The sequence below is a fragment of the Triticum aestivum genome, chromosome 5A (assembly GCF_018294505.1).
Source record: "Triticum aestivum cultivar Chinese Spring chromosome 5A, IWGSC CS RefSeq v2.1, whole genome shotgun sequence".
Lineage (NCBI taxonomy): Eukaryota > Viridiplantae > Streptophyta > Magnoliopsida > Poales > Poaceae > Triticum > Triticum aestivum.
This window is the reverse complement of record NC_057806.1, coordinates 332,909,954-332,982,042: the sequence shown is the minus strand read 5'-3', so window position 1 is coordinate 332,982,042 and position 72,089 is coordinate 332,909,954.

Sequence of the window (72,089 nt, the reverse complement as noted above, 5' to 3'; positions counted from 1 at the left end):
AGGCTCCACACCTTCCCTTTTTATGCAAATTTAATGATAATAAAACCTTAGCTTATTATGCTAATGGTATATATGATTACTATGATGTGGAACAAATAGAAGAATTTGTTGCTTTTATGGGTGCTTATGAAATTGAATCTATGTTTAAAGAGTTTGAAGATTTTGATGATGTTGTTTATAGACCTGAAAATTTAGCTATCCTGAAATATTGTTATGATAATTATGAATACAATTACGAAATTAATGCGCTTATTGAGAAAGTCTCCACTGTCCAAGAAGAGACTAATATTTTGCAGGAATGTATGTAAGAAGTTGATGAAACTGTGAGCTCATTGGATGAAAAAGATGAGGAAGTGAGCGAAGAACAAAAGGAGGAAGAGCGGATTAGCTACTCGTGCCCACCTTCTAATGAGAGTAACTCTTCAACTCATACATTGTTTAATTCCCCTTCGTGCTTACCAAAGGATGATTGCTATGATGATTGTTATGATCCCATTGATTCTTTTGAAATATCCCTTTTTGATGATGCTTGCTATGCTTGTGGCCAAGATGCCAATATGAATTATGCTTATGGAGATGAACTTGCTATAGTTCCTTATGTTAAACATGAAATTGTTGCTATTGCACCCACACACGATAGTCCTATTATCTTTTTGAATTCTCCCAACTACACTATATCGGAGAAGTTTGCACTTATTAAGGATTATATTGATGGGTTGCCTTTTACTTACACATGATGATTTTGATGAATATAATATGCATGTGCTTGCTGCTCCTACTTGCAATTATTATGAGAGAGGAACTATATCTCCACCTCTCTATGTTTCCAATATGATAAATTGCAAGAAACTGTTTATACTATGCATTGGCCTTTACTATGTGTGCATGAATTGTTCTTTTATGACATGCCGATGCATAGGAAGAGAGTTAGACTTCGTCATTACATGATATATGTTACCTTGTGCTCACGACTAAATTACAAATCATTGCTAATTAAAATTGGCTTTGATATACATTGGGATCCGGGTGGATCCATTACTTGAGCACTGTATGCCTAGCTTAATGGCTTTAAAGAAAGCGCTGCCAGGGAGACAACCCGAAAGTTTAGAGAGTTATTTATTTCTGTTGAGTGCTTTTATATAGTTTAAAAACAACAAAAATAAAGAGGGGAACCCAAAACTTTTTCAAAAAGGAAAGCGAAAGTGAGAAAGACAAGCATTGTAGAAGTGGGAGCTAGCCTTGAACTTTGTTCATGCTCACGGAAACTTTGTGAATCTTGATTACAAAAACTTCTCAATAAAAATAATTATCCCCTTGTACAATTCCATTGTATTATAAAAATAATGTGCCAAGGTTTGCCTTTAGGATGTTTACATTTGCTTGATGGTTTGTACGGTGCAGGACAGAAACTTTGGCTGTAGTGCGCGATTTTACATTTTTAGCTGGAACGTCAAATGGTTTTGATTCTTTTTGCACTGTCTTTATATACAAATTTTTTATTTTTCCTAAATTTTGTATAATGTTTCAAGTATCAGAAGTATGGTGAATGTTCAGATTATTACAGACTGTTCTGTTTTAGATAGATTCTGTTTTTGATGCATAGTTTGCTTGTTTTGATGAAACTATCGATTCATATCAGTGGATTAAGCCATGCAAAAGTTATATTACAGTAGACACAATGCAAAAACAAAATATAAATTGGTTTGCAACAGTACTTAGAGTAGTGATTTTCTTTATTATACTAACGGATCTTACTGAGTTTTTTGTTGAAGTTTTGTGTGGATGAAGTGTTCGATGATCGAGAAGGTCTCGATGTGAGAAGAAGGAAGAGAGGCAAGAGCTCAAGCTTGGGGATGCCCTAGGCACCCCAAGTAAATATTCAAGTAGACTCAAGCGTCTAAGCTTGGGGATGCCCCGGAAGGCATCCCCTCTTTCTTCAACAAGTATCGGTATGTTTTTGGATTCGTTTCGTTCATGCAATATGTGCAATCTTGGAGCGTCTTTTGCATTTAGTTTTCATTTTTCTTTTATGAACCATGCTGGTATGAGATAGTCCTTGGTTGATTTACAGAATGCTCTTTGCACTTCACTTATATCTTTTGAGTATGGCTTTATAGAATGCTTCATGTGCTTCACTTATATCATTTGAAGTTTGGATTGCCTGTTTCTCTTTACATAGACAACCACCATTTCTAGAATGCTCTTTTGCTTCGCTTATATTTGTTAGAGCACGGGCATATCTTTTGTAGAAAGAATTAAACTCTCTTGCTTCACTTATATCTATTTGGAGAGATGACAGGAATTGGTCATTCACATGGTTAGTCATAAAATCCTACATAAAACTTGTAGATTACTGAATATGATATGTTTGATTCCTTGCAATAGTTTTGCGATATAAAGATGGTGATATTAGAGTCATGCTAGTGGGTAGTTGTGGATTGTAGAAATACTTGTGTTGAGGTTTGTGATTCCCTTAGCATGCATGTATGGTGAACCGTTATGTAACGAAGTCGGAGCATGATTTATTTATTGATTGTCTTCCTTATGAGTGGCGGTCGGGGACGAGCGATGGTCTTTTCCTACCAATCTATCCCCCTAGGAGCATGCGCGTAGTACTTTGTTTCGATGACTAATAGATTTTTGCAATAAGTATGTGAGTTCTTTATGACTAATGTTGAGTCCATGGATTATACGCACTCTCACCCTTCCACCATTGCTAGCCTCTCTAGTACCGCGCAACTTTCGCCGGTACCATAAACCCACCATATACCTTCCTCAAAACAGCCACCATACCTACCTATCATGGCATTTCCATAGCCATTCCAAGATATATTGCCATGCAACTTCCATCATCATCATATACATGACTTGAGCATTCATTGTCATATTGCTTTGTGTGATCGTAAGATAGCTAGCATGATGTTTTCATGGCTTGTCCGTTTTTTGATGTCATTGCTACGCTAGATCATTGCACATCCCGGTACACCGCCGGAGGCATTCATATAGAGTCATATCTTTGTTCTAGTATCGAGTTGTAATACCGAGTTGTAAGTAAATAAAAGTGTGATGGTCATCATTATTAGAGCATTGCCCCAGTGAGGAAAGGATGATGGAGACTATGATTCCCCCACAAGTCGGGATGAGACTCCAGACTTTAAAAATAAATAAAAGAGGCCAAAGAAGCCCAAATAAAAAAAGAGGCCAAACAAGCCCACCAAAAAATAAAAAAATAAGAAAAAAACAAAAAACAAAAAATGAGACAAAAAGAGAGAAGGGGCAGTGCTACTATCCTTTTTCCACACTTGTGCTTCAAAGTAGCACCATGTTCTTCATATAGAGAGTCTCTTGAGTTATCACTTTCATATACTAGTGGGAATTTTCATTATAGAACTTGGCTTGTATATTCCGATGATGGGCTTCCTCAAATGCCCGAGGTCTTCATGAGCAAGCAAGTTGGATGCACACCCACTTACTTTTAGTTTGAGCGTTCATACACTTATAGCTCTAGTGCATCCGTTGCATGGCAATCCCTACTCACTCACATTGATATCTATTGATGGGCATCTCCATAGCCCGTTGATATGCCTAGTTGATGTGAGACTATCTTCTCCTTTTTGTCTTCTCCACCATCATATTCTATTCCACCTATAGTGCTATGTCCATGCTCACGCTCATGTATTGCGTGAAAGTTGAAAAGGTTGGAGAACATCAAAAGTATGAAACAATTGCTTGGCTTGTCATCGGGGTTGTGCATGATGTGAATATTTTGTGTGGTGAAGATGGAGCATAGCCAGACTATATGATTTTGTAGGGATAACTTTCTTTGGCCATGTTATTTTGAAAAGACATGATTGCTTTATTAGTAGGCTTGAAGTATTATTGTTTTTATGCAAAATGATAGACTATTTCTTTGAATCACTCGTATCTTAATATTCATGCCATGATTAGACATATGATCAAGATTATGCTAGGTAGCATTCCACATCAAAAATTATCTTTTTTATCATTTACCTACTCGAGGACGAGTAGGAATTAAGCTTGAGGATGCTGATACGTCTCCGTCGTATCTATAATTTTTGATTGTTCCATGCCAATATTCTACAACTTTCATATACTTTTGGCAACTTTTTATACTATTTTTGGGATTAACATATTGATCTAGTGCCCAGTGTCAGTTCATGTTTGTTGCATGCTTTTTGTTTCATAGAATATCCATATCAAACGGAGTCCAAACGGGATAAAAACTGACGGAGATTTTTTTTGGAATATATATGATTTTTGGGAAGAAAAATCCACGCGAGACGGTGCCCGAGGTGGCCACGAGGTAGGGGCACGCCTGCTCCCCTAGGCGCGCCCCTGACCCTCGTGGGCCACCCGTAAGGCGGTTGGTGCCCTTCTTTCTCCGCAAGAAAGCTAATTTCCAGATAGAGACCGTGTCAAAATTTCAGCCCAATCGGAGTTACGGATCTCCGGGAATATAAGAAACAGTGAAAGGGAAGAATCTGAGAAGGCAAAAACAGAGAGAGACAGAGAGACAGATCCAATCTCGGAGGGGCTCTCGCCCCTCCCATGCCATGGAGGCCAAGGACCAGAGGGGAAACCCTCTCCCATCTAGGGAGGAGGTCAAGGAATAAGAAGACGAAGGGCCCCCCTCTCCCCTTCTCTTCCGGTGGCGCCGGAACGCTGCCGTGGCCATCATCATCATCACTGCGATCTACACCAACACCTCCGCCATCTTCACCAACATCTCCATCACCTTCCCCCCTCTATCTACAGCGGTCCACTCTCCCGCAACCCGCTGTACCCTCTACTTAAACATGGTGCTTTATGCTTCATATTATTGTCCAATGATGTGTTGCCATCCTATGATATATGAGTAGATTTTCGTTGTCCTATTGGTGGTTGATGAATTGCTATGATTGATTTAATTTTCTTGTGGTTATGTTGCTGTCCTTTGGTGCCCATCATATGATTTCGCACGTGGATTACACCCTAGGGTTAGTTGTATGTTGATAGGACTATGTATTGGAGGGCAAGAGTGACAGAAGCTTCAACCTAGCATAGAAATTGATGCATACGGGATTGAAGGGGACCAATTTATCTTAATGCTAAGGTTGGGTTTTACCTTAATGAATGTTAGTAGTTGCGGATGCTTGCTAATAGTTCCAATCATAAGTGCATAGAATTCCAAGTCAGGGATGACATGCTAGCAGTGGCCTCTCCCACATAATACTTGTTATCGATCTAGTAAAGTAGTCAATTGCTTAGGGGCAATTTCGCAACTCCTACCACCACTTTTCCACACTCGCTATATTTACTTTATTGTTTCTTTATCTAAACAGCCCCTACTTTTTATTTACGTACTCTTTATTATCTTGCAAACCTATCCAACAACACCTACAAAGTACTTCTAGTTTCATACTTGTTCTAGGTAAAGCGAACGTCAAGCGTGCGTAGTGTTGTATCGGTGGTCGATAGAACTTGAGGGAATATTTGTTCTACCTTTAGCTCCTCGTTGGGTTCGACACTCTTACTTATCGAAAACTATTGCAATCCCCTATACTTGTGGGTTATCAGGGGCCTTGTTAAACACTGTCTGATCCGAAGTATCAGGTACATTATATATATGTGATCAGATCACATGTTGAAGTCCTATTTACGCGTGGGCCACACAAATCTATCTTCTTATAGGTGAACTGTTCAAAGAACAAGGCCAACCATACGAAAGTGAAATTCCAACAGACGACAGGATCTCATAGCTGTAGTGCACACTACGAGACTCTTGTAATTAGCTATTGTTTCACTCTTTTCGCTATACCATATTATCAGATCTATATTTACTTGTTCTAAATGCATAGGAAAGCCCGCAAGGACCAAAAAGTACCTGAACCAAATGTTGTGGAAATCTTCAAGGATTGTCACACCAGCAAGAAGAAGGGCATGACTACACCAGTCAAAGCCGTTGTTGTAAGTCCTTAATCCTCATGCCTTTTAACTACTACTTACTCTGACTTGTGCCTTGAACTGCATGGTTTGCAACCAATGTCTATTACTCTTTTCAATTTTATACACAATTGTCTTAGAGTATCATTGCACCTTACAAGGTTTAAAAGAGAGGAGTGATGTTCCTTTGATCTTGACCCGTAATCTAGTTCCGTGCTGGACTTGCCCACACAATGTTACAATTGCCTGTTTGTCTATTCTCAGTTGTTTTGTGATATGAATGATGTCATACTATGCTTACCGTATTATAAACTTTGTCTCTTTATCCTTAGCCCTCAATACAATGTGAAGAAATAGACAATACATTAGTGATGGTACATGGTCATATGTTTGGAACCTGGTTTTATTATGTACTTTGCAATAAAATACAACTAATATTTTACATGGGCTCACCAGAATAAGTTCTGTATATAGACCAAAGCTATTTTGTTTGGTTTTGCTTCCTCCTTAATATCATTTGTTCTGGTACTACTAGTGTAAAACCTCAACTTTTCAGTGAGCTATGGAAAAATGGTGGAACCGCCACCTTCTGAAGGTGGCGAGGCAACTATAACCGCAATGTCAGCTCTTGCTGCAGTGGGTCAGTACCTGTCCACTAACAGTGCCAAAAGCACGTTCTTGCGTAATACTGGGTTGGTTGTGAAGGCAATATCGTCCAAAGTGCCTCATGATCAAGATATGCAAGCTCAAAGCAATGTTGTATCTGAACACAAGTCCATTCCCTAACAGAGACCCTTTGTGAAACAAGGAGAAAAATTGCTCAATGTTGTCAAGATATGCATGGTTTTGAAACCAGACTATCAGACATTTGCTATGTTGTTCAGGAGCCTAGGGGAAATGAAGGCGAGGGTTATGGTGCTCCATCGGACAATACAACATGAAAATGTAATAGCCAGGTCAAATGAACTGAGCTTCTGAACTTCTGGTGGTGCATTTATCTGCTAGACTGTTAAGTTTTATGCCAACCTTCCTTTTGTTATATAGTTGTAATTTGTTTTGGTGCGATACAAAATTTATTCTTAACGTGCAGCCACCGGCTGAATAAAAAAACAAGCCATTTTTGTATAGTGTAGGGTGTTCCCTATATTTGCACTGGTGGCGATCTTTGATGTCGAGTGGATGTAATCTGTGCAATCGCCTCAATATCCTAGCGTTAGTTTCGGCCTTATTTATTTCCTAGTATTCTTTTTCCCTGGTTTGCTAGTGGCCGCAACTACCATGGGCCATATATGGGCCGTAGGATCCATGGGTCTCCTACAGGCCATCGATAAATGGGCCTGTAATCGGTGGGCCTTGGGCCGTCGGGTAAATGGGTCTACATGGGCCGTAATCGGGCATAATTGGTATCGGCCCAGCATGGGAACAGGCCGTTAACAGGCCGTAGGTCAGCAAAGGCTTAATTCTGTCACAGGCATAACGGGTCGTTAATGGGCCAGAATATAGGACGGGCTGGAAATGGCGCAACGGGTTAACAGGCCAGAAACGGGCCGACTCTTTCCATGGGCCGAATTTGGCCCATTAGGGTAACAGGCCAGTAACGGGCCGACTCTTGCCATGCGCCAAATTTAGCCCATTAGGGGAACATGCCAGTAACGGGCCAACTCTTGCCATGGGCCGAATTTGGCCGATTAGGCGAACAGGCCAGTAACGGGCTGGAAGTAATCGAGGGCTGAAAAGGAGCCCAAGAACGTATGAGTCGTCAATAGGCCGAAAGCTAACACTACAAAAAAGACACATCCGTGACATTTTGGGCCGAACGAATTTTTTTTTCTGTCAAACATATGACACTTCTATGATGATAATTGTGACAAAACCCAGTGTCATCATAGATGTGGTGGGCTCCTACTTCTGTGACAAAAAATCATGACAAACAATGGGCTTTTCGTCCTGGGCGGGCCGGAGACGCAGCTGCATGACATTCTTTGGGCCATCCATGACGGAAAAAACCATGGTAGAAGTGAGGGCGAGGAAAATTTCAGGGAGTTCCCGGTTATGGTGGGAGATCGGGGCCGAGCGATGCGCGTTTCTCTCGTACACATATGCGCGTGTGTGCGAGGCATTGGCTCTAACCGAACCCAAGCGAGGCATTGGGCTCTAATTGAACCCGAGCGATTGCACTGGAGGCTACGCGTTACTGAATCCGAGCGATTGATCGATGGCTGTTAACTGAACCCGATCGAGCGATTCGTTCGCTACTGCTGCTAACTGAAGTCGATCGATGCTGCCTCTGGGATGAACAGTGAGTGTTGCAGGGGGGGTGTTGGATGAACAATGAGCGGTGGCGTTGCCTCTGGATGAACAGGACCCCGTGGTGTGGTGGAGGGCTGGATGAACAGTAGACGGTGGAGGGGTGCCCGTGGAGGGGTGGTTGAATAGGACCCTGTGGTGTGGAGGGCTGGATGAACAGTAGTCGGTGGAGGGGTGGTTGAATAGTAGCAGGTGGAGTAGTGCGCGGTGGAGGCTGGAGGAGGTCGACGGTAGCCCGTGGAGGCTGGAGGAGGTCGACGGTGGAGATGAACAGTATCCCGTGGAGTCCCGTTTTGCGGTATGCCACACCCCTCCCGATGAACAGGACCCCCGTTTCGACCGTAGAAGGTCCATTTCGTCCGCTTTGCGGTACGCCACACCCCTCCCGATCAACAAGACCCCCATTTCGACCTTAGGAGGTCCGTTTCGTCCATTTTGCGGTACACCACACCCCTCCTGATCAACAGGACCCCCGTTTCGACCGTAGGAGGTCCGTTTCGTCCGTTTTGCGGTACGCCAGACCCCTCCCGATGAAAAGGATCCCGTTTCAAACGTGGCCGGTCGAACACAAGGCCGTTTCCTCTGTTGTGCGGTACGCCAGGTCTCATTTCCATCGCCTATTCCATCCAAGCCCTCCCGATGAACATGACCACGCATTACGTTCTGACCCAGACGGTTGGCTCCCACACGTTCCGTTGCCTCCCGATGAACACGACGCATTTTGTTGCCTCCCCATGAACACGACGCATTCCGTTGCCTCCCCATGAACACGACGACGACATTGTTTCTCCGTTCCAACCCAGCCATGTACACGATCCCTCGCCGTACGTATGCGCGAGGAGGCGTTCGAGACCCCGCCCGTATGTACACATACGTAGTCGTATTTTCTTTCTTGCACCCTGGCCGCTGTACATATGTGTACATGCTACATGCGCGCCTCTATTACGACACGTGCGTGCCTCTACATCCACCAGTATATATGTACGTACACGTTCACGACCAGAATGACAACGCTACGTACGCTTCGACCAGGTGGGTCCCGACTATCAGGCACTTCCTTGCCTGCGAAGATGTAGCTGGTGGGTCCCAGCAGTCAGGGGGCGAATCATTTTTTTGCCCGGACGCACTTCCTTGCGTGCGAGATGTAGCTGGTGGGTCCCAGCAGTCAGGGGGGGAATGTTTTTTTCGCGAAATACGGTGGCCCGTCCGGTGGGTCCCCGCTGTCAGGTGGAGGAATAATTATTTTGCACGTAATAAGGAGGCACTTCCTTAGTGCGGCCGTGGACCCAGCTGTCAGCCTCTCCACGTATAGTCCACGTCCGATGGAAGCACTTCCTTGACCATGTTAACCACGCCGCGCCGAGAGCACCAGGGCGGTGGATGACGGTGAGGCCTAGGAAGGGGACGAGGCGGAGCCGGGGAAGACGCGGCAGTGGATGCCCATGCGTAGAGGAGTATGAGTGTTCACTGGTTCGTTGCGGTGTGAGGCTGTCGTCGCCGCAAAATAACAGGGGGTGTGGGTGAGTAGAGGGATGGCCTGGCCAGCGGTGGGAGTAGTAGTGGGCGGTGAGGCCTCCGCCGCATCGCAGCCGGCCACGGGAGGCAGGAGCATGAGGCATGACCGGCGCTGGTTTGGGCGGCTGGAGCAAGAAGACCAGAGGTTGAAGAAGCACTACGGCCGTTGGATGGACATCGTATGGTCACTGGAGCTAGAATCGTGCATATTGACTAAGTTAACAAAGCCCTCCGTCCCCGTCAACTTAGTAGGCCCACAAGTCATCCTGCCACTATACTGGGTCCCAGCTAACAGGGGGAGTATTCATTTTTTTGTGCGTAATAAGGAGGCACTTCATTGCATGCGAAGATATAACTTGTGGGTCCGAGCTGTCAGCGGCGATAACGTTTTTTCGCAAAATACAGAGGCCCTTTGGTGGGTCCCTGATGTCAAGTGGAGGAATCATTATTTTGCGCGTAATAAGGAGGCATTTCCTTGCATGCGGCCGTGGACCCAGCTGTCGGCCTCTCCACGTACAGTCCACTTCAAATGCATGTCGGTCGTTGACCACGTTGACCAGGCCACGCCGAGAGCACCAGGGCGGTGGACGACGGCAAGGCCTAGGAAGGGAACGACACGGAGGCAGGGAAGACTCGGTAGTTGTTTTCCACGCGGAGGGGAGTACGACTGTACGATGGTTTACTGGTTCGTCTGCCGTCGCCGGAGAATAATAGCAGGTGTGGGTAAGTAGAGGGATGGCTAGGCCAGCGATGGGAGTACGGTGGGGCGGTGAGGCCTGCGCGGCAACAGAGCCGACCATGGGGAGGAGGGAGCAGGCAGTCCCGCCGACGCTTGTTTGAGCGGCTGGAGCAGGAAGAGCAGAGATTAAAGAAGCACGACGGCCGTTGGATGGCCATCCAATAGTCACTGCTTGTGCGTCAACCTTTTTTTTAGGAAAGCCTCGAATCTGTGGAAAACAGCATACAACCCATCTGCCATTATTTCTAATAATTTACAGCCCATTTGCTAATTATAAAGGTTTTTTTGGAGCCCATATCCTTTTTGTTAGCATTACAGCCCATATTATGGCCATGGTTAAAAAATTATACGAAATTTTGCATATTTCGGTGTGGTCCGAACTGTTTTTAATACCGAAATTTCGACTCACATTCAAACTGATTTTAAATATAAATGTATATCAATATAAAATCCAACAAATCGTCCACGCATAAAAATTAATGTAATTTAAAATCTCGAAATGAAAAAAAGATATTTGAAACTAATTGCCAGTTTGATGTGTTTTAAAAATGTACAGCCCATTTCTCATTACTGATGGGCCATTTTCTCGGCCAGCCGAATGAAAGCTCTCCTTGTCTTGAAAGATTTGTAGCCCAACAGGCCTGACAAAGCGACTTACTTGGCAAATCACAAAAAACTGGGCTGTGGCCGTGGACCCAGCTGTCAGCCTTTCCACGTATAGTACTCTTCCGATGGAATGTCGTTGACCATGTTGACCACGTCGCGCCGAGAGCACCAAGGCAGTGGACGACGGCGAGGCCTAGGAAGGGGACGACGCGGAGCCGGGGAAGACGCGGCAGTGGATGCCCACGCGGAGAGGAGTACGAGGGTTCACTGGTTTGGCTACGGTGTGAGGCTGTCGTCGCCGCAGGGCCTGGCTAGCGCTGGGAGTAGTAGGGGGCGATGAGGCCTCAACGGCAGCACAGCCGGCCACTGGAGGCAGGAGCAGGCGGTCTCCCCGGCGCTGGTTTGGGCGGCTGGTGCAAGAAGAGCAGCGATTGAAGAAGAAGCAGGACCTTTCGATTCAAATCCAATGGTTACTGCTGCTAGAATTGTTTGTTGACTAAGTTGACAAGCCCTGCGTATGCGTCAACTTAGTAGGCCCACAGGTCAGCCTCCCAACCGGTGCGCCCTAGATGTCAGTCGGAGGAATCATTTTTTCGCGTAATAAGGAGGCAGTTGATTGCGTGCGGCCAGACCAGTAGAGGGAGTAGGGTGAGCCGGGGAAGCCTGCGCGGCATCACAGCGGGCCACAAGAGGAGGGAGCAGCGAGTCCCGCCGGCGCTAGTTTAGGCGGCTGGAGCAGGAAGATCAGAGATTGAAGAAGCACATCGGCCGTTGGATGGACATCCAACAGTCACTGCTGCTAGAATCGTGTGTTCACTGACAAAGCCTTGCGTAAACAAGTCAGCCTCGAAATCTGTGGCGTATACAACCCATTTGCTATTACTTTTATAATTTTTACTCATTTTCTAATTCATATGGAATTTATTGCAACCTGTTTTCCATTTTTAGAATTGCTGGCCATTTTCTGGTCAGTACCAGGGTTAAAAAAATTAACTAAATATGTGGGAAATTTTGAAAATTCGCAAATTTTTGCTGGGGAACGAAATATTCTTAATCCAAAAATTAATAGCCATAATAAAACAAATTTAAAAATAAATTAGTACTATGTCATGTTAAATCCAATGAAATACGTATAAGATATCAGTGAAGAACAAAAAAAAGAAACTCATATCCCATTTGCTATACATTTTTTGGAATTTTCAACCCCTTTTGATATTACTTTTAACAGACATTGACCATACTCTTAAGCCAGGCCGAAATGCATCCCTCCTCGTCTTGAAAGATTTGCAACCCGGTAATTCGGAGAAAACAAATAGGCCTAGCTTGGGTATTCTTCAAAAAGAAATACTTGGCTACCTATTTTCCCAAAGAACTGGTGCATGAGCATTTAGCTTCATTTATTTATTTATTTATTTACTTATTTATGTTTAGGGGGCCATGAGCATGTACCTGGGCCGGATTCATGTGAGAGCCTCTATTCCAGTTAATTATGGGCTACTCTATTGGGCCTTCATTAGTGGGTTGCATGTTATCAACAAGTGGAAAATGTGTTCCGTACAAAAAATAGTATGCGCTACATATGGTACGGGGCACTAAAGGATCGAACCGTGCAACGACTTCTAAAATATTGTGTTTGTCATTCTAACAACACATCTATTCAACCAATAGACGAAATATACTACTGATTGTACATTGAAAACAGCAGCAGCAACCAGGGATGGGGGTGCAACACAAGCAGTAAGCAGGCCAGAAGAGTGAAGACGCAACTCTCTCTTCCAAACCAAACATCAGCCATCATTACAAAAGGGCTACCAAAAAAGAACAAGTGTATGCATCAAACTAAATAAAGATCCTACTACACCAAGTGTACGCATCTAACTAACTGGCTCAGTTAGACGTTACTATTTATTAAGCTGTGGAGATTGGCTGACGGCTTGAACCAGATGGGTGCCTGACGGGGGAAACTCCAGCCAGCAGGTCGAAGTCTGATACTTGCAACCCTCTCTCCTACTTTGGGCTGCAGAGCGTGGTGGCACATATCAGGGTATGGTGCATACAGAGACGCATGGTACGCTATGTACACACAGTTTTGCCTAATGAACGAAACCGCGCTGCCATCATGATCCTTGCTGTCGGTTATCTCCTGGTTAATCGGATAATTCAGTCCGACAAACAGAGAGCGTGTACCAAGGCTACTTACCAGCCTCCGGTCAAAAATTCTGAAGGCCCAGAGAAGCTGGGATCCTGCTCAAAGACCTTGCAGTGACTGTGATTGTATTCCTCGAAACAACACATCCGGCACGTGCGAACGATCATCAATTTTTCGCCGTCGTCTGATCGAGCCAGGAACCACCTGCAGCTGCCATGCCGCTTTTCTTTGAAAGGTTCTGGGATTAGGAAGGGTAGGGACACCAGGCGGCCTACAACATCATATTAAGTTGGAGTCAAATAAAAAAGAGCTCTTGATTTAGTCAATCTTAAGAACAACATGTTATGAGCATGAATATTTTTTCAGCAAGCCATCATGATATCATAGGAAAGTAACATATTGTTGTAATAGCCGTTTGTAGCGATGACTGGAGTAGGCCAGCAATACGTCCAGCCATAGAAGGAGTCGACAGCATAAATGAAGCCCTTGTGTTCAATGGCATCAGAGAACCATGGAGGATGTATGATCCTGCGATGGACGTGCGGATTTATCCACTTACCGCAGTGACCTGTCAGATAGGCGAGACCGCGGTTGAAGAAAGCAATTAGCCTGAAGTCTTTATAATTCGCAGATCTTGTGGGCACTTGGAAGATTACAACCTTGAGCAAATCAAACTTGGTATCATGTTGGCTACTGTAAGATTCCGAGTATTCTGGGTCGCGGTGCCAAAGCAGTGCAGTGTTAATGGAAGGAAGGGGGATCAATCGCCGGGTGTAGACCTCCACGAGCATCCAGCTGCCGCGACCGTCGACAAGCACCATCCAAGATGTGTTCATGCTGACCCAGTACATACCGTTAATGTAGTTGAGGCTAATGGGGATCGGATAGCAGTCAAGGGGGTTGATGCTCGCCACCCTACGATCGTTATGCTGTGTGACATGCCGTTTCTGAAGATCAGGCGGCATCAACAAGCAAGGAGCTGGCTTAAAAAGCTCCGGCCTGAGGGCTTTGAGTAAACGGTACAGCCCCGACGAGCACGCGGCGAGCGGCATGGTACTGAGATTGTCCACACGCGAAACAATGAGCTTGATTACCTCTGTGGGGAGCGAATTCCAGCCACTCTTTCGGCGGACGCTGCTCGGTTCTGCCATTGTTAGTGCTTGGGTTTCGGACGAGGGGGGAGGCGCCTTAGCGGGGATGGAAGATTGGACAAGATTATGTGCGGAGAAAGATGGAGAGGCGAATATGTGCTGTGGGAAGTGGACAGGTGATGATGACTACATCACGCCGCTTGACTTACGAGACACATACCAGCAGCGTAGGGTCATGTCGATGCCAGACAACTTGCTTGAGTGATCACAGTACTGGTAGTCCCTACAGTGCTATGCCCTAACTTGCTTGAGTAGAGTAGTAGAGTAGGACTCTGCTCTACTACTAGCACCGGAGGAGTAGTATATTCTAATCTAAAATAGTTACAAACTTCAATGCCCGAGGGTGGAACGACTACGAACCGTGCTCAAAGATCGTGTCTATGTGGTGTTTGGACATGGGCGACAACCTCAACGCCAACGGCGCTGCTCCCGTTGCACCGTATGTGTTTTTGTCCTTCCTGTTCAAAATCGTGGTAGAATTCATGTTTCTACTTTGTATCCTACTACTATGCCAGTCCACATGATTAGTTTCATCTCTGTTATAGCCATCATGATTTATTTTGTGCTTATTCGGATTAAATCTCGTAGTAACTTGCTCATATATTCAATTGGCGCAACGTCCCCTATAGCCACTCCCATTTCATGGACGGCTTGGTCGATGCCTCCAAGGAGCCCTTCGTCCACTGCTATGAGTGCCCAATGCCATTTTGTGGCTCGCCGGCGGACATGGTGCATCACCTCACGGATGTGTGCAGCGGTCACTGCTGGCCCTTGGCGGAGAACATCAAGTACGAGACGTGCTACCCGTTCACCATGCCGGAGTCGCTGGAGGATCACCGTCGCCTGCTAGTCTCGGAGGAGGACAAGAGCGTCTTCCTCTTGATCGTGGGCACCGGCGAGGCCCGCGCAAGCCGCCGCCCCGTCTCTGTAATGTGCGTCAGGGGCGACGCCACTGACGCTGGCACTGACACGAGGTCGATGTACGGGTGTGTGGTCAGTGTTACTACCCCTCCGGGTCGCGTGGGCGGCGACACCGGCCTCATCGAACGGACTTGGACTCTGGGGAGCTGGGACTATCCCGCCAATGTGGACTTGGAAAACCCATGGCATCCTTTACCCGCCGACGCGGTGCACGGGGACTCCAAGGAGGTTCACCTGGACATACGCATTATCAAGTTAAATGTTGATCATTAGTCTTCGCTCAATGTAATCCGCTGTCTAAGCATGTGGAGACTTCCATGCAGGATCTTGCTCTATTGGAGTATCGCGCATGAATAAAAGTGTATCCGTTTATGGTTTAGTCTAGAATCTTCCATGTATGAATTTTTACTACAGTACTGGTGAAAGACTTACGATGAACCATTTCTTACATCTCCTCTGCCCGCTTGCAAGTCATCCTGATTTAATCCCTCCGTCTAGGTGTATAAGGGCATGGTTAATATTACTTAATAGTATAGCCAACTGTTGACTATAAGAAAGTGCCATGTCATCTGTAGCCAACATGTATAACAATCGATACTCAAAAACTAATTCTTAAAGATCATTTCTTGCAAAGCACAATAAGTGTTATTTCTTCACAAGTTTTGGATGCAGGTTGAACAGTTGAACGCTTTTGTTTGCAAAAGATACCTTTTTATCTATTTCACCCGGATGTTTGTGAGCTCTAGAGATGAAATAATATCCGAAGAAACCTATCGATACCCGTTACACATGAGATGACCCCCACATCCTTTGTCAAAATAAACAACTCCCCGATCAATGCATTTCACTCTTCGGTGCAACGCACGGGCACCTTACTACTATAGATTAGTACGACCAAAAATTGAACTAACATTATATATAGTACGATAAATGCTGATGCATGTCACCTAAAATTATATCATTCAAAACTATGTTCAAATACGAATCCAACGATATAGTTTTTGTTGACATGCACTAACATTTTGTCAGTTAAATCTTCAGTCAAATTCAATGGGGGACTAATAAACCACGACCGATGTAGTACAAGTGTAGAGGGCGGCGCTGCACGGGAGTCTCACCTCTCACCCCGCTCGTGGCGCGGCAGTAAAGCCGTCATATCACAAAACCCAACCACTCCCAGTAATAAGTGGCCTGGTAAAATAAACGGACAAGCAACCATCACATCCCTCCGTCTTTTTTGCATTTCATCTCTCTGCATTTACTTTCTCCGGTTCATCTCGCACACTCGATCCCTAGCTACTACTCCTAGGGCCAGTTCTTTTGGCGGCTTCCCCAGCTTTTCCCACAAGACTAGTCACAGTGGAGAGTAACAATAAGGCGCCTCACTCATTTATTTGGGCTTCTAAACTACTACTCCGTCCTGGTTTATTCCTCACCATTGTAATTTGTGCTAAATTTTGACCAAAGATTTAACTGTTATCCTCACCATTGTAATCCCTCCGTCTAGGTGTGTAAGTCATCTTACGAAAACCAAATAATCCCAAAACACTTAGGCGCGGTGCATTAACTTCTACCTCGTTTCTTGTTTCTTGACATATCAACCAATAAGAGATAAAGAGTGTGCATGCTTTTAATGACTTGAGATATCAAACACGACATGCAGTGGTTAGTTCATTGCATGCAATACTATTAATTAGCAAATAAACATTAACGTTTCTCGTTTTCTCCTCCTCCTTGGTCACGGTGCACAGCCTAAGATGACTTACTCACCTAGACGGATGGAGTAGTGCATGTGACATGCACTAACATTTCATTAGTTAAATTTATGATCAAAATTTGACACAGATTACAATGGGGACCAATAAACCAGGACGGAGGTAGTAGTTATGGGATTACTAATCTAGAAGCCTAAAAGAACTGGCCCCTGGTACTCCTACTAGTAGTAGTACTCAAGTTGGAATTCCAATTGCACGGCACAACTTGTTAGGCAAAAAATTCGATACAGGGTGTAGGAAGCGGTTTGGGAATTTGCATGCCTTTCCAACCAGTGAGATACTCCGTACAAAGTACGACAGAGAAATAACCACAGAGAAGGAAGCTAAAAGTAAACAATCAAACGAGCATTTTTGCATTTGTTTTGCATTGAATCGTTTCACAAGCTTGACTAGTGTTGTTTTTCTACTTTTACAAAAACCGCATCGTAATGTTAAAACGTGCATTTGCACGTACATAAGTAATAGTAGTACTCCCTCCGTCTAGGTGTATAAGTCTTCCCTCCTTCTTGGTCACGGTGCACAACCAAAGATGACTTATTGACCTGGACGGAGGGAGTAGCACAGTCTGCAAGCATATATCGAGAGAGACGTGTAGTGCGATAGTATATAGTAAAGTTTGTGCTATATGCACGTACTTGCAAAATGCGTACGAATACACAAGGTTTCCAAACTTTCCCTTTTACATACTTAATTAAGGACGCTAAAAATTCCTGAACGTTCGGGATTTATCATTTGCGTCCCAAAACTAATGAGATCGCCTTACGAAACAAAAATTATACTCCTCCTAAAAGCCACGGCGCTCGCAGGAGCGCTTGCGGCGCGCCACGAGTGCCCTGGTGCGCGGCCGTTTCCCAGCGCGCCGACACAACGCCTCTTCCTCAGCCTCGCAACTCGCGAGGTGCTGATTGGCGGCTTGCCGGCGGGCGAGCGCGATCTCACCGGTGTGGTGATCCGGCGCCAACAGGTACTCCTCCTCGCTGGAAGCGTGCACCCGGTCCACGTACCGCCAAGCGTAGATGAGGCGCTTGGGCCCGACTGCACTCAGGGCGTCGGCACGGGCGTCCTCCGCCACCCTCACGGCCCTCGCACGAGCCTTCTGCCAAAGAGCCAATTGCCTGACTCTCTCGGACGCGACATAGGCCTCCCAGGCAGCTTGTTCCGCGGTGCGCTTCTCTTCCTCGGCCTTCTTCTCCGCCTCTATTTTGGCGCGCTCTGCTGGAGGCAAAGCCTCCCACAAGGCGACATCCATTTCTTTCCAAAGCTCCTCAAGGCTGGGGGGCTCGGCGGGCGGCGCGGCGTTCTCCTCGTAGCGGGGAGCCGACGCGTCCTCCGGCGCGCGTGCTGGCGAGATTGGGAACGCCGACGCGTCCACCTCGACGCGTCGCGGCGAGGAGCGGAACGCCGACGCGTCCTCCTCGACTAGTGGCGGCGAGGAACGGAACGGCGACGCGTCGCGTCGCGGCGAGGAGCGGAACGCCGACGCGTCCTCCTCGACTAGTGGCGGCGAGGAACGGAACGGCGACGCGTCGCGTAGCGGCGAGGAGCGGAACACCGACGCGTCCTCCTCGACTAGTGGCGGCGAGGAACGGAACGGCGACGCGTGACCGTCCGCGCGGTGCAGCGAGGGGCTCCTAGGGCTTGGGAGGGGCGATGCCATGGTGGTCGACGTGAGAGGGAGGGGGAGGAGATAGCGATGAACGTGAACGTGAGGGGGAGGAGATAGCGATGTCGTGGGAGGCGCAGTATTTATAGCGAGCAATGGCACACCTACGTAAGATATGGACTGAGCTGCACTGACTTAACTGCAGGTCCAGTTGCGTCACTGACATGTGGGCCAGACCCCTGTTGGGCCCATATGTCAGTGACCCAATGCACCTGCAGTTAAGTAACAGCTACGTGGGCATATTTGTTGGAGTAAATTACGGGGGAGCGAAGGGGTGGAAATATTGCTGGTCACAACGGATTGGACGAGCGTGGGGGAGGAGAGTCATGCATGCAGATTTTTTCACACGGGGTGGAGTGGTGGGACCGCCGGAGGGAGAAGGAGAGTTTGGCAGGCATATTGTTTCCACACATGGAGAGGAAAAGATTTGGAGACGAACGGGCTTCCTGCAGGTATGGGGAACGGTGCATAATAAGTCATCTTGCATGCCGGGCTAGGTATAGTCTCAAGTCATTAAAAACATACACGCCCCACACATGTTCATATTTCAAGGTGCACTAAATTATTGCATGCGATGATTAAGGCTGGCCATAATGGTGGTATCTTAGCTGGTATCATGCACACGGGAATAGCAAACATGCTGATGTGGCAAAGAATTAAAGAAGAGAGGGGGGTTAGAGTAACTAGTGTTCATGCATGCATTGGTAAACACATTTTTTTGTGAAGAACGACAACACTAGTTGAGTACTTTTGCAGACTTCAAAAACTATTCCACCGCCTCTACTATCTTGCTAAGAGTAGGTGAAATTTTTGAATCGAGCCCTTTAAACTAGAAGGGAGGTAGTGGTACTCTAATAGCTAACCTTGTTGTGATGACAAGATAGGACATGGCACGCACCTGGACGGAGGAACTAGTCTGCATTGTGCATTTAAGTTTTGTCTGAAGTCAATGTACCTCTACTTTCACCAGACTTATAGAAAAATGTGTCAACATTCACAATGTCAAATCAATATTTTTACACTCATTATAAAACGTAGTTCTTATACTCATTATAATCAGTATTGTAGATATTGATATTTTTAGTATAAATTTGGTCGTGGGATTTCATTGATGCCTGTCAAAGCGTGGAGGAAGCGGAGCTTAGGGCTTGCATTGCCGGTCTCTACATAGGTATTTCTCTTCATAATCCTGTAATTTTAGAGACTGATTGCGCTTTTGTGGTAGCGTCTCTTGCATCGGGGGACTATGACAGGTCTGCTATGCGTGACCTGAAGATGAAAGCGTTGAGCATCTCGAAGTTGATCAACAATCTTCAATTGTCAAAGATTAGCCGTTCGGCCAATAAGGTGGCACACTTAATCGCTAAGTATAGCTTTGACAATAGATTAGATGGTATTCTTGTAAATAACGTACCGCCCTGTGTGGTGAATATTGTATCGAATGAGTGTACTGGTGTGGCTGGTTAATTAATATAAGGTGGTGTTAAAAAAGTATAAATTTTTGGTCAAACACTTTGCAAACGGTTGACGGGAGTAAAAAGGACCAGTGGGAGTATCATGCATGCGGAGTAGGCAAAAAATTGCTTGTCTAAAAAAGGCAAAAAATTGCTCATTTATAGCCGGTCGAAGTCTCAAAGGGCGCGACCGCGCGAGGGAGGCGAAGGTCGTGGGAGGCGCGACGTTTGACGGAATTAAGTGAAGTTACATCCACGCGCCGGCATGGCGTGCGAATAGGCAGAAGCTATACCGTCAGGCCTACGATATGGGTCTAGTAGACATGACATCTAGTGGGTCCCACATAGTTCTCGATAACTCTTTGGGGGCTTGCAACCGTTTATCCACCGGGCAAGCTAGCAACCCCACGCCGTTCGCACGCCCTACTCGTCCCCGTCTTCTACCTTACAACAGTTCGCTCCCAGTCGTCCCGTCCTTTCACATTAGTTCGCTCCCAGTTTTTTTGCGGGGTACAACAGTTCAACTTCTCCTAACCCTCCTCCAAAATCCATGGCCTCCCAAATCTCCATGGTCGCCGCTGAGTACCAGGTTAGAGCCATCACCGGCGATCAGTTCATCGTCATCTACACACGTGGATCCGAGACGGTGAAAGCATGGCTTGCTCGCTTCCTACGCATGTTCAACAGTTCAACGGATGAGTGGGTCGCTGGGCTAGATGTTGAGTACACCACAGTCCTGGGACGAGAGAAGGATCTAAAGGACGAAGAGAGGAAGAAGCCCGCCGTGATCCAGGTTTGCGTACATAACGTTTGCTTGGTCTACCACATATGCCATGCCGACGTTGAGTGCCAGGATTTTAAGAACTTCCTCAAGGACAAAAGAGTGAAATTCGTTACTGTAGGCTTTAAGAACGACAGGGATGTCCTGCGTCGGATAGGTCTCGTTGTAGGCCAGCCCTTCGATCTCCAGAAGGCAAGCCTGGTGTCCTCCTCTCAACCTTCAATGCTGACCCTGGCAGCAGCCATGATTGATCCTTCGTACGCTAAACTGAAGAAACCTCATCACGAGTTTCATCATGCATGGGAGTCGAAGACATTAGATGAAGATCACATCCTGTACGCAGCAATGGATGCCTACCTTTGTTTAAATATCTACAAGGGTTGGATGAAGAAGCAGAGCCCAGTGTCCGGTTCAAGCAAAGAAGCGTCGGCGAAGAGGAAGAGGAAGAGGGACGAGGACGAAGTCGAGGACGTGGACTCGGACTCCGAGTAGGTGGCAGTGCCGTCGCTCATGCTGGTTCTACTGCAGTGTCAAGCGGACTAGTTGCTTAGTTTATTTTCAAGGGTGTGTTGTGCTGAGGCCCCAGCAGAACTATGTTTATGTTCTTTCTCGTTATTTGAACTCTTTAGTACGTACAGTAGTACTAGTACTATGTCTTACTACTGTTCTTCTTGCAGTTGGTACTACTGCTCGTATCTTCGTGTTCCTACTGTACTTAATACGTTCGTACTAGTAGTATAATTTGGGTCAGTCGATTTGTGAAAGAAGTTCGACGGAGCGAAGGAAGAAGACGGCAGAAGAGGTGGAAGAAGCCCTTCTAGCCATCCATGTTGCATCAAACGGCTCACATGAGTCGACTGACCCAAATTGCTCCTTCAGATTGCAGGATCCACGTGGCATTCAAGGTCTCGAAGGTAGATTCCGCGTCCGCACCCGGTTTGCGGGCTCGACGCGCGCGACCGGCTTCCGCCGCGACAGCCACCATGCGCGCCTCCTCCGCGCGGGCGGAGACGACAATGACACGCTAGTTCCTCCTCGCCGGCGTGCTGGAGCACGCGCTCGTCCTCCTCTTCGTACGCTGCGTGCATAGACGCGGCTCCACCAGCTGCTCGCGTGCTTGGCAGCGCGGCGGCATCGCGAGGAGGGACTGCAGACGACGTGAGCGGGCGAGCCTTCGGCTTCATGGCACAGGGATGGCGGCGACACGGCGGTGATGGGCGAGAAATTGTTGGCCGGAGCAGGCGGGCGCCGGCATGCGCAACGGCGGCGGCGGCATATTGATGAGTGCGCGTGTGGGAGCTTACTTTAGTTTTATATATAAGGTTGGTCAAACTTAAAAGAAAACCGTACTAGTACACGTAAACATTAGACTTAGGCAGCGCTTTTATTAGTTAGTACCACAGCCACGATACGGAATCCTGTGCAAGCGCGTGAACCGCGGCCGCGCGGTCGATCGAACGGTGCGTCACCGTGTCGCGCTCGAAGGACATCCACCGAACCTTTTTGTGTGTGTGAAAACAATCCTCGAATATTACTCAACTTTTTTTCCTGTGAAAGTTCTTGACGCTGCAATATTTCCATATATTTGAATTTAGCTCCAGTTCGTGTTTATTTGGATTTGGACGTTTTAGGTGCGCCCTAGTTTTTTTAATACTGATTTTGTGTGTGTGACTGAGAGAGAACGTGTGTATGTGTCCATATGTGTGTTGTGGCGGAAGGGCAATGTGGAGACGGTGTGCGTGTGATACAGACATAGAGAGGTGTGAATGTGCAAATGATCATGCATGAGTGAGACATAGACAGATGCCGATACGTTGTGTATACATGAGAGAACGGTCTTCTAGTTTACTTGTGTGTGTGTGTGAGAGAGAGAGAGAGGGAGAGAGAGAGACAGAGAGAGGAGCATCCGTAACACAACAACCATCTCTCTCGATTCGTCCGTCCCTCGCACGGTCGCATGCAACACATGCATCAACGCGCACATTTTGACACCCTCACCCGGCCCCTGCCCACCTCAAGGCCCGCACAATCTCTTCGTGAATACCCATTTCTCTCCTTAGGTTTGTTTTCTCTCAATATCTGACACACACACACACACACAGAGAGACACACGCAGCACAACACACACACACACACTCCCCCGAGCACACAATTCATCCCCATCCAAGGTTATACGGCGACCACTCTCGCTTGTGCTTCTTTGCACCCCAACATGCACAACACCTCAATCTTCAAAGAGGGCATCGAGCAGATCGAAGACGGCGACCACACCGCGCTAGAGAATGCGGGGTCATTTGGAAGCAGGGTGATGTGACGACGGCTGACTGACTCCTCCCCCCACCCTCTCTCTCTCTCTTGCACAAAATTACCAATCCCTCTCTCCCCCGCACAAAATTGTCAATCCCTCAACCCACGAGATCCTTCCCCTCTCGTCCATGTTTTTCCAGCTCTCTCATCAAACATGTTGTCTCTTCTCCTTCCACGTATACAGAATCCAGATGCACACGCATCTCATGTATATTACATGTCTCCATCTTTCTCACAGACCTAACTTCTTCCTCTCTCTTTCTCTCTCTATCTCTCTCTCTCTGTCTCGTTAGGTTTGTCTCCTACTCTCTCGTCCACATACATACAATCTTTCCCGCCCTATCTGCTCCATCTTCAAAAGCTCTCTCTGCACGTTTCATTCACACATTGGGATATGTCAAAATGTTGCTTCTATAATGGCTGATGTAGAGTTATGGTTGTTTTTGTTGCATCCTACAAAGTAATAACTATGAAATGCATTTAGATTCTCATTTGACTGGGATTATGTGAGTTTGAGCATGTTGTGAAGTACTATAGACCTTGTATACATCTTGGGATTCGACAATGATTGTAACTATTGAATTGTATAGACCATTACATTCGAAGTCAATAGCCTAATATATTTATTTCACAATTTCAACAAATGATTAGTTCACTACAAACTAAGAAAACAAATGTGTACTCCCTCCGTTTTTATTTAAGTCCGCGTATTAGCATTGGTCAAAGTCAAGTTTTGTAAACTCTCAGAAAGCTTATAACAAAAAATATTAACATATACAATAACAAATAAATACCATTAGATTCATTATTGAATGTACTTTCACATCATACATATTTGTTATGGTAAATGTTTATATTTTTCTATAAACTTGGTCAAACTTTAGGAAGTTTGACTTCGGTCAAACCTAATATGCAGAGTTTACTACTACTACTCGCTAGTTGCTTAGCCGAATCACTCAACACGCCACACGGGGAGTCCAGTGTCACAAAATTTTGAGGTCGGCGGGAAAATCTCCCGCGACCCTGATTCGAGCAGTGGGAAGTTACCATCATAGCCTTCGGAACAGGCCTACGGATGACGCTTGGTAGGGGGCTGTTTTCGTAACTTCAGGTTCACCCTACCCAGCCAACCCCACCCCGGCACCCAGAGTAGTACACCTGAATACTCCCCATTTTCTATCCCCACCGCAAAATAGACTTCTCCACGGCACCGCAGCCTTCGTGCTCCTCCCCTTTACATCGGCGCACTCGTCCACCGCAGCGCATCTGCCTCATCGACGACCTCGTACGCCGCACTGGAGCCGGTCCACCGTCGTCGTCGTACACGGAGCCTCTTCCCCGGCATCGTCTTCCACGGTCTCGGATCTGCTTCCCGGAAGCCGACGCCAAGCGCAGAAGTACCACCGTCGTGGACAATGAACTGACTCCCGTTGCCGACCATGACTCACAGAGGCCGCCGCGACCATCGTTCTCCTCCTCGATTGGTAATGTGTGTATTGAATCACTTAGCAGTACATGTGCAGTTCCAATTTTGTTCATACCTACCCTTCAAATTTCCTGGGTGCTATTGTTCCCGTAAAAGTAATTGGTTATAGCCTCCATTGTCCAACAGAATATCAGCTTGTAATTGTGCGTCGCTCCTGTATCGCGCTGTGCTTGGGTAGGTTTTTCATTTGCAAACAGTAGTGTGGGAAATGATGGAAAGGTTTTTAGAACTAGCAAGATGCCCATGCGTTGCACGCATCAAGATGCATTTGTATGAGTAGTTTATCTTGTGGGAGAAAAGGATGAATGAGGGAAGGCCTTATTTGCAAATCTGGAGAGGGGTACGGGTATCTTTTTGCAAAATTCCCATTTGTTTCCTTCCTATCTGTCAGATATAAATCGGACGGCCTATATTGCAAGAAAAAAAGTATAGAGAAAAAAAGTAGACAGTAAAGGAAGTAGAGATAAATATAAAATATAAAATAAATATAACAGTAGAGAAGAGAGTAGAGATAGCAGAGACGTCGGGAAAGGATCGCGCGCGCACGGGAAAAAGAGGCCGGGCGTGCGCTAGTTTTGGCGCGCGGCGTCCGGCGCGCTTTATAAAATCCAATGCCCTCCCACCGCTCTGTGCCTTGCCACCACTCTCTCCCCACTCTGTGCCTCACCATCGCTCTCTCCCCGCTATTTTTTGCCTCGCCTTCGCACCACCATGCCGCCGCGTCGCCGGGAAACTTGGGGATACCGCGGCGTCCGCACGCGCCCCTCCGGCGGCTTCTCCGTCGAGATCTGGTTCCACAGGATGTGCCTCGGCCTCGGCAATTTTGACGCTGCCAACGAGGCCGCCCGCGCGTACGACGCGGCGGTGTGGCGCCTCCGGTGGCCTCATAGAACATTGAACATCCCCAACGTGCCAACACGGGAGCGGGTGCAGGAGCTCGTGCCTTTGCCGCGGCTTAGCACCAACGAGGACCGTCGTGACAACCGGAGGCGGGAGCACCATCTCGGCATCGCCGAGATGGACGAGGAAGCCATGGCGCTGTGGCGCCAACACTTCCCGTAGGACATCATCAACGAGTGCAAGTTCTACGCGCAAAGGAGGGCGGAGAGGGATAAGAGGAGGGCGGAGCGAGCCGCCTATTGCGAGGACAAGCGTAGGCGAAAAGCGGACGCTCAATTCAACATGAGGCTAGGAGCAAGGTTGCCCTGGGAATCCGACAACGATCGGTATATTCACGCCTATAGTCAGAGTCGAAGGAGGACATCACCGAGGAGGAGTCGAACGACGAGGAGTAGTTGAATTATCTTTTTTATCTATCTATGTTGAGAACTATCCTCTACTCTCTAGTTCTACTTCTCAATCTCAGCACTGTGAACGATTTTTTAAAGCGTCGCGTGTTGCGATTCTGTTGGAGATGCTCTAACATGGCAGACGAGTGCTTTAATGTTGCCCACAAGATGCGTGAGTATTACTAGTAGTATATTTTTCTTGCCATGTTGAGATTTTAAAAACACGAGTGCGAACATGCAGAGGAGCAATGAAGACCAAACACGGGATATTTGGGACATCTTCAAGGAGCGTGGCAAGTTAAAGAGGAGCTGCACCGAACCTGTAAAACGAGCTTTGGTAAGTAACACCCTTTCAATTACTTTCGTGTAGCCTCATGTTCTTCGATGTGTATATGTTGTAGTTTCTATTTCTCTTAAGTGTGGTGTTCTTCAATGTGTAATAAGAAGAGTCTTAATCGTCCTAATGCTTTCGTTTTTAGCTTGATGTAGGAAGTGGGTGTTCTCACCTTGTAGTCTGTTTTTATTTTTTTTCCTTTTGAATTCACTTCTCCGAGTTCTGTTTATCTGGCTTCTACTAAATGGATCTAGGTTGCTCTGAGTATTGATCTAAAAAAGAAGTAACTTCATGTCAGGATGCAGTTCCTGCGAGGAGGGAAGTATGGTCAACCTCGAGATCATGTTTCCAAAATGAGGCTGGATTACACACAAGGTGCCAGTTCCCTAATGATGCTGGATTAGACACAAGGTGCAAATTCCCAGATGATGCTGGATTACACACAAGCCAGGTGGAGTCGTCAGCTGTTCGTGTCCTCGTGGCATTAGTAAAGGCTGAAAGAAAGCGTGCAGCAGCCCTTGAGAATGTAGCTGAGTTCCTGAAGAAGCGAAAAGAGCAATCAGATGCTCTCTTCACCCAAGCCAAAGAAGAGATGGAAGAAGCCAGAAATAAGCTAGCAGAGGCAGAGCAGGCTAGGCGTCTCCTGCTATCTAAAACTGTTGTCAATACAAAATTTCCTTCATAATAGCTAGGTTCAAATGTTTATCCAGTCAGCATGCCTGTTGTGATGTCCGTGCATCTACTGATGTGGCACAAAATGTTTTTTTCGGGTCATGTAATAACAACAATTACTTTCCAAACAATAACAGACGAAGCATTGGACATGGTATAGTTCACGCGCAAGCCCGACATTCCAAGTTCAACTTCCACATCAAACTCATGTTCACAGATATCTGCACATTCATACATAATGTCCACAACCATGATTCACTTCAAAGCCAAAAAAATGTGAGGAGAGTTATAAATAAAGAAAATCCTCTACTAGTTCCTGCTACCAGTGCGAGCACAACAAGTCAAGACCATGCGTAAATTAATTATATTTTAGTCATTTTTTGTGTTCTAAAATGCCTGCCGGCTCGCGGAAGGACGTGTTGCCGGCACACGCGGGATTCAATGAAGGCAGGCGGGGCAGTCTTAAGCTGGTTGCACGCGGCGAGGAGGCGTGCTCAGCCGGGCCTGCAGCGAGTGCGGCCCTCTTGGCCGGCGCGCCGGTTCAATGCCTGCGCTATGAGAGGTCGCGTCCGTGTCAGAGCAATCACTCCCTCCAGTCCTTTTTTGTTTGGGTATAACAAAATCTCGTTTTCCATTCACATTTTACAAGTAAAATTCGTGGACAAACTTTGACCCAAAGTACGATGGGGACTAGTAAACCAGAATGGAGGTAGTAGTTTTTTTAATCAAAGAAGGGTTTCCCCTTCCGATTTTCATTACTGAAAACCAGCATCTAAATCTAAACCATAGTATTTGCCCTAGAACTACCAGGTTCAACATCTCGCAACATAAACCCATACAACCTCCATCGCAAAAAAAACCATACAACCATACGCCAAGGAGGTACGTAGTACTATGAATTCCATTTTCGCTCCATACCAATCGTTCTAAAAACTACTTACTACTTATAACGCGCCATTGAAAATCGGAACTCTTAACCCCGCTAAAAACGATATTTTAAACGTGGCTACTCGATCTGTGGCAACTGGCGAGCCACCGCGCTCCAAGTCGTTCACCTGTGGTCCCGACCATCAACTCCTACGGATCAAATTATCACGCGAGCTGACTATTCCTACAAAGGTGCTCCACCACGTACCCGGTACCCGCGAATGCAGCAATCGTGCACCTAGGGTTTTAGGGTTTATTTGTTAACGTCGCCTTTACGTAACACTCATGTGTGCGAGACAGCGAGAGGCCGACTGCGTGCGTGCGCCTCTTCTCTTCGTATATGTACTCCACCGTTTGTCTGGTGTCCAAAAAATTATAATAACTACTAGCAATGTGCCAATGCGTTGCCACACGATCAAAGTAGATTAATACATATTCACCGATTTGATAGAAAAAAAGTCTAGTTTTGAAATACGTATATCACTAAAAATATGTTATGTTTCACTCAAAATATATTCCTTTGGCGGTTTTGATGAGATAAGGGAGGAATGTTGTTGGTTTCAAGATTCGAGAAGTGGTATATGTCTAATTTCTACTCTTACTAGCAAGATGCCCGTGCGTTGCACGGAACATCAAGATCTTGTGGGAGAAAAGGATGAACGAGGGAAGGCCTTATCTGCAAATGTGGTGAAGAGTGCGGGTAAATTGCCATATTTTCCTTCCTATCCGTCAGATATAAATCGGACGACCTACATTGCAGGATGGCAGGCCCACCATCATCACCAACTCTATTTTTTATCCCTACTCTTATAAAAAGCATTGTCGGTGATGATCGTGTGCCTGCCATCCTGCAATATAGGCCGTCCGATCTATATCTGACGGATAGGAAGGAAACTATGGCAATTTTGCAAAAAGATACCCACACCCCTCTCCACATTTGCAAATAAGGCCTTCCCTCGTTCATCCTTTTCCCCCACAAGATAAACTACTCATACAAATGCATCTTGATGTTCCGTGCAACGCATGGGCATCTTGCTAGTTGTTGCAAAAAGCCCATGTGTGTGTGAGAGAGAGGGAGAGTGGAGGAGGACGGAGTGCATGTGTGACAAAGACACAAGGAGTGTGTGTGCGATAGGTATCAGCTTAAAATGAGGCGATAGTGTGTGTGTGCACGATCGAGAGGGCGTGTCTCAAGAAGGGAAGAAAAATCTACATAGATACAAGGAGCGGGAGAGAGACATGTATGCGATGGTGGAAGCACGAGTGTGCGGGTGTATAAACCTATCTAGAGGCTAGCTAGTCGATAAATGTTTGTGAGAGAAATACGAGTCGGGGTGCGAAAGCGAGAGTTTTGTGTGTGAGAGAGAGAGACGGTAGTCGGGAAGGGGAGTGGAAGCAGGAGTTGTGTGTGTGTGTCTGTGAGAGAGAGAGAGGAGACGGTAGTCGGGGTTGTCTGATCGGTAAACAAATGAATAATGTCAGTCTGGGATGGAGACGAAAAGGAGACCGCAACAAATGTTGTGTCTACAGGAGAGAGAGAGAGAGTAATTTTAGTGGTATGAGTCATATGTAGAGACATATAGGGTGTGTGAGAGAATCCCATAGAGAGAAAGACAAAGTGAAAGACGAGTGGAGACTGTGTGTGTGGCGGTGAAAAAGAAAGCTTAGGTACCGAGTGATACCAGAGAACAGTAGAGACGTGAGAGATAATGAAAACCGTGTAATGTATAATGATAGGGAGAGTGTGACACTTCTCAAGGGAGACGTCGAGAGACCATGTTTGCGAGGATAGGAGAAACATGAAGTGAGCGTGCGGGTGAGCTGGAGAAAAGAGAGTGATAGCTACCTGAAGGAGCATGCATGCGAGAGAGATGGGCGTGAAAGGAGTGAACAAAAAAGGGATTCAAATATTTGAATTCGAGATGATGATACATGTAATCCATACTCGAACCAAAATTGATCTATCAAACATGCATACTCATATGAATTCACGCACATCTATGTTATTTAATATGTAGATATTACTGATCCATACATTTTAGTAGAACATAATTTGGTTAAATTTTTTCGAATTCAACCTTAAGATTTCGAGATCGTTGTATTTGTAAATCATATTATACATATAAAGGAGCAGAATTCTTTGTTGTGCTTTTGAAAGTATATATAAAAAATGATGTATATAGAATGTAATTCCAATTGAAAATGGATCCCGCCCGAAAAAAATAGAATACAAACGGGATTCGAATTGAGTTGGCACGGTAAACGTGCACTCTGCAAAATTTGAACGAAGCGGGGAAAGTCGCAGTAACCGCCCGAAACCAAAATCTGCGAGATGGAAATCACTACTGCCTATCCCTGCCACGCAAAGCCTATCTGCTGGATTTCTATAGGTTTCGATAGGGGTAGGTTTGTAATTTCACCCAAACGTGACGTAACCGCCTCTCACCCGGATTCATACACGGTGGGCGCCAAAACACAGTGTGTCCTCGGCCGAAATCGACTCCCTCCCCGATTCATATTCATACACGGTGGGCGCCAAAAACAAACTCTCGTCGGCAAATATTCGGTGTATGCGAGATTACCGTCCTATCCCCAACCGACTAATGTTGCTGTGATGTAGTAGAAATTTGAAACGGGGGCTAAGTTTGTAAATTTCCTCGCATTTGAGACAAGCGCGCCCTGAATACATGGTTCCCCCTTCCTCTCTACCTCCCTTTTCCCCATTCGTACTCCGTGGGCGCCAAAACACCCTCTCCACCCCACCCTCCTCCGCCGTCCGCCACCCCATCCACCGTCGTCCTCCTCCACCATGCCGGAGCTGATACCCCGACGCCGCTGTCCATTATAAGAGATCGACCTCTCTCATCCACGGCTTCGGACCGGGATCCTTGCATACCGTCCTCTCGCTTCATCCCCGCCGTCGTCCACCTTGCCGGCGCCGCTCCTACGACCGTCTCGTCCACCGCGCCCCGCCGCCACCGTCTACCCTCCTAGATCTGCTTCCACGCCGCCGACAGCCATCGCTACCGCAGCACCGTCAAATTCTCAGCAGATGCGTACACGGCGCCGCACCAGAGGCGGTACTCTTTCGTATCTGCTCAACTTATTTATCACAGCAAGAAAATAGATCGCCACTGCTTTACTCTGATTTCTTGTCTTGGTTGCGAAGTTGCCTTTGTCCGGTTTGCACCTTCAGATCCGCCATGGCACGCTCAACACTATACTCCAATGCTTATGGTTTTCCCCTTTTATATTCCACACTAGTTAAATCACAGTAGACTAAATTTCAAAATCGGGTCAGTCGATTTTTCAGAGCTCGCCGGAGTTCGCCGGTGCGATCGAAGGGGCTCGGGTGGTTGTGGGGCCTCGCCGAACGAAGAAAACTCGACGCGGGTGGGGTTGGGGGGTGGGGTGGGGTGGCGGAGGAACACAGGCGGTGGGGGCCGATGGTCCGGCCGGCGGCCCGTGCGGTGTTCTGTATGGGAAGAATCAGAGACAAGGAAGAAGAAGGGTTAGGAGACGTAGGATCTTCATCCAACCGCCTGAAATGGTCGAGAGACAGCTGGGAGTTGCATTCTTAATGCGCTCTGGTTCATCATGTGTGGGCACTGCGCAACCAACATTTTATTATCCAAAATCTGCTTGCTCTTCTTTACCATGTTCCTCTTCCGTTCTTCTTTAATATGTACTCTCTCCGTTCCTAAATACAAGTCTTTGTATAGATTCCACCATGGACTACATATGGAGCAAAATGAGTGAATCTACACTCTAAAATGTATCTGGATACATCTGTATGTGATCCATAGTGGAAATCTCTACCAAGACTTATATTTTGGAACGGAGGGAGTATGATAGTAGTACAGTATGTTCCTTGTACTGAAGATGAGCAGGGACATTTGCAGTGTAGAGGTCTATACGGTCGGTTGTGATGGACACTTTGAGCCTCTTTGATTCGTAGGATCTTGTAAACATAGGAATAGGATTTGTAGTGGCCTGCCCACTTGAATCCTATAAGAATAGCAAGGAAATGCGGGGAGCTGTGTCGCCTTTGAGAGTTACACTGATATTAACAGTACCGCACCTTCACTTGAAGAGAGCTGGTATCCGAAGCCTTTCTAGCCGTACCGGCAATACTAGCACATATATTCCAGCAAGTTCCACTTTGCTGATTTTACTCTGATGCTTAAGGTTTTCCCGTTATATCTACACTATGATCTGTGTAGCTGCTTTGTGTCGCACTAGCAGCAGTCCACTCTTGAAGCTAAACACTGCAATGACTTACAAAATTGGCACCAAGGCATTGAGTGCCATTCTGGATGCAATGAAACTCATACGCTCCCCACCTGTTGATTCTTGTTCAGAATATGATCCTAATGACTATTCTAACCTCGAGGAGTCAAAGGCAGATGGCCTGTCCTGTTCACCCATCAAGGTGCCTGTTCTAATTTGGCAATGTTTTATTGATTGCGGGTATCTTGCATATGTTGTCTTGCATTTCTTCTACTTTGTTGCACCGCCATCTGCTTAGTTTACTCATCATATATGTCGAGATGCCATGCCCATCCATTATCAATACATATTCCATCTGTCATCATACCATGTTTTTCCACTCAAATGTTGTTCTTGTGCATCAGACATCAAAAAGGAAGAGGGTGATTGCCGAACCTGAAGGAGCACCAGCAAAGTCCTTGAAAAACGTGGTGGTGCCGGAGAAATCAGACAACACCCCACTTATATTGGCTGTACAACCAGTGACACAAAACGTAGGACCGACTCCAGCAGACTGTACCCATACTTCACTGGCCACACCACTAGCCCCACCACACAGGACCTGCACTCCAGCAAAAGGTATACCGATTTCATTTGCCATAGCACCAGCTGTACCACAGAAAAATCCCACTCCAGCAAAAAGTACAGCAAGTCCACCGGCCGAAGACCTATCCCAACTGCAGAGACGGCCAATTCCTGCAGATTGGAACCCCATTCCATTTATTCCCAGTTTAAAAGACAATGCTTTCAATGTTGTTAGGGACTACGTGCATATATTCCCATCATGGGAAGATTATTGTGAAGACAAACACCATTTTCACATCTTCCTGTCCAACTTACGTGTAAGTGCTATTATTCATGGTTATTATTTTCCTGTTTTCTGCTGATTGAACACATCAATGATTTACATTACATTGTTGTAACTAGGCGAGGGTCAATCTGGATAGTCATGACGAGCAAAGCTTGCTTGTGCTTTTCAAGGAAGCATTGCAGCAGTATCGGTGTTACCTGAGGAAATCACACTTTGATGGCAAGTCTATAAACGAATTTCCGGTGAAGTCTCCTGTGCTAAATTTAGAAGACATTGAATGGAAAAACCTTGTTATGCACTGGTCTCGTTCCCAGGATGAGGTACTGTCTATGAAATCACATGACAATTTGAACTTCTACTTTTCCGCATGTGCCTTACGGATCTTTTTTGCAGGAAATCTGCTCGAAGAAGAATTCCGGTTTGACAAGAACGACAGGATATCGCAAATATGTTGCCCGCTGCTTTGCTCTTGTTAGTACCTGTTGTCCTGTATCACTGTACTTGCATACATACCTGGTTCATTATGTGACAGCAGTATGCATGATAGCTTGCTTATCAATTGTTCGCTCCAAATTATCTGATCTGTATGAATGGTTACATTAGTGTAGAATATATCCAATGCCAATGTTTTTTAGCTCTGCATTGTTCTTGTAAGTACATGTTGTCCTTTATCAGTGTACTTATAATGACAGGTAGTTGTTCATGTACCATCACTCTGCAGCTTATTTTCCTTTGCCCTCCATTTTCTACACATCAGATCTATATTTACTCTTACCATAAGGTTGGTACTGAAGAAGTTTAGCTGTGCATTGCTCTTGGCTGTACCTTTTGCCTGTATCGCTGCACTTACATTTATAGCTACTTGGTTATGTAGCATCACTCTTCATCTTATCTTAAATATTCTCCATTTTTTCGTATATTATCACATCTATATTTACTCTTAACAAAATGTAGAATAAAGGCAATGCTTTTGAAGAAGATTCTGTGGTAAACTTCTTGAATTGCCCCCCCCCCATCAGCATGGACAAGGCCTTTATAGAGCCTGTCTTCACCAATAATGTAAGTTTTTCCATCTCAAGCCTTCAAACTTTGTTGTATATATTTGGTTAGGCATGACTGCAACAGCTGTTTATTTTTGGTGTTTGCATCAAATTGCTTTTTAAAGTTTATTATGTAGTTCATAAACAAAAGTTTGTCCTTTCTCAATTTAAGTTTTCAGTTGTACAACCAAGTTCCTTCTTCATACCATATAAACTATACAGAGCAAGTGATCTTCTTTTGCACTGCATGTATGCTTCTGTTCTTCGTCTGTAATCCAGTGGTGTGGTGAACCTACCCACTACAGCACAATGTCATATTCTGCAATGTCTTAACTATGAACAATGTCATATCATTCTACAATTATTTAAACCGTCTCTTTATTTGCCAATCTGAAATGGTATAAATTGACAGCACACTAACCATTGATACTTATGAGTTCTTGATCTGTAATCCAGTGGTGTCGTGAAGCTGCCAACTCCTTCACAATGTCATTTCCTGCCATGTCTTGACCTGAACAATACCATATTGTGTTAATGCAATTTTAAACTATGTCACTTTATTCGTCAATAAGAAATGTGATGAATTGTCAGCACAGATACTTTTGTGTGCAAAACCTGTCATCTGTCTACTTGTTTATCTTTCAGAGTGAGGAAGATATAAGTGTTGAACAAGCGCAGTCTCATCATCTTGCTTAGCTGCTTGCGCTGCAGCTCCCCAGCAGGGCTAACCTTTCTTGAACTCTATTGAAGTGTTGTCGGTTTTGTATATTATTTTGTCGGCGTGTTTATTTGCACTGGTGGCGATCTTTGATGCCCAGTGTATGTAATCTACTGTCCGCTTGTGCTTTATTATCATAGTGGCGAACTTTGATGCCCTGCATGTAATATGTCGTAATTTCTTTATTGTATAGTCTAGGTTTTTTCTTATTCACGATGCTGTAGTTATTTTATTGTATATATATCATGTCTTCGCAGTAAATCGGCCAAATGAACCCCTGCCCATGATTGTGCGAATCAAATCACGGGCTTTTAGCAGGCCAAAATTGTCTCGGTCCTTGTTTGGCCCAATCAGATATCGGTTGCGAGCAGGCCGGATGCAAAACGGGCCGTAGTTAGGCCCAACTATATTACGGGCTTTTAACAGGCCGAAATTAATATAGGTCCGAAATGTTAAACGGGCCCTTAACAGGTCAAAACTAATATCAGGTCGAATTACTAAGTGGCCTTTAGCAAGTGGGCCCAAAAGCATAGTGTCCAGTTGACGGGCCAAATCTGATATGGGCCATAATTGAGCCCAAAGCCTCTTAAAGGGCCGGACCTGATCTCGGCCGTAATTTGGCTCAGAACGTGTTAGGCTTTTAACGGGCCGGATCTCATATGGGCCACTATTAGGCCCGGAGCGTGGCAGACCATTAATGGACCGGATCAAATATGGGCTGACATTTGGCCCAAAACATGGCAACCAGTTAATAGGCCGGCCTACTAGGGTCCTCAAAATCTTGTGGGCCTACAGCTGGGCCGGCCCATTAATGTCGGCGAAATCTCGTGGGCCTTTAGCTGGGCCGGCCCATTATTATCCGCAAGAATCTTGTGGGCCTTTACCTGGGCCGGCCCATTATGGCACACAAAAATCTTGTGGGCCTTTACCTGGGCCAGCCCATTATGGCCTGCAAAATCTTGTGGGCCTTTAACTCGGCCAGCCCATTATGGTCCGAAAAATCTCGTGGGCCTTTAGCTGGGCTGGCCCATTATGGTCCGCAAAATCTTGTGGGCCTTCAGTTGGGCCGGCTCATTTAAACTTGATGGGGCGGTCCACGTGTCAACATATCATAGGCGCGTCTCGCCCATTGGATGAGTGACACTTGTGCCAACGCGGAACTGACACGTGTCTCCTTCAGTCAATGATGATTTTACACGTGGAAAAACCCCATTGGTCGGGGCTATTAACGGGTTATCGGATCCAAAACCCGACCCGATAGCTTAACGGTGTTCCGTTACGGTGGATGCCACGTGTCAGTCACCCTTGACGAAAGCACTTCTGTGACACGCAATTTATCATCATGGAAGTGGACACTTCCGTGATGATAATTTTGGTAATGTCATGGAACACTTCTACGACAACATAGGTATGACTATCTTGATTCTGTCATAAAATCGTCATGGATGTACATGCATGACAGAAAACGTGACCTACTTTGACAAACACGTATCATCACGGAAGTGTATTTTTTTGTAGTGTAACACGGGCTGGAAATGGCCCATGTAAATCACGGGCCGTTAACGGGTATAAAGAAAATTACTGTTCATTATGGGCTAGAGTCACCGTGGGCCTGTAAAGGGCCGAAAGATACGAAGGCCTCATATGGGCCGAAAGACGTCATGGGCCATACATGGGCCGAAAGTGAAATGGGCTGGTGTTATATTCGACGGCTCACATGACGTTGTTGGGCCGATTTCCTTTAGGGCCTAACGGGTCGTGAGTTAATGGGCCGTAAAATGGGCTATTTGCGAAGAGACCGTTAACAGGCTTTTCATGGGCCAGCCCATTAACTTTTGACCAAGTCAAACGGGCCGGCTTTGTAAGCTAAATGGGCCAGTGGTGCGCCGTGGCACGTGTCAACATATCATAGGCGCCTATCTGACCCACTGACGAGCTGACACGTGTTTCGTCCGGCCAATAAGAATTTTACACGTGAAAATTTCCCATTGGTCGGGGCTGTTAACGGGTTAGCGGATCCAAATCCCGACCCGATAGCTTAACGGCGTTCCGTTACGGTGGATGTCACGTGTCGGTTACCCTTGACGAAAGCACTTCTGTGACGCGCGATTTATCGTCTTGGAAGTGGACACTTCCGTGATGATAATTTTGGTAATGTCATGGAACACTTCTACGACAGCACAGGTATGACTATCTTGATTCTATCATAAAATCGTCATGGATGTACATGCATGACAAAAAACGCGACCTACTGTGACAAACACGTATCATCACGGAAGTGTATTTTTTTGTAGTGAAGGCTCTTCGACACCTCTCATGAAGGGGCCTGGAAGTTGCTCTTTAAGGGCAACGAGAAGCCACCGGCCACGGACTCAGACTGTGGTCACATTTGTAAATGCCCCATCAACGAGGTATGTTTCTTTTGACGTATTCCCAACTTGAATGTTTCGAGGATGATGTCTGAGATTTAGTATTGCTCCTTCAGGACTGGGTGGAGAAAGCGCAGCGGATCCAGTGTCCGGCGCCGCTGCCCGAGGAACCAGTCATCCCGCGCTTGGCGAGGATGCTGGTGCCGGCGCCATATACGGCGCCGGAGAAGAAGGCCAAGAAGAAGGCCAAGGGGGCCAAGAGTGGCCCCCGTCGTAAGGGCACTTCGGACGCGACGTCCAAAGACGACGAGGCCCATTCCTCCGTCCCCGAGGACAATGACGAGGAAGAGGAGGAGGAGGAAAACAACCCTCCTCCCGAGGAGAAGAAGAAGAAGAGGGTGGCCCCATCACATCTGGAGGCGAGAACGCCCAAATAGGGGAAGGACGCCCCAGCGGTCAACACCGCATGGGACATTGACAGTAGTCCGGAACAATGCCCCCGTACTAGGCCTCGGGCCGCATCGTAAGCGACATGGCTCATTTACGCGCATATCCAGCCCTTTTTGTTATGCTAACATGGTTAATCCATAACTTTGCAATCCGGCCCATGACCTTACCCAGCATTCCTCATCTAGAGGTTCGCTGGCTCCGTTGGAGATGGCGAGCATGTCGCCACCGCCTGCTTGCTCCCCCGGGGCCAGGGACGACACCGAAGTGTTATACCGGAGGGCCGCTCCGTAGGGAGGAGCTCAGGACATTGTCCGGGGGGCGCCACAAGGCGGGACCTCCGCTGCCTGGCAGATGGGGGAGTAGATCCCCAAGGAGACCGGCGAAGAGGGCCGTATTGAGTTTGGCCCTCAGCCGGATACGATTCTGGAGATCCATATGGCTCCGGAATCAGGCGAGCGCCCTCCTTCAAAGGAGGGGTGTGTGCTAATTCCACCAGTGGACCCTGTCCACCCAGTGGCGTTGGATGACCTGATGGAGGTGCTATGAGGCGCCTCCGTTGTGGACGAGCACTGTGTCCTTATGGGTGCTATGATAGAGAAGGTTTAGTCCGCCAAGAGTGGACTAGACGAAGCCTGCAGCAATCTGTTGACGGGTTTCGAGGTAAGTGACATAGAAAGAGGAAAACCCCATGTATTCAGGAGCCCCTGAGACACTGTCCAGAGTTCGGCAAGAAGAACCGGATAGAGGATCAACCTCTTATTGTAGGAGATTAACCAAATATGTATGAATAAGCAGGCGTCGCTGTTGGCCGCGACCTTGCATACTGTCGAGGTCTCCGAGCTGAAGCGGAAGCTGGAGCGGTCCGAGAATGAGCTCGACGAGATTAAGGTTCGGCTCCAAAAGAAGCAAGGTGAGGAACGACTTGCTATATGTTCGGGAGAGGATAAGCGTTGTGTAGTGACAGCGGTATCGTTATATGTGCAGAAGCCGCGACCAAGGTCGGGGCCCTGAAGAAGGCCCTGGGTGAGGCCAAGGAGAAGGTTGTCCAGCAGCAGGCCGCCCGTAAGAAGCTCAAGGCCCGGGTCAAAGAAGTCCGCCAGGAGCCCCAGGATGCGGTGAAAAAATGTGAGACCTTGGAGCATGATGCGTCGGTTCAAGGGACCGAACTCGCCAAGGCTCGTCAAAGCACAGAAACTGCCCGGAATGAGGCCCAGGCCGCCCTCCAGGAGATCCAGGAGGCCAAGAAGATCACAGCGGGTAAGGCATTTAAGATGCAAAGCAAGTATGCGGAGAAGCAGTACCTTTTACTAACTCGAGTTCGGAGTTCCCCAGGGGCCTTTGCGGATTTGCCATGCAGTGTATCCGATGCCGTGGAGTCCTATCGAGCCGAAGGAGGGGATTCCACGGATAGGCTATTCTGGTCGCAGTATGAGGCGCCGGAGCATCCCGTGTCCTTCACCGATCAGCTGAAACAGCTGGTGGAGTTGCATAGGGTGGCCGAACTAGCCATTAAGGATTTGATAATCCTGTTGGGGAACGTAGTAATTTCAAAAAAATCCTACGCACACGCAAGATCATGGTGATGCATAGCAACGAGAGGGAGAGTGTTGTCTACGTACCCTCGTAGACCAAAAGTGAAAACATTATAACAACGCGGTTGATGTAGTCGTACGTCTTCACGGCCCGACCGATCAAGCACCGAAACTACGGCATCTCCGAGTTCTAGCACACGTTCAGCTCGATGAAGATCCCCGGACTCCGATCCAGTAGAATGTCGGGGAAGAGTTCTGTCAGCACGACGGCGTGGTGATGATCTTGATGTTCTACCGTCGCAGGGCTTCGCCTAAGCACCGCTACAATATTATCAAGGATTATGGTGGAGGGGGGCACCGCACACGGCTAAGAGATCAATGATCAATTGTTGTGTCTATGGGGTGCCCCTGCCCCCGTATATAAAGGAGCAAGGGGGAGGCGGTCGGCCTAGGAGGAGGGCGCGCCAAGGGGGGAGTCCTACTCCCACCGGGAGTAGGACTCCTCCTTCCCTTGTTGGAGTAGGAGAGAAGGAAAGAGGGGGAGAGGAACAAGAAAAAGGGGGCTGCACCCCTTGTCCAATTCGGACCAGAGGGGGGCCGCGCGCCTCCTTCCTTTTGGCCTCTCCCCTCTATTCCCATATGGCCCAATAAGGCCCATATACTCCCCGGCGAATTTCCGTAACTCTCCCGTACTCCGAAAAATACCCGAATCACTCGGAACCTTTCCGATGTCCGAATATAGTCGTCCAATATATCGATCTTTACGTCTCGACCATTTCGAGACTCCTCGTCATATCCTCGATTTCATTCGGGACTCCGAACTCCTTAGGTACATCAAAACTCATAAACTCATAATATAACTGTCATCGAAACCTTAAGCGTGCGGAACCTACGGGTTCGAGAACAATGTAGACATGACCGAGACACGTCTCCGGTCAATAACCAATAGCGGAACCTGGGTTCTCATATTGGCTGCCACATATTCTATGAAGATCTTTATCGGTCAAACCGCATAACAACATACGTTGTTCCCTTTGTCATCGGTATGTTACTTGCCCGAGATTCGATCGTCGGTATCTCAATACCTAGTTCAATCTCGTTACCGGCAAGTCTCTTTACTCGTTCCGTAATACATCATCTCGCAACTAACTCATTAGTTGCAATGCTTGCAAAGCTTTAGGTGATGTGCATTACCGAGAGGGCCCAGAGATACCTCTCCGACAATCGGAGTGACAAATCCTAATCTCGAAATACGCCAACCCAACAAGTACCTTCAGAGACACCTGTAGAGCACCTTTATAATCACCCAGTTACGTTGTGACGTTTGGTAGCACACAAAGTGTTCCTCTGGTAAACGGGAGTTGCATAATCTCATAGTCATAGGAACATGTATAAGTCATGAAGAAAGCAATAGCAACAAACTAAACGATCAAGTGCTATGCTAACGGAATGGGTCAAGTCAATCACATCATTCTCCTAATGATGTGATCCCGTTAATCAAATGACAACTCATGTCTATGGCTAGGAAACTTAACCATCTTTGATTCAACGAGCTAGTCAAGTAGAGGCATACTAGTGACATACTGTTTGTCTATGTATTCACACATGTATTATGTTTCCGGTTAATACAATTCTAGCATGAATAATAAACATTTATCATGATATAAGGAAATAAATAATAACCTTATTATTGCCTCTAGGGCATATTTCGTTCAGTCTCCCACTTGCACTAGAGTCAATAATCCAGTTCACATCGCCATGTGATTTAACATCAATAGTTCACATCACCATGTGATTAACACCCATAGTTCACATCGACATGTGACCAACACCCAAAGGGTTTACTAGAGTCAATAATCTAGTTCACATCGCTATGTGATTAACACCCAAAGAGTACTAAGGTGTGATCATGTTTTGCTTGTGAGAGAATTTTAGTCAACGGGTCTGCCACATTCAGATCCGTAAGTATTTTGCAAATTTCTGTGTCAACAATGCTCTGCACAGAGCTACTCTAGCTAATTGCTCCCACTTTCAATATGTATCCAGATTGAGATTTAGAGTCATCTGGATCAGTGTCAAAATTTGCATCGACATAACCCTTTACGACAAACCTTTTGTCACTTCCATAATCGAGAAACATATCCTTATTCCACTAAGGATAATTTTGACCAATGTCCAGTGATCTACTCCTAGATCACTATTGTACTCCTTTGCCAAACTCAGGGTAGGGTATACAATAGGTCTGGTACACAGCATGACATACTTTATAGAACCTATGGCTGAGGCATAGGGAATGACTTTCATTCTCTCTATCTTCTGTCGTGGTCGGGTTTTGAGTCTTACTCAACTTCACACCTTGTAACACAGGCAAGAACTCCTTCTTTGACTGTTCCATTTTGAACTACTTCAAAATCTTGTCAAGGTATGTACTCATTGAAGAAACTTATCAAGCGTATTGATCTATCTCTATAGATCTTGATGCTCAATATGTAAGCAGCTTCACCGAGGTCTTTCTTTGAAAAACTCCTTTCAAACATTCCTTTATGCTTTGCAGAATAATTCTACATTATCTCCGATCAACAATATGTCATTCACATATACTTATCAGAATTGATGTAGTGCTCCCACTCACTTTCTTGTAAATACAGGCTTCACCACAAGTCTGTATAAAACTATATGCTTTGATCAACTTATCAAAGCATATATTCCAACTCCGAGATGCTTGCACCAGTCCATAGATGGATCGCTGGAGCTTGCATATTTTGTTAGTACCTTTAGGATTGACAAAACCTTCTGGTTGCATCATATACAACTCTTCTTTAATAAATCCATTAAGGAATGCAGTTTTGTTTATCCATTTACCAGATTTCATAAAATGTAGCAATTTATAACATGATTCAGACAAACTTAAGCATAGATACGAGTGAGAAACTCTCATTGTAGTCAACACCTAGAACTTGTCGAAAACCTTTTCGCGACAATTCTAGATTTCTAGATAGTAACACTACTATCAACGTCCGTCTTCCTCTTGAAGATCCATTTAATCTCAATGGCTCGCCGATCAATGGGCAAGTCAATCAAAGTCCATACTTTGTTCTCATACATGGATCTCATCTCAGATTTCATGGCCTCAAGCCATTTCACGGAATCTGGGCTCATCATCGCTTCCTCATAGTTTGTAGGCTCGTCATGGTCAAGTAACATGACCTCTAGAACAGGATTACCGTACCACTCTGGTGCGGATTTCACTCTGGTTTACATACGAGGTTCGGTAGTAACTTGATCTGAAGTTACATGATCATCATCATTAGCTTCCTCACTAATTGGTGTAGTAGTCATAGGAACAGATTTCTGTGATGAACTACTTTCCAATAAGGGAGCAGGTACAGTTACCTCATCAAGTTCTACTTTCCTCCCACTCACTTCTTTCGAGAGAAATTCCTTCTCTAGAAAGGATCCATTGTCAACAACGAATATCTTGCCTTCGGATCTGTGATAGAAGGTGTACCCAACATTTTCTTTTGGGTATCCTATGAAGATGCACTTATCCGATTTGGGTTTGAGCTTATCAGGTTGAAACTTTTTCACATAAGCATTGCAACCTCAAACTTTAAGAAACGACAGCTTAGTTTTTTTGCCAAACCATAGTTCATACGGTGTCGTCTCAACGGATTTAGATGGTGCCCTATTTAACGTGAATGTAGCTGTCTCTAATGCATAACCCCAAAACAATAGCGGTAAATCAGTAAGAGACGTCATAGATCGCACCATATCTAATAAAGCACGGTAACGACGTTCGGACACACCATTACACTGTGGTGTTCCAGGTGGCGTGAGTAGTGAAACTATTTCACGTTGTTTTAACTGAAGGCCAAACTCGCAACTCAAATATTTTTCTTCTGCGATCATGTCGTAGAAACTTTTATTTTTGTTACGATGATTCTCCACTTCACTCTGAAATTCTTTGAACTTTTCAAATGTTTTAGACTTGTGTTTCATTAAGTAGATATACCCATATCTGCTCAAATCATTTGTGAAGGTCAGAAAATAACGATACTTGCCGTGAGCCTTAACACTCATCGGACCGCATACATCAGTATGTATGATTTCCAATAAGTCAATTGCTCGCTCCAATGTTCCAGAGAACAGAGTCTTAGTCATCTTGCCCATGGGGCATGGTTCGCAAGCATCAAGTGATTCATAATCAAGTGATTCCAAAAGCCCATCAGCATGGTTTTTCTTCATGCGCTTTACACCAATATGACCTAAACGGCAGTGCCACAAATAAGTTGCACTATCATTATTAACTTTGCATCTTTTGGTTTCAATATTATGAATATGTGTATCACTATGATCGAGATCCAACGAACCATTTTCATTGGGTGTGTAACCATATATGTAAACAGAACAACAATTTATTCTCTTACTTAAATGAATAACTGTATTGCAATAAACATGATCAAATCATATTCATGCTCAATGCAAACACTAAATAACACTTATTTAGGTTCAACACTAATCCCGAAAGTATAGGGAGTGTGCGATGATGATCATATCAATCTTGGAACCACTTCCAACACACATCATCACTTCACCCTTAACTAGTCTCTGTTCATTCTGCAACTCCCGTTTCGAGTTACTACTCTTAGCAACTGAACCAGTATCAAATACGGAGGGGTTGCTACGAACACTAGTAAAATACACATCAATAATCTGTATATCAAATATACCTTTGTTCACTTTGCCATCCTTCTTATCCGCCAAAACATGGGGCAGTTCCGCTTCCAGTGACCAATCCCTTTGCAGTAGAAGCACTTAGTCTCAGGCTTAGGACCAGACTTGGGCTTCTTCACTTGAGCAGCAACTTGCTTGCCGTTCTTCTTGAAGTTCCCCTTCTTCCCTTTGCCCTTTTCTTGGAAGTAGTGGTCTTGTCTACCATCAACACTTGATGCTCTTTCTTGACTTCTACCTTCATCGATTTCATCATAATGAAAAGCTCGGGAATCGTTTTCGTATTCCCTTGCATACTATAGTTCATCACGAAGTTCTACTAACTTGGTGATTGTGACTAGAGAATTCTGTCAATCACTATCTTATCTGGAAGATTAACTCCCACTCGATTCAAGTGATTATAGTACCCAGACAATCTGAGCACATGCTCACTGCTTGAGCTATTCTCCTCCATCTTTTAGCTATAGAACTTGTTGGAGACTTCATATCTCTCAACTTGGGTATTTGCTTGAAATATTAACTTCAACTCCTGGAACATCTCATATCGTCCATGATTTTCAAAACATCTTTGAAATCCCGATTCTAAGCTGTTAAGCATGGTGCACTAAACTATCAAGTAGTCATCATATTGAGCTAGCCAAACGTTCATAACGTCTGCATCTGCTCCTGCAATAGGTCTGTCACCTAGCGGTGCATCAAAGACATAATTCTTTTGTGCAGCAATGAGGATAATCCTCATATCACGGATCCAATCCGCATCATTGCTACTAACATTTTTCAACATAATTTTTCTCTAGGAACACAATAAACTGGGAGCAACATCGCGAGCTATTGATCTACAACATAGATATTCTAATACTACCAGGACTAAGTTCATGATAAATTAAAGTTCAATTAATCATATTACTTAAGAACTCCCACTTAGACAGACATCCCTCTAATCTTCTAAGTGATCACGTGATCCATATCAACTAAACCATGTCCAATCATCACGTGAGATGGAGTAGTTTCAATGGTGAACATCATTGTGTTGATCACATCAACTATATGATTCACGCTCGACCTTTCGGTCTCCGTGTTCCGAGGCCATATCTGTTATATGCTAGGCTCGTCAAGTTTAACCTGAGTATTCCGCGTGTGCAACTGTTTTTGCACCTGTTGTATTTGAACGTAGAGCCTATCACACCCGATCATCACGTGGTGTCTCATCACGAAGAACTTTCGCAACGGTGCATACTCAAGGCGAACACTTGTACCTTGATAATTAGTGAGAGATCATCTTATAAAGCTACCGTCGAACTAAGCAAAATAAGATGTATAAAAGATAAACATCACATGCAATCAAAATATGTGACATGATATGGCCATCATCATCTTGTGCCTTTGATCTCCATCTCCAAAGCATCGTCATGATCTCCATCGTCACCGGCATGACACAATGATCTCCATCATCTTGATCTATATCAATGTGTCGTCACATGGTTGTCTCGCCAACAATTGCTCTTGCAACTATTGCTATCGCATAGCGATAAAGTAAAGCAATTATTTGGCGCTTGCATCTTATGCAATAGAGAGATAACCATAAGGCTTTTGCCTGTTGCTGATAACTTCAACAAAACATGATCATCTCATACAACAACTTATATCTCATCACGTCTTGACCATATCACATCACAACATGCCCTGCAAAAACAAGTTAGACGTCCTCTACTTTGTTGTTGCAAGTTTTACGTGGCTGCTACGGGCTGAGCAAGAACCGTTCTTACCTACGCATCAATACCACAACGATAGTTTGTCAAGTTGGTGCTGTTTTAACCTTCGCAAGGACCGGGCGTAGCCACACTCGGTTCAACTAAAGTTGGAGAAACTGACACCCGCTAGTCACCTGTGTGCATAGCATGGCGGTAAAACCAGTCTCGCGTAAGCGTACGTGTAATGTTGGTCTGGGCCGCTTCATCCAACAATACCGCCGAACCAAAGTATGACATGCTGGTAAGCAGTATGACTTATATCACCCACAACTCACTTGTGTTCTACTCGTGCATATTACGTCAACGCATAAAACCTAGGCTCTGATACCACTGTTGAGGAACGTACTAATTTCAAAAAAATTCCTACGCACACGTAACAACACGGTTGATGTAGTCGTACGTCTTCACGGCCCGACCGATCAAGCACCGAAACTACGGCACCTCCGAGTTCTAGCACACGTTCAGCTCGATGACGATCCCCGGACTCCGATCCAGCAGAATGTCGGGGAAAAGTTCCGTCGGCAGGGCGGCGTGGTGACAATCTTGATATTCTACCGTCGCAGAGCTTCGCCTAAGCATCGCTACAGTATTATTGAGGATTATGGTGGAGGGGGGCACCGCACACAGCTAAGAGATCAATGATCAATTGTTGTGTCTATGGGGTGCCCCCTGCCCCCGTATATAAAGGAGCAAGGGGGGAGGCGGCCGGCCTAGGAGGAGGGTGCGCCAAGGGGGGAGTCCTACTCCCACCGGGAGTAGGACTCCTCCTTCTCTTGTTGGAGTAGGAGAGAAGGAAAGAGGGGGAGAGGAACAAGGAAAAGGGGGCTGCACCCCTTGTCCAATTCGGATCAGAGGGGGGGCGCGTGCCTCCTTCCTTTTGGCCTCTCTCCTCTATTCCCGTATGGCCCAATAAGGCACATATACTCCGCGGCGAATTCCCGTAACTCTCCGGTACTCCGAAAAATACCCGAATCACTCGGAACCTTTCCGATGTCCGAATATAGTCGTCCAATATATCGATCTTTACGTCTCGACCATTTCGAGACTCCTCGTCATGTCCCCGATCTTATCCGGGACTCCAAACTCCTTCGGTACATCAAAACTCATAAACTCATAATATAACTGTCATCGAAACCTTAAGCGTGCGGACCCTACGGGTTCGAGAACAATGTAGACATGACCGAGACACGTCTCCGGTCAATAACCAATAGCGGAACCTGGGTGCTCATATTGGCTCCCACATATTCTACGAAGATCTTTATCGGTCAAAATGCATAACAACATACGTTGTTCCCTTTGTCATCGGTATGTTACTTGCCCGAGATTCGATCGTCGGTATCTCAATACCTAGTTCAATCTCGTTACCGGCAAGTCTCTTTACTCGTTCCGTAATACATCATCTCGCAACTAACTCATTAGTTGCAATGCTTGCAAAGCTTTAGGTGATGTGCATTACCGAGAGGGCCCATAGATACCTCTCCGACAATCGGAGTGACAAATCCTAATCTCGAAATACGCCAACCCAACAAGTACCTTCAGAGACACCTGTAGAGCACCTTTATAATCACCCAGTTACGTTGTGACATTTGGTAGCACACAAAGTGTTCCTTGGTAAACGGGGGTTGCATAATCACATAGTCATAGGAACATGTATAAGTCATGAAGAAAGCAATAGCAACAAACTAAACAATCAAGTGCTATGCTAACGGAATGGGTCAAGTCAATCACATCATTCTCCTAATGATGTGATCCCATTAATCAAATGACAACTCATGTCTATGGCTAGGAAACTTAACCATCTTTGATTCAACGAGCTAGTCAAGTAGAGGCATACTAGTGACATACTGTTTGTCTATGTATTCACACATGTATTATGTTTCCGGTTAATACAATTATAGCATGAATAATAAACATTTATCATGATATAAGGAAATAAATAATAACTTTATTATTGCCTCTAGGGCATATTTCCTTCAAATCCGGCTATGGCCAGCCGAAGCTATGCCAAGCAGCTACTTCGGACTCGTGAGGCGGGTGGTGAACGCATGTCCTCGGCTAGACGTTGTGAAGCGCTTGGCCTGTATTGAAGGTGCGCGCATGGCCTTCGCCCGTTGCAAGATGTGGTGGACGAAGATGGATGATGTCGAGGTGACCAGAGGGCCACCCGGAGGGCAAGGAGCACCGTACACCGGAACGGTATTTTGCGGATGTCCTGGAGGGGTCTCGCCTTGCGGTAGCACAATGTTCACAGGACATTGTGTTTGAATTAATGTATTCATGTTTCCTTTGCCTTGTATTATGAGAAACAAAGCATGTTTTGTTAATGCAATTTTGTTATGCTTTGATTGTTTCCTCCTGTGCGGCCATGTTATATGTAATCTGAGGGTTGGCCAGTCGTCGGCCTCTGCCCTCACATAGATAGTACGGAGGTGTTCGGGATGGAATCTAAACAATCTTCATCCAATTACATGGTCCTTGAAGGAATTGTTTAGCGCAACGAACAAGGCAATCGGACTATACGGCTTAAATGCCCTCACTTAGCCATAGGAGTTTTATAATAAAGCATGTGTGCAGCCCCTGGTTCGAGCCAGGGTGCTGTCATCATCTGATCGGGAAGTACCGATCTCTCACATAATGCGGATAAAATCTCCAACGATTTGTAACCCTCGAGTAGCTGACCGGCTCTCATCGTATCATGACAGTCAGTTTTCGGCTTTCTCTACTGAGGTGCTCGTGCGGTCCAAGCCAGGGCACAATTGCAGTAGTTCTCCCTTTACTACCCTAGCCGATGGAGCGGAACATAGCGTAGCAAGCACAGGAGCCGGGCAACCCAACTATTGACCAAAGACATGATTCGGAGCCAATGCATATAATGCTAAATTCGGGGTGCCAAACTCATATATAAGAAGTGTTCAGACTGTGCAGCCGTATTGTGGGGCGATAGGTAGCCCCTGGCGAATATGAAACTGTAAAAGAGTGTCGATGCAGCAGATAGGCAGATCGAAATAAAACGAAGTAAGAAGTGAAAAACACACAGACTGGGCCACGAACCATTTTTATTATAACTGGATGGTTACGTCAAGGCGTATCTTGTACAGATGGTGCTAGAAGTATCCGACCATTTAACGTGCCGGAACCGGTATGGCGCAGCGTGCGTGTCCTGAGAAAGAAGTGTGAATACCATCAAGAAGAACGTATAAAGGTTACCCTACACACATGTGTTGCTTGCCTCCGTTGCGTTCCAGTCCTTCTAGAGGACTTGATATCAGGCCTACGAAAAAAGGTGCATGTAATGAGAAAAATAAGTAAAGTATGTGTGTCCGGGGTTGGTTTTGCCGAATTGTAGCCCCGGGGTTATCTCGTGCCTCCGTCCATGTCCATGGAATTTTGAGTGCGTAATTGTGTACGCGTGGTATGAATGCCACTACCTCATTGGGGCTAGGACGGAGGCCGAATTGCTAGTCGAGCTCTTGACGAGCTGCGCTGTCCTGTTGCAGTGTAGTTCGGACCCTCTTGATGGTGTCCAGGGGCTGGGCAGCTGGATTACAATGCTGCTTGAGAAGGCCGCTCTCTACTTCTGCTGCCAGAGCGGTGGTTTGCTCCTTTGTTTGGAGGGAGCGTTCCGTATTGCCATTGACTGTTATGATGCCGCGTGGACTGGGCATCTTGAGCTTGAGATAAGCGTAGTGTGGCACTGCGTTAAATCTAGCAAATGCGGTTCGTCCGAGCAATGCGTGGTAGCCGCTGCGGAAGGGGACAATATCGAAGATTAACTCTTCGCTTCGGAAGTTGTCTGGAGAACCGAAGACCACCTCCAGGGTGATTGAGCCCGTACAACGGGCCTCTACACCTGGTATGACTCCTTTAAAGGTAGTCTTTGTTGGTTTGATTCGTGAGGGATTAATGCCCATCTTCCGTACTGTATCCTGCTACAGCAAATTGAGGCTACTTCCACCATCCATCAGGACTCGTGTGAGGTGGAATCCGCCGATGATTGGGTCAAGGACCAGTGCGGCCGAACCGCCATGGCGGATACTAGTCGGATGATCTCGTCGATCGAAGGTGATCGGAAATGACGACCATGGATTGAACTTGGGGGCGACTGGCTCTACCACGTAAATGTCCCTTAGTGCTCGTTTGCGCTCCTTTCTGGGGATGTGTGTGGCGTATATCATATTCACCGTTTTGACTAGGGGGGATTTCTTTTGTCCCTCGGTGTTCGGCTGTCAGGGCTCTTCATCATCGTCCTCGCTTTGTGATCCTTTTTCTTTGTTTTTGGCATTTAACTTGTCAGCCTGCTTGAAGACCCAACAATCCCTGTTGGTATGATTGGCTTGCTTATCTGGGGTGCCGTGAATTTGGCACGGACAGTCGAGTATGCAGTCCAGGCTGGAAGGTCCTTCGTTATTTCTTTTGTAGGGCTTCTTCCGTTGGCCGGACTTGGACCACTGAATCCGGCGTTAATTGTGGTGTTCTCGGTGTTGTCGCCATTGCTTCGGCGTTTGTGTCTATTGCGCCGGAGCTTATCGGTGCTGTTCTTGGCCTCCGTGGGGCCTGCCTCGCTGGCTGTGTTTTTGCTACGAGCCAGCGAGCTGTCCTTGCATGCGCAAAAGCGGTTCATGAGTGTCGTAAGGGATGCCATTGACTTTGGTTATTCTTGTCCGAGGTGGCGTGCTAGCCATTCGTCATGGATGCTGTGTTTGAAGGCTGCTAGGGCTTCGGCATCCGGACAGTCAACGATCTGGTTCTTCTTGGTTAGGAACCTAGTCCAGAATTTTCTGGCTGATTCTCCAGGTTGTTGAACTATGTGGCTGAGGTCATCGCCGTCTGGTGGCCAGACATAAGTTCCTTGGAAGTTGTCGAGGAAAGCCTCTTCCAAGTCTTCCCAGCTGCCGATGGAGTTCTCAGGCAGGCTATTTAACCAGTGTCGAGCTGGTCCTTTGAGCTTTAATGGGAGGTATTTGATGGCGTGGAGGTCGTTTCCTCGGGCCATGTGGATGTGGAGGATGAAATCCTCAATCCATACTGCAGGATCGGTTGTGCCATCGTATGATTCAATATTGACGGGCTTGAACCCCTCGAGGAATTCATGATCCGGTACTTCATCTATGAAGCAGAGCAGGTGTGCGGCGCCTCTATATCAGGCCGCATCGTGGCGGAGCTCTGAAGGAGTCCGTCTGCGGCATTTGGCTCGAGCGTGGTTAGATTTGTCACGTCCGAATACGTAGCCGTCATCGCGCCTCGAGGCACGTCCTCATGATCCGTAGATCGATCTTGTGTGTCCTTCTTTACTATCCAGGGTCTGTCAGAGGTCGTACGTATGACTCCGGACTCTTCCGTCCCTATTTTGATGGGGTGGTGGGGCGGTCTGCTATTTGGCCTGAGTTGCCGCTTTATCTCGACCGCGGGGTGGCCGTTCCGCCGCCCTGTCCCGACCACGTGGTGGTCAATCCGCATTGCGCGAGGGAGATATATGCTACGGTGCTTCCTCATCGAATTGAGGTAGCAGTCTACGTTTCGGGTAGCTCTTGGCTAGGCGGTTGCGGCCATATTCCTCGGCTGACAGGACGTCAGTCCATCTGCCGACGAGCTGGTCTTGTTCAGCTTGAAGTTGCTGTTATTTATTTTTCAGGCTCCTTGCAGTGGCTATGAGCTGAAGCTTAAAGCACTCCTGCTCAAGAGGATCCTCGGGCATGATGAAGTCTTCGTTGTCGAGGCTTGTATCCTCCTCGGAGGGCGGATGGTAACTATCATCCTCCGGGACATCTTCTTTGGCCTGTTCGTCAGTGTTGTCTTGCCTGCTATCGTGTTCCTGTTCAGATGTCGTCCCGACAGGGTCTTCGTTGTTATCGGCGTCGCCCAGAGTACTATTTTCTCCGGTGCCCATGTTGTCGTCCTTTGAGCGACGGGGCTTAGGGCGGCGTTTGGGCCGCCGGTGCTTGGACCGTGTCTCGGAGGTTTTGTTTGTATCCGGCTCTTCTTTGTCGTCGCCGGATCCCTTAGGTGTATCAACCATGTACACGTCGTATGAAGAGGTGGTCCTCCAGCGTCCAGTGAATGGCGGGTCTTGGCCTTGCTCCTTGTCGGTATTGTCGTCCATACCTCGATGTCTTCGGAGCCATAGTCAAGCATGTCGGTTAAATCATCGACAGTGGCTATGAGGTGGGTGGCGGGTGGGAAGCAAAATCCCTCATCGTCCGTTTCTAGCTTGAACCGGACATAGTTCAACTGTGAGTCCTTCTCTAAGGACAAATTTTTAAAAGATTTTAGCACGTCGCCCAAAGGCGAGTGCTGGAAGACATCAGCGGCGCTAAACTTGAAGATCAATAACCGATCTAGCTCGGTGTCCGCGAGCGTACACAGTCCGGAACTTACAGCCGGAGACGAGTCCGAAGTTCCGTTAAAGCGACTGCTGCAGGGCGTCAAGTCCATGTCCGGCTCCAACTCCATGGACTCTGAGGCCTCGGATGGCTCGATCTGCTTTGGCTCTAAGGTCATTGCAGATGTAGGAACCATCTCCTGGGTGTGATCCGATGACAGATTTACGTCATGTTCATCGGGATGAAGGGGAGCGATCACCGCAGGCTCAAATCCCTTGAAGATCAAGTCTCCACGGATATCCGCGACGTAGTTCAAGCTTCCGAATCTGACCTGATGGCCAGGGGCATAGCTGTCGATCTGCTCCAGATGGCAAAGTGAGTTGGCCCGTAGTACGAAGCCGCCGAATATGAAGATCTGTCCGGGGAGGAAGGTTCCTCTTTGGACAGCGTCATTATTGACGATTGAAGGGGCCATCGAGCCTCTTGTTGACGGCATAGTGGAACTCTCAATGAAAGCATCAATGTCGGTGTCAAAACCGGCGGATCTCGGGTAGGGGTCCCGAACTATGCGTCTAGGATAGATGGTAACAGGAGATAGGGGACACGATGTTTACCCAGGTTCGGGACCTCTCTATGGAGGTAATACCCTACTTCCTGCTTGATTGATCTTGATGAATATGAGTGTTACAAGAGTTGATCTACCACAAGATCGTAATGGCTAAACTCTAGAAGTCTAGCCTATGATAATGGTAATGAGTATATATGTTGTTGTTTCCGGACTATCCCGTTCAGTTTATATAGACACCGAGGGGATCTAGGATTTACATGGAGTCCTGTTACATAAGAAGGAATCTTCGGTTGCCAAGCTTGCCTTCCACACCAGGTAGAGTCCAATCCGGACACGGTCCAGTCTTTGGTCTTCATGTCTTCACAGCCCATCAGTCCGGCCCATGGATAACAGGCCGAACGTCCGAGGACCCCTTAGTCCAGGACTCCCTCACCCCCAAGGGCACAAGGCGCCTAGGGTTGAAAACCCTAGGGGGTGGGGGCGCCTCCCACCTAACTTGGGGGGCAAGTTCCCCTCTTCTCCGCCCACCTAGACGCATCTAGGGGGGTCGGCCCCCTCTCCCTTAACCATAGTGTCTTCAATGAAAACGCCATGTAATTGCTTTACTTTATTGCCAACTGTTAGCCATAGTAATAGAAGTAACAGTTGGTGAGACAACTTCATGAAGACACGATGATGGAGATCATGGTGTCATGCCGGTGACAATGGTGATCATGTCGCGCCTCGAAGATGGAGATCAAAGGCGCAAGATGATATTGGCCATATCATGTCACTTTATGATTTGTATGTGATGTTTGTCATGTTTACATCTTATTTTCTTAGAACGACGGTAGCATAAATAAGATGATCCCTCACTAAAATTTCAAGAAAAGTGTTCCTCCTAACTGTGCACCATTGCGAAGGTTCGTTGTTTCGAAGCACCACGTGATGATCGGGTGTGATAGATTCTAATGTTCGCATACAATGGGTGTAAGCCAGATTTACACATGCAAAACACTTAGGTTGACTGACGAGCCTAGCATGTACAGACATGGCCTCAGAACATGAGAGACCGAAAGGTCAAACATGAGTTGTATAGTAGATATGATCAACATGGAGATGTTCACCATTGATGACTAGTCCGTCTCACGTGATGATCGGACACGGCCTAGTCGACTCGGATCGTGTATCACTTAGATGACTAGAGGGATGTCTATCTGAGTGGGAGTTCATTAAATAATTTGATTAGACGAACTTAATTATCATGAACTTAGTCTAAAATGTCTTTACAATATGTCTTGTAGATCAAATGGCCCACGCCAATGTTGCCCTCAACTTCAACACGTTCCTAGAGAAAACCAAGCTGAAAGACGATGGTAGCAACTATACGGATTGGGTCTGTAACTTGAGGATCATCCTCATAGCTGCCAAGAAAGCAATGTCCTTGAAGCACCGCTAGGTGACACACCCATTTTCCCAGCAACTCAAGACGTTATGAACGCCTGGTAGTCGCGCAGTGATGACTACTCCCTGGTTCAGTGCAGCACGCTTTATAGCTTAGAACCGGGGCTCCAAAAGCGTTTTGAGCAGCACAGAGCATATGAGATGTTCCAAGAGCTGAAAATGGTTTTCCAAGCTCATGCCCGGGTCGAGAGATATGAAAGTTCTTGCGATCAGATCATGGAGGAGAATACTTGAGTCACGAGTCTGGCACACACTTAAGGAAATGTGGAATTGTTTCACAACTCACGCCGCCTGGAACACCTCAGCGAAATGGTGTGTCAAAACGTCGTAATCGCACTCTATTGGATATGGTGCGATCTATGATGTCTCTTACTGATCTACCGCTATCACTTTGGGGTTGTGCTTTAGAGACTGTCGCACTCACTTTAAATAGGGCTCCGTTGAAATCCGTTGAGACGACACCGTATGAATTATGGCTTGGAAAGAAACCTAAGTTGTCGTTTCTGAAAGTTTGGGGATGTGATGCTTATGTCAAGAAACTTCAACCTGAAAAGCTCGAACCCAAGTCGTAAAAATGCATCTTCATAGGATACCCTAAGGAAACTATTGAGTATACCTTCTACCTCAGATCCAAAGGCAAGATCTTTGTTGCCAAGAATGGATCCTTTCTAGAGAAAGAGTTTCTCTCGAAAGAAGTAAGTGGGAGGAAAGTAGAACTTGATGAGGTACTGCCTCTTGAACCGAGGAGTAGCGTAGCTCAGGAAGATGCTTCTGTGGTGCCTGCACCGACTAGAGACGAAGTTAATGATGATGATCATGAAACTTTGGATCAAGTTGCTACTGAACTTCGAAGGTCCACGAGCACACGTTCCGCACCAGAGTGGTACGGCAACCATGTCCTAGAAATCATGTTGTTAGACAACGGTGAACCTTCGAACTATGAAGAAGCGATGGCGGGCCCGGATTCCAACAAATGGCTTGAAGCCATGAAATCTGAGATAGGATCCATGTATGAAAGGGAAGTATGGACTTTGACAGACTTGCCCGATGATCAGCAAGCCATAGAGAATAAATGGATCTTTAAGAAGAAGACTGACGCGGATGGTAATGTGACCATCTATAAGGCTCGGTTGTCGCTAAGAGTTATCGACAAGTTCAAGGGTTGACTATAATGAGACCTTCTCACCCGTAGCGAAGCTGAAGTCCGTCCGAATCATGTTAGCAATTGCCTCATTCTATGATTATGAGATATGGCAAATGGACGTCAAAACGATATTCCTTAATGGTTTCCTTAAGGAAGAATTGTATATGATGCAGCCGAAAGGTTTTGTTGATCCTAAGAACGCTGAAAAGGTATGCAAGCTCCAGCGCTCAATCTATGGGCTGGTGCAAGCATCTCGGAGTAGGAACATTTGCTTTGATGAGATGATCAAAGCTTTGGGTTTACGCAGACTTATGGAGAAGCCTGTGTTTACAAGAAAGGGAGTGGGAGCTCTGTAACATTTCTCATATTATATGTGGATGACATACTATTGATGGGAAATGATATAGAACTTTTGGAGAGCATAAAGCCCTACTTGAATAAGTGTTTTTCATTGAAGGACCTTGGAGAAGTTGTTTACATATTAGTCATCAGGATCTTTAGAGATAGATCGAGACGCCTCATTGGTCTTTCACAAAGCACATACCTTGACAAGATATTGAAGAAGTTCAATATGGATCAATCCAAGAAGGGGTTCTTGCTTGTATTGCAAGGTGTGAAATTGAGCACGGCTCAATGCCCGACCTCGGCAGAAGATAGTGAAAAGATGAGTGTCATCCCCTATGCCTTAGCCATAGGATCTATTATGTATGCCATGTTGTGTACCAAACTTGATGTGAACCTTGCCGTAAGTTTGGTAGGAAGGTACCAAAGTAATCCTGGCATGGAACACTGGATAGCGGTCAAGAATATCCTAAAGTACCTGAAAAGGACTAAGGATGTGTTTCTCGTTTATGGAGGTGACGAAGAGCTCATCGTAAAGGGTTACATCGATGCTAGCTTCGACACAGATCTGGATGACTCCAAGTCACAAACTGGATACATGTACATTTTGAATGGTGGGGCAGTTAGCTGGTGCAGTTGCAAGCAAAGCATCGTGGCGAGATCTACATGTGAAGCTGAGTACATAGCAGCCTTGAAGGCAGCACAAGAAGCAGTCTGGATGAAGGAGTTCATCACCGACCTAGGAGTTATTCCCAGTGCGTCGGGCCCAATGACTCTCTTCTGTGACAACACTGGAGCTATTTTCCTTGCCAAGGAGCCCAGGTTTCACCAGAAGACCAGGCATATCAAGCGTCGCTTCAAATCCATTCGTGAATATATTCAAGATGGAGACATAGATACTTGTAAAGTGCATACGGATCTGAATGTCTCAGATCCGTTGACTAAACCTCTTCCACGGGGAAAACATGATCAACACCAAAACTCTATGGGTGTTCGATTCATCACAATATAACTAGATTATTGACTCTAGTGCAAGTGGGAGACTGTTGGAAATATGCCCTAGAGGCAATACTAAATTGGTTATTATTATATTTCCTTGTTCATGATAATTGTCTATTGTTCATGATGTAATTGTATTAACCGGAAACCGTAATACATGTGTGAATACATAGATCGTAATATGTCCCTAGTAAGCCTCTAGTTGACTAGCTCGTTGATCAATAGATGTTCGTGGTTTCCTGACCATAGACATTGGATGTCGTTGATAACGGGATCACATCATTGGGAGAATGATGTGATGGACAAGCCCAATCCTAAGCGTAGCACAAGATCGTGTAGTTCGTTTGTTAAAGCTTTTCTAATGTCAAGTATCATTTCCTTAGACCATGAGATTGTGCAACTCCCGGATACCGTAGGAATGATTTGGGTGTACCAAACATCACAACATAACTGGGTGGCTATGAAGGTGCACTACAGGTATCTCCGAAAGTGCCTGTTGGGTTGGCACGAATCGAGACTGGGATTTGTCACTCCATGTGATGGAGAGGTATCTCTGGGCCCACTCGGCAATGCATCATCATAATGAGCTCAATGTGACTAAGGGGTTGGTCATGGGATCATGCGTTACGGAACGAGTAAAGAGACTTGCCGATAACGAGATTGAACGAGGTATGGGGATACCGACGATCAAATCTCGGGCAAGTAACATACCGATGGACAAAGGGAATTGCATACGGGATTGATTGAATCCCCGACATCGTGGTTCATCCGATGAGATCATCGTGGAACATATGGGAGCCAACATGGGTATCCAGATCCCGCTGTTGGTTATTGGCCAGAGAGATGCCTCGGCCATGTCTACATGGTTCCCGAACCCGTAGGGTCTACACACTTAAGGTTCGGTGACGCTAGAGTTGTTATGGGAAATAGTATGTGGTTACCAAAGGTTGTTCGGAGTCCTGGATGAGATCCCGGACGTCACGAGGAGTTCCGAAATGGTCTAGAGGTGAAGAATTATATATGGGAAGTCAAGTTTCAGTTACCAGAATAATTTCGGGTGTTATCGGTATTGTACCGAGACTACCGAAAGGTGTCCGAGGGTCCACCGGGTGGGGCCACCTGCCCCGATCGGCCAAGTGGGCTGAACAACGGAGGGAACCAGCCCCTGGTGGGCTGGTATGCCCCCCAAGGGCCCAAGGCGCCTAGGGTTGAAAACCATAGGGGGTGGGGCGCCTCCCACCTAACTTGGGAGGCAAGTTCCCCCCTTCGCCGCGCTTCCCCTCTAGATGCATCTAGCGGGGCGGCCCCCTCTCCCTTCACCCTATAAATAGAGGGGGGAGGGCAGCAGCACCCCTTCCCCCTCTCCAACACCTCCTCCTCCTCCGTAGTGCTTGGCGAAGCCGTGCCGGAGAACTGCAAGCTCCACCACCACGCCGTCGTGCTGCCGGAGCTCTCCCTCAACTTCTCATCTCCCCTTGCTGGATCAAGAAGGAGGAGACGTCCCCGTGTTGTACGTGTGTTGAACACGGAGGCGCCATCCGTTTGGCGCTAGATCGGATCTTCCGTGATTTGAATCGCCGCGAGTACGACTCCATCATCCGCATTCCTTGTAACGCTTGCGCTTAGCGATCTTCAAGGGTATGAAGATGCACTCCCTCTCTCTCGTTGCTAGCATCTCCTAGATTGATCTTGGTGACACGTAGGAATTTTTTGAATTATTACTACGTTCCCCAATAGTGCTTTGCATATCTCTCATAGGAAAATATCCTCAAAGAATGTAGCATCTTTAGACTCCATAATCGTACCAACCTTCACGTCAGGTACCTCAGATTTCACTACCAGAAATCTATAGCCGACGCTATTCTTAGCATAGCCCAAATTAACGCAATCCACGGTCTTTGGTCCAAGCTTACGCTTTTTGGGGATTGACACATTGACTTTCGCCAAGTAGCCCCAAGTACGTAAGTATGAGAGTGTCATTCTTCTCTTTTCCCATTGTTCATAGGGAGTGATCTCATTATCTTTTATCAGAACTTTATTTAGGACATGACATGATGCCAATATAGCCTCCCCCATCATGCCTTGGAGAAACCCGATGTATCTAACATGGCATTAACCAAATCTATTAGAGTACAGTTTTTTCGTTCGACAGCCCCATTTGATTGAGGTGAATAGGGAGGCATCCTCTCATGAATAATTCCGTGTTCCGCACAGAAATAATCAAACTCATTAGAGAAATACTCTCCACCACGATCTGGCCAGACTCGTTTTATTTTCTTTTCAAGTTGATTCTCAACTTCTGCCTTATAGATTTTAACATAGTGTAGAGCCTCATATTTAGTGTTTAAAAGATATACATAGCAATATCTAGTAGAATCATCTATCAGCTTCATGAAGTATCTTTTTCCACCTTTAGTCAATACACCGTTCATCTCACAAAGATCAGAATGTATGAGTTCTAACGGCGCCAAATGTCTCTCCTCCGCAGCCTTATGGGGCTTGCGAGGTTGCTTTGCTTGCACACACGAATGGCACTTAGAACCTTTGGCTAAAGTGAAACTTGGGATTAAATTTAATTTTGCTAACCGCGTCATACTACCAAAACCAATGTGATAGAGACATGAATGCCAAACTTCTATTTCATTAACACTCGAATGAATATTGTTCACGACTTTATTACAAAAAGCAGCAAGGGAAAAGCGGAATAGACCTCCGCATTCATAACCTTTTCCAACAAATAGTCCATATTTTGTAACAACTACTTTATTAGACTCGAATACCAACTTAAACCCTTCTCTACATAGAAGGGAACCACTAACGAGATTCTTCTTGATGGCAGGGACATGCTGCACGTTCTTTAGTTGCACGATCCTTCCCGAAGTAAAATTCAGATCGACCATGCCAACACCATGAATAGAAGCACTCGCGCTGTTCCCCATCAGTATGGACCCGTTCCCTGTGGCGTGATAAGAAGAAAACAGTGAAATGTCAGCACAGACATGAATATTTGCACCTGTGTCAATCAACCAATCGGTAGATTGACAAACTGAAAATACAGTAAACAAATTACCGTACCCGGATGGCCCACTCTCATTGTTGCTCACAAATCATGTTGACAGTCTTGGCGTCCTGTCCTGGCTTCTTGAACTTGTGTGGGCACTTGGCAGCCCAATGTTCATCTGAACCACAAGTGAAACAACCACCCTTCTTATTATCTTTCTTGAAGGTCTTCTTGCCCTTCTTCTTAAACTCGGTATTCTGTTGGACACCAGTCTTCCCCTTAGGCTTGTGGGAGTTGAAGTTCTTCTGCACCACATTGGCGACAAAGGTCCCTTCGGTCCCTTTTTCGTGCGAGTCCTTTGCCCTCGAATTCTGCTCAACACTCATATGGCCAATGACATCCTAAGTGAGAATTCACGCCTCTGATATTTTAGAGTAGTGGCAAAGTTCCTCCAGGAATTGGGTAACTTAGTGATAATGCAACCCGCAACAAATTTGCCCGGCATCACACACTTGAGAAGCTCAAGCTCCTTAGCAATGCGCTGTATCTCATGAGCCTGTTCTAATATAGAACGGTTTACGACCATTCTGTAATCGTGGAACTGCTCCATAATATATGTCTCGCTCCCAGCATCCGTTGCGCCGAAATTTAGATTTGAGCGCCTCCCACAAGTCCTTGGCAACCCGCATATGTAAGTATGCATCAACCAGCTTATCTCCGATCACACTCAGAACGCATCCAACAAAGACGATGGTGGCCTCCCTGAACGCCTTCTCCTGTTTAGGAGCGATCGTTCCCGTGGGAGTAACACCGGCGATCCAGAACACGTTCACCGTCGTGAGCCATAAGACGGTTTTGGTCTGCCAATGCTTTAAGTACGTCCTCGTAAATGGGGCTGGTTTCAGTGCAGCAACAAAACCTTGGATCGAAAATTGCCTACACGGATTAGGTTTTGGATTGTTGAGAAATTAAGCAATTTTTCAATTAATTTAATCCAATAATAAATCATGAACATGACATAGGCAGTGCTAATGACATACTGAATTTTGATGATATACGCACGTACTAGGCAAATAGTAGAAACATCTATGCAAACCACTAGTACTGCACACATGAAAATAAACAGTAGCGGGGTAAATGTGTTATACCCTCCAGTAGGCCGTAGCATCAGCGAAGGCGGTGGCCTTGTCGGCAATCCTCTTATCAGCAGCGGCCTTCTCGTCAGCCACGCGGTCGGCGTCAGTGCTCATGGTGAAAACGAAGGTGACGTGGAAGTAGTCGATGTAGAGGAAGTAGTTGAACAGAGGCGAGCAGTCGCATAGGAGACGCTCCCCAAAAACCTAATCGCCTCTCTCCCGGGGGGTTTCGGAGGCCTGCTCTCCCGTCAGCCGTGTACGCGTTTAATTACGTTTGATTCCATCTCCACAATAATCGGCTCGGCTCATTCCCGCAACCCGCGTCGTGGCGAGGCGGGCGGCGGAGGAGGAGCATGCGTGTGGAACACCTCTCCTTCCTTCGCACCAATTCATACTGGTGGGAGAAGAGCTCACCTAATAAGTTGGTGTACACCTCTCTCAACTAGCCATGTGGGACTAAACTTTTCACCATTCCCTTGACAGCATAGCCCTTAGGGACTTTTTGAAATTGTTAAATGGGCCTATAGTTCAATTAATATTCAGCACCAATGCATTACTTCTATATCTTGTTGTCGTATCTAAAAGAGTTCTTATTTAACATGTTTTGTGTGAGGAAAAGTATGGCTTGGCTTGGTTTTTATGCTAAGAGCTATATCCAGATTAAGATATGATAAGTCTATCTTTTCTCATTAAATAGGGTGTTACATTACATCCAACTTTGCTTATGTGTTGTGATCAAGATTTTGCTCTTCTATTGTCAGTTTTTTTAAACATATCTTTTTTTGCGGGGAGTTTTTTGAGTTCCGGCAAAGATTTTCTGAAGCACAAATTAGCAACTACGTTGTACTCCCGTGATAATATGCATGTGCTTCACTTATGCTTCCCTGTGGAGCACAAGACGAAGTGCACATGTAGTGTGTGGTGCTACAATACACATACACAAGGAATCGATGGAAAAATCGAAGTAAGAAATCCAAATAAAAGAATCAATAAAGAAACCACCGAGGCTCTTTTCTGTAGGCTCTTTTGCAACTGCGACCTCCTGCGCGCCAGGAAGCTATACAGATGCTATGTCTCGCATATTGTGAGATGCAGTGTCCACTCTCCTACACGGCGCCCTGAATTGTGTCGGGCAAATACACTAAATTTTTCTATACGGGTCGCCCGCTTCTAGGGCGGGGCCGGGGTCATTTGTTTATCATTTTTATTTTTTCTTCTTCTCGTTTGTTCTCGTTTGTTACCTTTTTCATTTGCTCATTTTTATCATTTTAATTAAATTAATATATTTTATTATATATATATATATATTCCTTTTTATATTTCCTTCTCCCTGTTTGCTTTTTTATTTTCTTCTTTATTCTTTTCAAAAAAGTGCAAACACTTTTGAAAATACATGATTTATTTCAAAAATGTGTGAACACTTTTAAAAAATGCACAAATGCTTTCTAAAAATGGCTGACCACTTTCAGAAGTTATACAAAAATCTTTGTAAGAATATGCAAACATTTTTTATGAAACTTTTCCATAATGTGCAAACAAATTTTTTATTGCATAACATTTCCTTAAAATGGGTGGATACTTTTTTGAGTTTCATTAATTTTTTAAAATACATGATGAACATGAAATATATCATAATAATTTTGATATACGTGATAAAATTCTTAAATACATTATTATTATTTTTAATATTTGATGAACATTTTAATACATGTTTTATTTTAAATATAATGACTATATCTAATAAACCATTAACATCTTTTGAAATAATAATTAATATTTTTCTAGCACATGCATGCCCTGCGTATCATCAACACGTGTAACTCCTCCACTTTCCACCGCAAGCAAATCCTCAACATCATCAAGTGAATGCAAGCCCTCAACTTTTTTTTAACTTTCCATCGCATGCATGCCCTTCACATCGTCGACCACATGCAAGCCTTTCACATCATCCATTTTGTACTTCTTATTTTTCGACAACAAATAACTGAAGCAGAAGGTCACAAGGCACTATATTGTGCATCCACCATACACCCACAGCTAGATTTTCTACCGTTCATATGATGAGAATATGGTGGGGGTTCTATTCTTATATACTTTAATTTTATGTTAGCAAACTTTATTGCTACAAATTCCCGTAACGTATGGGGTATTGTATGTACATATATACGAGGTGTCCATAGTGACTTCATCAAATCTCAAGATGTTTTGAGTCGACTCGATATCTCAAAGGCGTTCATAGGAATAAGGTGCGTTAGTATGTTCATATGAGTGAGGGTATATATGTATGAGCATCATGCGATTATACCGTGTGAGAACACACACAAGTTTTCCTGAACATGGAATGCTAATCGCCAATGTGGCCAGTTCACTAGGAGCTTCCTTCCCGGGCTGTGGAGAAGGCCCATGTGAGCGATGCACCCGGGCAGGAATGCTAGCAGACGGTGTCCGCATGTCCACGCCCGCCAGCAAACAGTAAATTTAAACAAACACGATTAATAAAGTAATGAGGATTAATACCATTTTTGCTACGCCGACAGATGCACCCGGAAAGCCCAGTCGGGGGAGGGGGGCTCTTCTTCCTTTGGCGAAAGATCAAATAGGACACCCTATATGACGCTCCATGCGTCATATAGCTGGGGATTCGCATAGAGGGCACCCCCAACGGGGCCGGTCCACTCGCGACTACTGCAGCAAGCCAGCTTTTCTGTGGTGCATGTACTCGCACACACATACTGCAATGAACCGGTCCATCCATGTTGAGTCCGATTTTTCCCGCGGGGTAATGTAGTGAAGCAGTTCTTGTGGCAGACCATACTGTATCGCCGAATTTTGAATTTTTTTTGAAAATGTTTTTGGGAAAAATCAAACTTTTTTTGAAACAAATGATTTTTTAACTCTGACCATATTTAAAGAAACACATTTAAAAATTATTTAAAGATTCTGAAAGTTTTAAAAACATGATGTTTTAAAAAAAATCCCAGACATCTTTTGAAAACATGAATTTTTTAACTTTACTAAACATGAACATTTTTTGAATTCCTGTACTTTTATTGAATTTATGATTTTTTTAAAAAGGGAACATTTTCTGAAAAGCGCAAGCATTTTTTGAAATTCCTGTATTTTAATCATGATTTTTGTTTGAATTGGTGTTTTTTAAAAGCGAGGACATTTTTTGAATTTCTTATTTTTCTTGGAAGAAAATAAAAAGGAAATTTAAAAGAAAAAACTACTAAAAAGAAAGGCGGAAAAGGGAAATATCTGAAGAAAATCCGGTAAATTATACAGATTTTTTTGTGGAAAAAAGGAAAAAAATACCAATATAAAATGGACAGCTAATGGGCTGTCTGTAGCTGTAGCAAATATCTGGCTGCCGGGCTGCACAGCATACAGTAAGTACATCCTGTTATTGGTGTAGCAAAATAGGGAAGAGAAAAGTCAAGAAGCCTCTAATGACCAACATAAGGGAAAGGAAGAAAGAAAGACACACCAACTTGAGATTTTTTTGGCATTATCATCACAAAGAAGATATTTCAGATTTTTCTTATTTGATATATTGAAGGCAAATCGACCCAATTCAGTGGCTGACGAAGTTTTGAACCTTTTTTTCTAATATTCGTCGAAAATTTGTGTGTTTCTGCTTGAGCCGTACGAATGATTGCTATGCATTGCAAATTCTCATCCCTAAAAAAATGCTTTGCAAATTCTGAAAAAAATGCCACGTCTCATAGGCTTTGCTCTGGACTGGAAATCGCCATCGTAATCCCATCTGGTTTCTCAAAAAAAAGTGTGGCATCTCGATCTGTGCACATCAATTACGACCGAAGGCAATCGACCGGAACGTAGACAGAAACAAAACAAAAGGAGAGGAGAAACCAGAAGACTCAAGGAGAAGAAAGAAAGGAATGTGAAACCGGAGACCTGTGAATTGGCTAGTGCACGCCACCTTTTGGCCACATCTTTTCTTTCAGACGGACGGGCAGGCAGAAAGCGGCGAGAACCTTTACCATGACACTAGTAAGCGTGCACGTGCAACGCACGTCTCTGCAGTGGTATGTCGGGGCAACGACCCGAGAAGCGGTACCGGCTGAGCGCACAAGGCGTGTTGAAGCAGTGGACATCAGGGAAGTAGCCCTGAGAGTTTTGCAATTTCGACGCTATGGATCTCGTGTCATGTGGGTTGCAACTATTACAGGCATGTGAAAGGCTTGTCCTTTCATCGTCACAGGAGAGTGCATCATGGCTTTGGCGGTGATGGAAGACCGGCTTATTTAGCGGAGCGAGTTCCCTAGCTAGTGTGTGTTGTGTTTGTGTGGTTGGCATTTGTCATGGCATTCGGCATGCTGTCAAGAGTGGGCGTGGCCCTGTTGTTTTGGTTTTCGCCTAAATTTTCCTGATTAATTGGACAATCTTCTGCTTAATCAATGAAACAACAAATATCTTGCTTCGTGTTTGGATTTATTTATATTCACACTCATTAACTCAACTAAAATTCAGATATCTCTTATATTCTCTTTACCAGTAAAGAAGGCATGCTGAACCTTCTAAGCATGCCTCTTAGTGAAAAATGTATGCTCATGCCGCTCTTGATCAATATAATATCTTTGGGTTTCTCATCAATACAATATTTTTGGATTTAGTCAAAAAGGCACTCTGGTCTTGCATCCACCCACCGGGTTCTTTTTTATGCTGCGGGAAGAAATCCCTTCTTGTTGGCCCTTCAAAATGGAAGTGCTTGGAAAATGTTATCAGCTTATACTTGGTGCCCAACCTAGACACAAACCGCAAGAATACTTTTGGCCAACAAAGTTATATAATAATCCACTCATGGTCAGTGAAAACACAACATAAGTAAACAAATGACTCACAAAACAACCCTTCTTTTAAAATATGGTAATGTCAAAAGATGGAATTTGGAAAGATATACAGAGGTATAATATATACATAAACGCTATTCTTCTATAATATACAACAAAAATAATATATTTTACAAACACAAGAGAAAAGTGAAAAAAAATTATGTTCTCTGATGACACAAACAGGTCAAGGTCAGACTATCATTTAGTGAGCAAGAAAAAATGATAGAATGGATAGAGTGATATCAGCTGACCAAAAATGATAGTTTGCAGATGGCAATAGAAGATATGAGCTCAAGGGGCCATGCAGAAAAGACTAACATTACAGGTGAATCACAATACATGATAGTAAGTGGTACTAATGCTTAGGTGAACCAAATTACCCAAGAGAAAATATGTACCGACTGTCGAAAGAGCGTGACCAGCAGCAGACTTTGGAGAGAAGATCTTACCACTAAATAAGCTGCTACATTTGACATGCTCTAAAATGAACTAATGAAATAATGTAGCACTCCTCTGCAACTTTGGAGATAGACACAGATACTACAAAGTATAAAATATGTGACGAAAAAGAAAGATGTAGAGCAATGGAAGTACAAGAAAGTTATATGCCTGAATAAAGCATAACCTACAAGAACATAAGGGCGACAAAATTCAGAACGTAGAAAATTTACATATGCCCAGAAGGTCACATACCCATTACCATGTGTACTTCCATATTGCGCAAACAGGGATAAACAAATTTTTATCTGCAGTTAATGAGCTAAGCATTAGGTTAACACGTTGGTACTATTTTTCTTTTTCGTCACAAACGGAACCATCATGTCCTGAGCTTCCTAAACAACAGTAGACATGCATAAGAATCCTAGTATTAGTTATCAAGCTCATGGTAGGTTTGGGTAACTGGTTTTTGTAAAGCGTTCTTGGACTTGTAAACAACGTTTATGTCATATCATATGTCAAACGATTGAGGCAGGCCCTGATTGTTATGCAATCATTGCTCTCTGCTTCCTTAGTTGGTTTGAAATTTTGACAATATCAGGTTTACTTGTTTTAGAGGGGACTTGTAAACCATGGCTACTTTTTTTTTCAATCCACAACAAAAAATTGGAAGAAATCCAATAGGATTATTTCACACAATATCCTGAATTGAGCAAAACTACTACCCAACACGTGATTATTTCACACAATATCCTGAATTGAGCAAAACTACTACCCAACACTCTATCAAACTGCTCAATTTAGCAGGATGCAAGGTGGATATCGGTATCGGGCCACTCGTGATTACCACTATTGCTTAAAAAGATGTCGATCAAGCTTCGGAAACTTAGCGGCTGCAAATTCAGAAAAGGACATAACAGACATTGAGTTCCATAATTGTTTTTCTCAAAATAATAATCCATAGCAATTAGCAAACATAACCTGACCAAAGAATAGTATCACTCTTTCTAGCTCTGCTTGAAGGGTGGCACCGCTCCTGTAAGAGCAGCCGCCATTTAGCAATCTCACTTTGGAACACGTAACAAATAATCAACCTCATATGTATACAGACATAAGCAGGGAAGGATACGGCGTGTATGTTTGCTCACCTGTGGTGGCGGCGGCGAGGGTCATGAGATCAACGGGGCTCCGGAGATAGATGGTGCCCTCGACGGCGTAGGTCACCAGGTCGTCATCTGTCCTGGCGAGTTCGGCAAAGTCGATGCCAACACGTTGTCCATCTTGGGAGTCCTCTATATCCCCACTGACCTTTTTGAAGAAACATATATGCATTAAACAACATAGAACTCTCAAATAAGAACCCATGTTATCCAGCGACATGCGATAAACTACCAGTTCTGATTTAGTATGGTAAGTATGGGATTTACAAATGATGCCGCAAATGTATTTTTACAACAAAAAATATCATAGAAGCAAGTTTAATGGAACTGTATATATTGTATATACAACACGGGCAAGTTTACTGAACACTGTTAAGAAAGAACTTGCTGCCAACTACAGATTGTTCAGACACAAGAGCAAAACATTTAATCTTCACCTTTGATGGTAACACACCTTTGAGAATCTGATTACGTAGAACAGAGATAAACAATGTGTAAATACTTTTACCGAATTATAAATTTCTTTAAAAATTATTTGGCATCTTGGACCAGAAATAAGGATTTGTGCTGTGGTACTCTAGCAGGGGCCTTGGAGTATAAAATCATCTATGCTGATAGATCTGCAAAGGGCATAGTACAATGTTGATAAGAACTTGTCAGTATAATCTATGTGATGGTCCGAAAATTAGGATTTCGCCGCGTTTTACTGGGAAGGATCGAACCATGGGAACGAATGAACAGGGCTATCACCTTCTTTGGCCGGATCTTCCAATCTTTTTAGAAAACCAGTTCACTGCGCGCCCACCCCGTCATAGTTTCTGCAATTGATGAAAGATAAAGTTAGTCCATGATTGCTAAACATCGACTTGATGCTGGTAAAGCGAACTCCATATGCGAATTTATAAGATAATTATGATCATGTTATGTAGGAAACATGCAGCAGTGCACGCCTATATAAAGCCTCCTACGAACTTATTACTTAAATATGTGTTTGATTTGCGCAATTGTTATGTAGGAAACATGCAGCAGTGCACACTCATATAAACATGCAGCTTGAGCCGTACGAATGATTGCTATGCATTGCAAATTCTCATCCCTGAAAAAAAATGCTTTGCAAAATTCTGAAAAAAAAAATGCCACGTCTCATAGGCTTTGCTCTGGACTGGAAATCGCCATCGTAATCCCATCTGGTTTCTCAAAAAAAAAAGTGTGGCATCTCGATCTGTGCACATCAATTACGACCGAAGGCAATCGACCGGAACGTAGACAGAAACAAAACAAAAAGAGAGGAGAAACCAAAAGACTCAAGAAGATGAAAGAAAGGAATGTGAAACCGGAGACCTGTGAATTGGCTAGTGCACGCCACCTTTTGGCCACATCTTTTCTTTCGGACGGACGGGCAGGCAGAAAGCAGAACCTTTACCATGACATGACGCGACGCTGGTGCCGGTGCCGGTGCCAGCGCCAGTGGACGCATCGCACCAAAAGGTTTTGTCATCCTGCACCTGCACGTACTACGTGTTCCCGTTATATCGAGGAGGAATTCCACTTCCGTTCCGATCCATCCACCGACGACAGCAACGTCCTCCATCGCCCAGCTTTGTTCCCTGCTGCGTCTCTACTCCTACATGTGCATCACGCACACACACAACACAGCACATCTAGCCCGGGAATGTCCTTCATTTCCTCTTTTTTTTTTTGAGCCGAGACCGTAGAACAATCATTCTACGGTAATTATATTAAAACAAAAAGTAGGAACAAAGTCATAAATACAAATCAACCAATGCCTTCCCTAGAAAACATAAAGAACATATTAATCTGGTCCTAACATGTGAGTGACCCAGGTCCTGATCTTGACAGCCTTGGTAGCTTTAGCTCGAAGTTCAGATGCCCATAAACCCTCCTTAAGATAGAACTTCTAAGTATTACGATGTGGTGGTGTACTGCTGCTGACTTTCGCTACGCATAATTGTTCGCCGTCAAGTGGTCGCTCTTTCCACTCAAAAGCCACCTTATTTTCCTCCATTATTACAGTATATATATATAAGCTGGCTTTTCCCCTTCTCGGTCGAATCTTGCCCCAACGGGAGCGGTGGTGGTGGTGGTGGCGGAATAAAGCGCGCGGCTGTCGCATCACTACGTGCCGACCGGAGACTTTGCAATAGTAGTGCTGAGAGCAAGAGAAAAATGATGCGTTGGTTAATGGAGATGCATACTGCATGTTGTCCGTTTGGGAGGGGAGTGCGTCTGTGTATCAGCATGGCGACTCACGGCGGATGATGCCTAGTCGATGCTCTTCTTGTCATCAACCAACCTAGCCACTGCCTGCCTAGTGCATGGTTCATCATCACAGCCTTGACCGAATGTTCTCTAGGTGTCACTAAGCATATGGGAGTACATTTGAACAACTTTGAGTGCCATGTTCACCCTCTTCTTCCACTAATGTTGTCTATACATGCTTGCATATATAAGTTCATTAGAGCAACTTCAATGGGGCGATCCATTTCGTCCGCCCGCGTCCGTTTGGGTCGGCGCGGACAAAAGTGGCGGCCCAACGCGCCGACCCAAACTCAAATTGTGTCCGTCCGGCGTCCGCACCGACCCATTTCCGGTCCAAAATCGCGCCTGGAATGCGTCGGCGCGGACGCGAAGCGGACGTGCCGCGCGTCTCCTCGTCATCCGCCGCGTCCCCACCTGGCGGCCACCCAGCCGCCACCGGTCATCTTATTTATGACGACCACCGACAGCGGGCCCACGCGTCAGCCAGTGCGCGCGTCCTTTTTTAACCACGCGTGCAGCGGGGTCGGCCTCATCCACTTCTCCCGTCCACATCTGCCCCCCCCCCCCACCACCACTTCCTTTGCTTCCTCGCCGGCGACCGCAAACCCTAATGCGCGCCATGGGCCTCTTCGGCAAAAGCAATGGCAACGGGAAGGGCACCCGACGCCTCGTCATCCCGTGCTCCACCTCCCCCTCCTCCTCCACCGCCGGCGCGTTTCCTCCCTGGACGCCGGCGCCTGCACATCCCGGTGCACCAAGCGCGGTGGCACTGGGAGTACAGGCAGCCCCTCCCTTACCCCGACGTGACGCTGCCGCACCATTGGCATTTGGATCCAAACCGGATCCCGGTGCCGGCGGTTCCCCGGACCCAGCGGGCGCACAACGACGAGGTGCGCCGGCGCCGCGCGCTGCTCACACCGGAGCAGCATGGGCTGCCCGAGTATGCCGCCGACTCTCCTAACTGGGAGGCTTGGTTCGCCCTCGAACACGAGGAGCAACGGCGCTCGGGTGTCGACGCCGTCCCGCCGCCGTTCCCACCGCCGCCCCCGCAGGTAGAGCCGGAGGACATGGAGGCGGAGGCGGAGTACCAAGCCGCCCTCGAGGAGGCCCTGCAGCACGCGCTGGAGGCTAGCCGCATCGAGGAGGACGCGCACTGGGATGGGCTGGAGCAAGCCCTTGCCCTGTCGGCGGCGGGGGACTCCGTCCACACCCCGCTCTTCGTGCCGCCGCCTTCGCTATCGCCGCCCGTACAGCCTAAGCCGGAGCCGGAGCCGGAGCCGTCGCGTAATCGCTCCCCACCTCCACCGACTTGGCCGGAGGAGGCCTACTCGTGGACGGGCCAGTACCGCGAGTGGGTGAGCGCGCCTCCCGTCTACTTCGCCGCGACGCCGGAGGAAGAGGCGGCCCACCTCGTGCGATGGAAGGAGCACTGGCTCCGCCAGGAGCAGGGCGACGGCGAGGAGCAGATGCGCTACGAGGCCATGCTCCAACGTGACGCGGAGGCGCTCCGCCTCGAGGAGGAGGAGGAGGAGCGCGCGCGGCTTGCCGCAATGCCGCCGCCCCAGCAGACGCCGGAGGAGGCTGCCCTGGCAGCGTACCAGGCGGCGTTCGGGTGGGCTGGCCCTGCTCCGGTCTTCATCGACCTCACTGACGACGACGACGTCGAGGGCAAGGGCAAGGGCAAGGGCGGCGACGTCTAGGGCAGCGTGCGGGGCGGCAGCAGGCGGGCGCAGACTTTGTTAGTGTTTTTACTTAATGTTTATTAGATGTAGGTCGACTTTGGCCGGCGTTTGACCGGCCACTTTTATGTTTAATTATGTTTATTTTCGTGCAACTTGTTTTTTTTCACGCCGCCACATTTGGGTTGGCCTCCCCGTTGGGCGGTCAAGCCGACCAATTTTAAAATGCGGACGCCGGCGTCCGCCTGGCCAAGCCAAACGGACAAAAAATGGACAAAGCGCGCGTCCGTTTAGGTCCCCCCATTAGAGTTGCTCTTAGAAAATCATCATTAGAGAATCACGTAGTAGAGATTGTCATAAGAGATTCACAGGCCTGTTTTTAGTTGCTGCTGTAATTTTAGCTTCTCACATACCTTCACAGGTATTGTCAATTGGCCTGCTTTTGCACCGTTCAAAAGAAACGGTATAAGCTTTTGCTGCTAACAAAAGTGTTGTGCTGAAAGATGTGTCATCATTCTCCTGCTTTGGTTGGCTTGCCAGAAAATCAATCTGTCCAAGAGGGAAAAATAAATATGCATCGCAATTCACAAGCTTCCAAAACACCCGTCGACTGGCACCTTGAATTATAGGACCCTTTTCGCTTTAGGGCGGCTGTAGAGGAGGGGCATGGCATTCCCATCAGAATTCAGAAAGATATGGTAGGTACTGTAGGGGCTGGGAGGGACATGCATGCAACTGATGCAGGCACATGGAGATTTTTTTGACGAAAAGATGGCCATAGGGCCATATTCCATTGATTAATCAGAAGGAGAAATACAAATTGCAGTAGAGCTACAGTTAGGGAGATTGGCGTGTTTTGGAGCTGATTTCCAGCCGGCACGACCAGTATACAACAACAACAAGAAGATGATCTGCAGCACTCAAGGTGGCTCAAAGAGTCTGTCTAACAGGTTTATACCAGCCGCCGACCAGCTTCTCGCCTCATCCTTGATGCGTCCCATGAGCTGTGGAACAGTGCACTCGGCGGCGTTGA